Here is a 72,089-nt window from a genome sequence, read left to right on the forward strand (position 1 = left end):
TGTCCACCTGCACTGTATGTAACACACAGATGTGTCCTCCGTGCTCACAAAGGACAGCGGTAGGGAGAATTGTTTTCGGTAAGGGTCAAGGACACTACTACAGTGACTTACAGTACGAGATCCCTGTATGCCATGGCCTCTCCCTGGGTTCTGCCTGACTCTAATCACTCCAAACTACCCTTCCCTGACACTGACCTCATGGCAGGATCAGGATCTTCATGAGAAATAGAGGGAGGAAGGAGGTAGACATTTCTGAACTAAGGTCATCCTGGCTCAGGAGGGTCCAGTGTCTCCTCTTGGGGGAGACCACTTTTAACCAGGAAACTATACCAACCATTTTCTGGAGTGTAACTGACTGGCATAAGGTCTGGGATCCATGAGAAGTTTGCTAATGCCACAGCGACACCACTCCACCAGGAGGTTTCTACAAAACTGTTTCTGAATCAAGTTGAATGCAGGCAACTGAATCCAGTTACAAAGCAACAATGATCATTACGAATACTTATTAGGAAGAAGTTCTCATAATACTGGGAATGGCCTTGGTGCCAAAAATGGCTAGGCAATTTGAGCTGAGGAATTTCTTTCCTTTTAGGACAATGCACCTGCTCATTCTTCAAGGGAAGCAAGGGCTGATCGCTTAGGATTTAATGAAGAAACCTTACATCATCTGTTCTATAGCCCTGCTGCTGTTTGGAAGTTATATAGTCAGTGCAGAGAACCCTGATCCAGTAAGAGTCATCAGTGTCCCCATGTGGGGAGTTGTTTTCTTGTCTCGTCAGAGGCCTGTGTTCTTGTTCTCAAGCTCTAGGAGACAGCAGACACTGTGTCCTCTGGTGCTGGACTGAGGGATGCCTCTGAGACTCCTGCTCTGCAGCTGAATCGGGCTGAGGGTTTCTGCCCCTCTCAGGAAGGAGTTTCTCTCACTGTGTCTCTTGCACAGTAATACATGGTTGTGTCTGAGTCCTTCAGGCTGCTCCACTGCAGGGACATGGTGCTGATGGAGTTGTCTGTGGAGATGGTGCCTTTTCCTTGGAAGGATGGGTTGTACCTGGTTCCAGAGTCACTAGGATCAATCCTTCCTATCCATTCCAAACCCTTTCCAGGTGTCTGTCTTATCCAGCTGATCCAGCTTCCAGTAAAGCTGTACTCAGATGTCTTACAGGAGATTCTCAAAGACTCCGGGGTCACTTCACCTCTGCCCTGGACTGCACCAGCTGCGCCTGGGCACAGACACCTGTGGAAATAGGATGCAGAGATCAGAGATTGCCTCTTCACACACACACCCTCCATTCAGCGCAAACCCTGTGGTGATCCTGACCTCAGAGAAGAGCAATGAGGAGAACTAGGGTGGCAGAGCCCATCTTGGAAGGAAGATGGAAAGGAATCACACTGTGGCCCCCAGCTGGGTGATGAGGGAGCTTCCCCTGTGGAGGTAGCCTGTGGGTCTAAAATGGATGTCTTCCACTTTGCATATTTCTGCCCTGTCCTCCATGTCAGACTCCTCCAGCCTCATAACCCTGGACACCCAAGGCAGGCAGAGGTGCGGGTCTTGGGACTGCTAGGAAGGACAGAACCTGATCCTAATAACATCCTGCAAAAGAGAGAGAGAGAGAGAGAGAGAGAGAGAGAGAGAGAGAGAGAGAGAGAGAGAGAGAGAGAGAGAGAGAGATGATGGGCACTAGCACTAGCATCTCTCCCATGCAGAGCACTGAACGGTGGCGCTCCACTCAGTGCATCTCTCAGTCCACACCCAGGGAGGAGTAGTTTCAAACCCACTGTGAATCTGCAGCCCAAGGAGTCGGGGTTCTCACAGATGGTCTATACTTACTGTCTGTGGGATTATGTCTAGTATAGAAAGTACCTCTGTCTCCTTAGCAAAGACTTTGAAGAATCTGATCTCCCAAATGGCCCCTTCTCAATAGACTCTCAGGTGTGTCCTAGCACCCAGGTCTGCCCTGTGCTTCCTGCTGCCTGAGGAGAGAAAAAAATCTTAGGGAGTGTGAGCTTTACTCAGAGTGTCAGACAATCTGTGCAGATTAAAGCCCAAGATGAGTGTGTCACTCTCTGTGTACTCATGGTCAAACCTGGCCCTTGTCACCATCTCTCTGACAGTGTAGCTCTGTTCAGAAGAGAAGTTAAAAGTCCAACAAAGGGAATATTTCACCTTCATCAGTTTCATCATCTGTCTCTAAACATTTCTCTGATCTGCTCTGATCTAAACTAGAGAAAACCAAGAGTGGGTTAACATTTTCTCTCTCTGAGGAGGAGGCCTTAGGTTTCAGGGAATACAAAGTACCGCTGACATAACAGCCCACAAAGACAATGTCCTATATCTGGCTTTTAAGAGTAGTGACTGGGGACTTTAAACCACATGAGGTGCAGCTAATTGTGTCTCCCTTTCCAGAATGATGATGATTGAAGACACATGGTAACCATTAGTCCAATGTTGTAATAAATCATGGATATGAGTCCCCTGGATGCTAAGACCAGGAGAAATAGATGGTGCCTTGGTGCCTTGCTATCAGTACCCACTTCTTTGGAAAAAATAGCATTAGAATTCTTGGGTAGAGTGGGATAAAAAGTGAAACAAAACACACACACACACACACACAGAAAAGAAAAATACGAAGACTAGGCTTACTGGTTGGGTAGATTTGTGGAAGTCCTGAGACTATGGCTGTCAGCCTCCCTTAAGGTCTGTGACTGAACTCACCCCGTGGAAATACTTCCAGCTAAATAATTGACAGGCCCACAAGGGAGCAATAGTCCTGGGGAGAGACAATGACTTTAGAATAATCAAACTTCTGTGATTAAAAGGGCAACATTTATCCAGGGGAATATTCACAATGTTTGGCAAGAAAAGGGTATTGTAACAAGAATTAGTGTGCATTGAAGTCAATGAAATGTAACCAACAGTGTATGAATTTTTTTAATTAACACCACTATTCTCGGTATACCTTCATGCAATCCACAAGAAAAAGAGAAAAAAGAGAAAATTAAATTAAAACCCTTCCCCCTCAGTTTTCTTCTGATGAGAAGAGAGCTCCTCAGGTTGTGCTTTGTGCACTCGGGACCTCCCAAACAACAAACAAGGACACAGAGTATATGTCCTACTTCCATGCCTCATTCTCCTCCCTCTGTTGTCTGGGGTTGACAGTTATGCTAAAAACATCTAAATCTTGGTTCTCAGAGCCAGCAAGAGAACTAAAAACCATGGCACAGGGGAAAATGGGATAGGGGAGGCTCCAAAATTCTGCTAGAACTCTGTATCTTCCTCATCATGCACTGTCTTGAATCAGGGTCATGGGCCTATTTGGCTTGAGACCCTGTGCAATAGATCCCAACCTTCCCTTCGTGGTGCTTACAACCTCGTCTTACATAGCTTCCGTGACCTACTTGTATCGGCATCAATGCACGCATCAAATAAGTGGTATATTCCTGTTGTGGGGACCCAGTTGCTTGAGACAATCTCTTGAGGAGTGAGTCATTGTTTTATAGCATCCACGTACAACACCTTACTCCTGATGAAACACCTCATGTTGTGGCTTGTGCAATTAGTCTCCAATTTATCTCAGGATAGACAAGAGTGTTGTCTGGACACCATCTGCATGGACTCAGTCCAAATCGCTGAATCTGAATGCACAATCACACCGGCGTCCATTGAAAGGGTTTCTCTTTCTCTCTCCCTCATCCTTCTATACATTTTCCTATCACTGCTCTATATCTATCTATCACCTATCATAAATCTATTAATTGTTCTACCAATCTACTGAATTATCGATTTAGTTATCATCTATTTTCTCTGTCCATATCTTGTATCTGTCTACCTGTATTTATCTATCTATGTTTCTGTTTGTAATTCCATCTATTTCATGCTTAACTTTATTTCTGAAACGAACCCCAGCTTAATGGGAGCAAATATGTTTTGTGCTTCTTGGAGTATGCTATATTTTGGTCATTGATTCTAGTTTGCTTGACCCATTTATTTGTTTACTTATTTGATTCTTGATGTCCTTATGGATCTTCTGTTTTAATATTAAGTCCACAATAGAAAATGTTGAATTGAAATACTCCACTATTTGGTTGCATTATGCTGTTATTTATTTATTGCATTTAAAATATTAGCCAGAACTTGTTTGATGTATTTTGAAGAAATAATGTTATATTCTCACAACCTGTCTGTTAGTTCATCATACAGTGGTGGCTTGTGTTTTGTTGACATGCTGGGAGATATGTCACTGTTTTATCAAATGCCAGCAGGGTCACCCAAAATGAGCACATTTCAGCAAATCATCCAGACTAAGAACAGACAATGCAGAAGGATCTCTCCCCGCTCTTCAGAGGAAGATTATGATAAAACTTTACCCACAACTTTGAAGCATTGTTGAATGCTGAAAGCCTAAGCAAAGGAAGTAGGACATTGTTGAAGCTGCTGCTAGAGGATGGGCCCTCAGGTTGGAAGACACTCAAAATGTGACTGAAGAGAGGCTGATTTCTTGGAGAGGAGTGAGCCATGATGACGTGATTTGGGTAAAGCCTCTGGGAGCGGAGATGTCAGGATCTTCATTTGCTGATGGGCCATGACTTAAGATAAAAGAGAAACTGCTACAAAAGTATTCTAAGGGTCAGAATTTTTAATGGGCATACTATCAATTTAGGGAAATTGAAAGTGGTCAAAAATTAAATGGGATGCATGAATATTGATCGGTATCCTAGGCATTAGTGAGTGTAAATGGACTGACTGGTATTGGCCAATTTGAATCAGAAAATCATAGGATTTACTATGCCGAGGACAGCACAGTCAGGAGAATGGCATGGCATTCATTGTCAGAAAGGATCTTGCTAAACCCATCATGAAATACAATACTGTCTGTGATAGGATTATATCTGCCTTCAAGGGAATCCAATCAATACAACTATTATCAAACATCTCTTGAAGAATGCAATTGCTGCCGAGTTTAGCATGCCAACAAGTAACATATAACACTAATAAATAAAATTGTATTTTTTATTTGCTCCTCCCTCCCCACTTTTGTTGAGATTTCAATTCCATTATTATTCATCCCACATGCAGTAGGATAGATTTTACATATTTCTTATACATTAATATTGTATTCCTATGTCATAAAACAGAGAAATCCCTTGGGGGAAACCTGAGATGGAGAAGCATCCCCAGAACAGAACAGGAAACCAACCCTGTCCCTTTCCATCTGTTTCTGAGTATGTCCTGCGATCTGTGGGTCCTGAGCGCCCCCTGCTGCCCAGCTCTCTCCCAGCAGGGAGTTTGTGTCTGGGATCACACTGACTTCCTTTCACTTTCTCCCAGGGTAACAGAGGGTCTTGTTTTCCATTTTCTAACCTTCCATTTGCAGATGAACTGTGTTCTTGTCATTGTCTCTGGAGATGATGAATCAGTCCTTCATGGAGTCTGCATTGTTCATAGTGCTGTAATGGAAGTATTTACACAGAGAGATGAACAAAGTCTACATACCAAGGTATTTTTTTTATCCTCCTCTGTTGAGGGATGACTTAATGTCACAGGCAAGTAAGGCCAATCTCAGGAAGTAATTTTCTTTGTCATTTCTAGGTGCATTACTGGTAAATAAAGGATTCAGGGAAATATTCAGAGTCACTGCCTCAATAAGCACAGCTGCCATTCCCCCAGAATTCCTGATGCTCTCAGCATGTAGGTTTCACAGGGTGTGTCTCACATAGACTTCAGGCTGCTAATCTGTAGATACACTGTGCAGACTGGGGTATCCATGGAGAAGACATAGCCCTGTGCCAAACCCTGCACATATGTTGACTTCTCAGTGTAGATGTTGATCCAGCCCATCCACGGAAGGCATTTTCTGGGTGCTTGTCAAACCCTATTCATAGACGTAGCTCATGAAGGTGTTTCCAGAAGTCATACAAGACATCTTCAACAATTCCCCAACTTTTTCACCTAGGCCCCAGACTGCACTAACTGCATCTGGGCATGCACACCTGTGAGGAAGTAAACCAGAAGGTGAGAGCTCTGGAGCTGCCACAGTGTTCTCTCCATCCGCATATGTTATCTTACCTAAGGTGATGGTCTATAGGAAAATGAAGCTCCATGGTCACTCCTTCATGAGTGCACTTTGTTGTCAGTGGTTTAGGAGCAACCCATATCCTTGCTTAATGCTTCGTCAAGGGAGATGGCTTCAGCCTTCAACTCTATAGGGCACTTGTATGTGGATATAATTCACATTCATGAATGGATTTCTGATCGACACCAGTGATACATAATAGAAAGCCTAGATAACTCTAGAACAGTAGTTCTCAACTGGTGGGTCGTGACCCCTTTGGGGGGAGTGTCAAGTAACCTTTTCACAGGGGTGGCCTAAGACCATCGGAAAACACATATTTCTGATTATTTTAGGAACTGAGGCAGCACTCCTCTATCTGTCACCAGGTGGGTCTGCCCACATGCAGATACCTCCACATACAAGTACCCGGCATGATGACATCATCTTGCCAACCCAATTACATACACCCCATACAAATGTATATGAGAGGGTTGACGCCATCATGTACTTATGTGGACCAGTTATCCATGTGTAGAGAGCCACTACTGTGTAGAAAGCAGTAGCTTCATTGAAAGCAGCTACTCTGTTAAAATCAGCAGTATAGGAGGTAAAACGACACTTCATGAATTATAATTACTGGGTAAATTTAATATCAACTACTAAAAATATATATATATTTGGACCATGGGAACTTAATCTGGATCCTGATTGGTCTTTTTTATATTCAGATGTGGTTGATATGAGTACTGAACCCCCTGTGATAGTAACAGGTATGTAAAAAAAACAACAATACAGATCATGATAAATCCTAGGAAAATTTAATGAAGTGCATTCACTGAAATATGCTAGGTATCATCCTATGCATTATTAAACCTATTGTTAAATATTATTTCATTATCAAACCATCCCATGGCAATGGATTGTGTAGAGAACATTAAGAAAAAAAATACAGTGAAGATTTTCTTACGGTATGGTTTTACCTCAATAATTACAAGAGGAATTGAGAAACCACAATTTGTTATTTGTTGTGAAGTTCTATCAGACAAATCTCTGAAGCCAAACAAACTAAAATACCATTTTGATCACAAGCATCCAAGCTTTGCCGGCAAGGATACTAACTATTTTAGAAGCAAAGCTGATGGACTCAAGAAATCCAGAGTTGACACTGGTCGCAAGTACTACAAACAAAACGTAGCAGCCATTAAGCTTCATATATGGTGGCACTCAGAATCGCCAGAGTTATGAAACCTCACACCATTGCTGAGGATTTACTGTTGCCAGTGGCAAAAGACATTCGTAGAGTTATGATCAGAGAAGAATTTGTTACGAAATTGAGTGGAATTTCCTTATCTAACGACATTGTCCGCAGAAGAATACATGACATGTCTGCTGATATTCTTGATCAGGTCATCCAGAAAATTAAATCTGCTCCACTTCCAATATTTAGTTAGCATCCAGCTTGATGAATCTAAAGATGTTGCAACCTGGTCCCAGTTACAGGTCTACTTGGGGTATATGAATGACGGCGACTTTAAAGATGTGTTTCTTTTTGCAAACTTCTTGAAACAACAAATACTGCATGTAATGTATTTGGCACACTTGGTTCATTTCTAAAAGAGCGTAAGATCTCTTGGGAAAAGGTTTGTGCTGTTTGCACAAGGAGCTCTAGTTAGGCTAGGATGTCGATCTGGTTTTCAATGTTTGGTACTGAACGAGTTACCAAAAGTCATCGGAACACACTGTATGATTCATTGGCAAATATTATTGATGAAGATGCTGCCACAAGAGTCATAAGAAGTGATGAAAAGCATCATAAGTTCTGTCAAATTTGTAAAGGCGAGCACTTAAAGCAGTCGACTGTTTTCACAACTGTACAACGAGTTGGATATGCTGAATAATGCTCTGCTATTTCACACTGAAGTGAGATGGTTGTCGACAGGAAGAGTTAAAACGTGTTTTTGAGTCTCGTTGTGAACTCAAAACGTTTTTTAATCTGAAAGCAAGACATCAGTTTGGAGCACTTTTCAGCGATATAAGTGAAGTGCAGAAAATAGCTTACTTTGTTGACATCTTTGCCATCTTGAATGAGTTAAATTAATCCCTACAAGGATCAAATGATACATGCCTCAATTTTTCTGAAAAGATCTAATCATTTCAAATGAAACTTCAGCTTTGGCAAAAAAAAGTTTGAAAATAAAACTTACATGTTGTCTACCTTATCTACTTTCTCTGGGGAACATGACATTGAACCAGACAAAATGATTCCGATGATAATTTCTGTGAAAGAACACTTGCACATGATTGCAGCTGCTTGTGTGTTTGCCGACCCCTTGGAGTCCCTCACCTTAACATCCTGTATTTCTTTGGACTCTGATATGACAAGCCTGTGTGTTTGTCCCTGCACCAGCCACCTCAGGTCCCTGGATCCGAGTGGTGTGTCCACTGCAGAATTAAGACCTGGATTCCTTGCAGGCCTGTTACATAGGGTCTCAGCCTCCCTGACCCACCTGAACTTAGCTGGCTGTGGCATTGATGATTCTCAGCTCAGTGTCTGCAGCCTGCTCTGGGCCACTGTTCCCTGCTCAGCATCTTGGTGTTTGGTGGAAACCTGGTCTTCATGGTTGTCCTAAAGCACCTGCTTCATCATACTGTGCCACTGTGCAAGTTCTCCCTTCTGGAGCTCCCTGTCCCTTGAGATTGCTACGTGGGTCATAGAGGTTCTCTGCACCTGGATATTCTTGCAGAGGCTCTGTGTGACCCTGCAAGTCTACAAGCCTTTCTCTGTAAGTTTTGCTCACAGCAGTCCTAACAGATATTGGTATGCCATCATCATACACAGACAGTTAATGTCATTACCTTATCACCCCTAACCTCTGCTTCTGGGTTTCTACCCCATTCATAAAACATTCTCATTCCCGATGTATATGGGATTGTTTTGGATTAGGTTCATGAGGATGGGCCATGCTCAGAATTGTTCCCATGCATATGACCATTGTTGTATCCACTGTGTCAACCCACCTCCGTGAGGGCCTTCCTCTTTTGTGCTGCTCCTCCTCTTTACCAAGCATGGTGTCCTCCCATGGACTGGTCCCTCTTGACAATATGTTGAATGGACGTTGCCATTCTTGCCTCTAAAGTGCACTCTGGCCATGTGTGGTAGCACATTATATCTCAGGGAGGGTTAAAGGTTAATGGATAGTTACAAGCAATTGTAGATTTAATAAATAACTTAAATTACTGAATTAAATGACATTGATGGATAAATCCACACCTAATTCACAATAAAGAATTATTTCACAACAGAATTTTTAAAATGAGGTTTTTCTATTATCTCTTCTTCTGAAACAGACTATCACTAGTCACAATCATGCCATCTTGTTGACTGCTGAATGACCTACATCCTTCACCCTCCCATCTCAGAAAATCTCAAAGTGATTGATTTTAAATTGTACTCTTATGTTCTGGAGATCAGAATATTGTAATTAATAATATTGTTGAACTTGATGTTGTAACCAGGACATTGCTGTTTTTATTTAATTGACCAGGATGATATAATCAATGCTGTACCCATTAGGACTCACTAACTCTAGCGAATAATAACATCAATTTTGATTTTTGCTTTTGTCCATGCTGGCTTAAGTCCTAGAAAAATGACAAATGAGCTTTTGCCTTTTAAGATAGACTGAAATGTCCACTCAGGACTGCAATCTAAGCTTCACTTTTAGATTGCAGCAGTCTGGAGATAACCAAATAAAGACTGTTTTAAATTATCAAGGATAAACAGAATTGATAGACCACTGGCAAACCTAACCAAAGAAAGGAGGGAACAAATTTCAATAGCAAGAATAAGGGATGAAAGAGGGGTCATTCCAACACACACTAATGAAATCAAAAGGATAGTTACACAGTGCTATGAGGGACTGTTCTCCAATGAATTCAACAATTTGGAAGATATGGACAAATTCCTGGAAAAACAATCCCTCCATAGTGGACGTCAAGGATCTCAACAGGCCCATAGCAATAGAAGAAATAGAAAAGGTTATCAAGGGATTACCAACAAAAGAAAATCCCCTGCACCAGGTGGCTTCACTGGAGAATTCTACCAAGCATTTAGGGAAGAACTAAAACCAATCCTACACAAACTCTTCCAGAACATAGAAAAAAGATGGCAAACACCTGAACTCCTTTTATGAAGTTATGAATATTGATGCAAAAGTCCTTAACAAAATTCTACCAAACAGAATACAAAAGTATATAAAACAAATAATTCACCATGACCAAGTGGGATTCATAGCAGGGATGAAGGGATGGATCAACATACGAAAGACCATTAGTATTATTCATCACAGTGACATGAAAAACTATAAGAACCACATGATAATATTGATAGATGCAGAAAAAGCATTCGACAACATCCAACACCAATTCCTGTTTAAGACACTTGAGAAGATAGGAATCGAAGGAAACTTCCTCAAGGCAATACAAGCTACATATGAAAAACCAATAGCCAACGTGGTAATCAATGGAGAAAAGACAACTACAATCCCATTGAAAAGGGGGACCAGACAAGGATGCCCTTTGTCCCCACTCTTATTTAATATCATGTTGGAGGTTTTATCTAACAGCATAAGGCAAAGAAGAGACATCAAAGGTATTCGTCTGGGGAAGGAAGAGGTGAAACTATCATTATGTGCAGATGATAAGATTTTATATATGGAAATTCCCAAAAGTTCCGCAAGGGATGTAATGGAAGCAAAAGAAGAGTTTGGCAAAGTGGCAGGATACAAGATCAACAAACAGAAGTCCATCGGACTGTTATACACATCGGATAAGACCACAGAAGAAGATATCAAAACAGTGGTATCCTTCACAATAGCCAAATACAAATCTAAATATCTAGGGATATATCTGACAAAAAAAAACAACAACAAAAGATCTATACAACGAAAGCTATAGAACTCTACTACAAGAAACCAATATCGACCTCAACAAATGGAAGACTATCCCATGGTCTGGGATTGAAAGACTCAATATAGTTAAGATGTCAGTTCTGCCAAAGGCACTACATAAGTTCAATGCAATCCCAATACAATTACCCTCATCTTTCTTCAAAGAAATGGAAAAACTGATTACCAACTTCATATGTCGAGGGAAGAAACCCAGAATTAGCAGAGAACTCCTCAAGAAGGACACAGTGGGAGGCTTGCTTTACCTGATTTTAGCACATACTATACAGCCACAATTGTCAAAACCGCATGGTATTGGTACAATGACAGCTATTCAGACCAATGGAAAAGAACTGAAAACCCAGAAATAAAAACATCAGCATACAGACAAATGATCTTTGATAAGGGCACCAAAAATATCAAATGGGAAGCAGATGCCCTCTTTGACAAGTGGTGCTGGAAAAAATGGATATTTACCTGTAGAAAAAAAATGAAGCAAGAACATTATCTCACTCCATGCACAAGAATAAACTCAAGGTGGATCACAGACCTTGAAGTTAAACCCCAAACTATTAGGGCCATCAATGAGGGAATTTGGACTAACTTGTGAACTTTGGCACAGGGAATACACAGGATATCAGAAATAGGGAAGGACACACACACAGAGGAGGCACAAATTGACTAATGGGATATCATAAAGATAAAACACTTGTGTACATCAAAAGAATTCACCAAGAGAGTTTTACGAGAGTCCACGGACTGGGAAAACATCTTTAGCATTGACATATCAGGCAAAGGCCTTATTACTAAAACCTACAATACTCTGCTAGATTCCGAAAAGAAAAAAAATAATTTCTCACTTGATTGGTGGGCAAAGGACTTGAACAAAAGTTTCACAGGGGCAGAAATCCGAATGGCCAACAAACATATGAGAAAATGTTCCCGATCTTTAGCTATAAGAGAAATGCAAGTTAAAACAATAATGAGGTACCACTTAACACCCCCAAAGGTAGCCCAACTCAAAAAACAGAAAGCAACAAGTGTTGGATCGGCTGTGGGAAGAGAGAAACTCTCATTCACGGCTGGTGGACTTGTAAGTATGTACGACCACTATGGAAATCGATCTGGCGATATCTAAAACAAATGGAAATTGAGTTACCATACGACCGAGCAATCCCCCTTCTGAGCATATACCCAGAAGAGGCAAGAAAAAAAACAAGGCCAGACATCTGTGCTCCAATGTCCATTGCGGCACAGTTCACAATTGCAAGGAGTTGGAAGCAACCCAAATTTCCATCAACTGATAATTGGATTAAAAAACTGTGGTATATACATACAACGAAGTACTATGCATTGATAAAAAGCAGTGATGAACGTATGAAGCACATAGCAGCATGGGAAGAACTGGAGGAAATCATGCTAAGTGAACTAAGTCAGGAACAAAAGGACAAATACAACATGAGCCCTCTGAGGTATGCATTAAATAAAAAAATGCAAAAGGGGCATAGGGAAAAAGCTACTGTATACAAATATTCTTGGGGTGAGGACAGTGTAGTATGGCAGGGATCAAATCAAATCCAGGGATGCACATGGAAGACAACAGGAGAGGAAGTGGGGAAAGGAAGAAAAAAAAGGATGAAAATAAGGGAGAGTTGGGTGGTGGGGGTATGGGGCGCTGACCCATCCAAGGGGAGGGTATTGTTTATGTCTCCACAGGAAAAGAGGGACCAGACTTCTACCCAGTGCCCCAAGGTGTGGGTGCGTAATTCCGGCATGGAGTGGTGAGCCAGTGGAGAGGTCTGGGGGGCTGGCCCTGGTACCAAATACTGGGTGGATGCCTGCCCCTCCCCCCAGAAGAATTTATTTCAAGGGACAGCATTGAGTGTGCAGCTCTAGGAGAGGGACATATCTGGTCCGAGCACACGGGAGTGGATGAAGGTGTCCAGTGGGAGATAGTGGAGCACATCCTGGCACACGAGCCCCTGAGGACAATGACCCCAATTAGAGCAGCCAGTCCACAGAGAGGACCACATGGCCAGCTCCATTATGAGACATGACGTCCCTCACTGACCGATGACCCTGCGGGAGACAGCACCGGAGACACAGTGTGGGAATTGCGCTCGATCTGATCCCACCATACGAAGGCAAAGCACTGGGGGAGTGCAGTGGAACAGCAAGGGAATGGAGTGGCAAGGTCCCCAGGGAATGCTGAAAGTGGACTATGGGGCCAGGGCATGGTGCCCCCACAGACTGGACTGGAAAACACACCTAAAAGCCAAGAAACGATCCTTGAACTAACTACAAATAAATGATGACTTTATGCATAAATGATTCTAAATATATCGTAAATACTATAGCTGATAAACTGAAAAATGTCTCGGCTACATTTCAGCACATGATATTAACTTTGTACTTCAATCCCTATGCATTCACTGCTAAATCACCATCTCACAAACCATTAACCCTTATACATTAACGTGCTGAGTATCCTTACAACACACTGATAACTAGCTAAAAAGCCACTCATCCTCCAGAACTTCTACTAACACCCTGAGCATCGCCTGATGCCTCAACAAAGTTAACATGTGCTTTAAAAATCCAATGAGGATCCACAGTAAATCTAACCTAATGCATTCATTCCAATTCTTTGAATCAGAGTCACAACCTTGACTATAGTCTATCAACTTAATCCTAACCTTATGACTCTAAATCTCAAATTCAGAAACTACCCCCGAAAACTCTAATCTTTAAACAATATCTCTACATCATTATACCTTAATATATACACCCTTAATCAACTTAAAACATAATCTGTTAGGCAGAAACTTTCTACACATAATTCCTTTTAATCTGTCCAGCAACACTTGAATCTCAAAGCATCAAATTAACTCCTAATTCTATCCCTGGATTCTTGTTCTTGAACCAGGAACATTGATTAATCTCAGGACCTGGCTTCTGATCTTAAGTAGCGACTCTGCCTCTAGCACACTAAAGCCCTAACTAAGCACCAAACCTAACACACTGAAAAAAACTCATGCTGCTAATTACGTATGTGGATCTGTCTCCTCTCCCAGATTTTGCCTAAATGTAAGAGACTGCAACAGGTAGACATGCAAAATTAGGAAGCACCAACACATCCTCTGTTTACAGTTAACTTTTACAAAAGGTTCATGAAATTTGGCAAAATGAAGGGATATATAAATGTTTAAATATGACAAAAAGCATATGACCAAGATCTACCCCAAGACACTTGGTCCTCTGCTCTACTGTGTCCTACACTCAAGGAGTCTTCTCTGCTATTATACATATGCAGGGATGTGTTACCCAATAACCAAGGTGACCAAGAGCTTACCAAGTAATTACTCACTAATTTGTAGGTCACACTGCATCCTGGTTTCTCCCTCAAATATGTAGTGAAAACATGTTTCATGAAACAAATAAATTACTGGTTATTCTACCTTTGATCCCCTCCATTCCATTTTTCTCAGGGACCCTCATGTCACTAGAGATGAAGGTGGTATCAAATTAAAAGTTCCTTTATTGGAACCATGATATCCATATTTCACAACATTGGACTTTTCCTCAGACTTAAAAGCTTTGAAGAAGATGTAATACACCCTTCTATCCCTAAAATATTTGAGTCTGTGACTACTTGAGTTTCCAGAAATCCAACCACTTAACCTCACAAGACATACTTCAAGCAGGAGCTGCAGCTTCACCCTTAAGTGTAAAGATGTTATTCCCAGGGACATACTGTGGGTCCAGTGCCAGGAACTCCCTCTCAGAGCACACTGGGCGCACCACTCATGGAGAAGTATGTCCTCAAAGAGTCACTCGTGATAACAGCAGGCCAACCCCGTGCTGACTTAATCGGTTAAATCCTGACCAGGCACCCTGGGCGTGTGGATATCTAAATATACCCTGGAATGAAAGTGAGGCCCGGATGTGGACATATCAGCAACTAAGAAGCCATTAGTGGAGGTTTCAGAGTCAGCGTATTAGCACAGGCTGAATATCTTTGAGCTCAACCCAAGGGCTTCCAGAGGCAAAAAGCTGTGTTCCTCCCGGAGCCTGTCTTACATACCTACTAGCTGAGGATACCTGGCGTGGAATAGGTCCCCATGCCCAGGTTCCAGGTACTTTTACCTTCCAGGAAGCACAAAACATCCAAGCAAGGATGATCCACTGTCTTTCCACACAGCACAGACTGATCTGAAATCCACATTTGCACCAAATTCAGCACCTTGAATTATCTGCCTCCAGGCTCACCTGGATCCGGAGCAGGGAAATAAAGGAGGGGAGGCAAGAGACTGATTAAAGAGTAATCACCTGTAATTACTTCAGCATCATTATAAAATATATGTAACTTATACTCCAGGTGCTTTCCTTATTGGAATATCTGTCCTTTCGTGAGTCCAGAAAATCAGGGGTTCTCAACCTTCCTAAGGCCACGACCCTTTAATACAGTGCCTTATGTTGTGGTGGTGACCAAACATAAAATTATTTTCATTGCTACTTGATAACTATCATTTTGCTACTGTTATGCATCAGGAGAAACATGTGGAAGGGTCGTTAGACCCCTATAGGAATCGCCACCCACAGGTTGAGAACCACTGGTCCAGATGAAGGCAGAATAAACCCGGGGTGGATTGGGTGAAGTTGCTGTGGGAGGTGTTCTTAGGAAACACTTGGCAGCTCTAGGGACACCTGGCACACACGGACACACATGCACACAGGTGAACACATGAAAATATTAGCAAACAAGAATCTAAAATGTACGCAGAGAGAATTCAAAATCCAAGTGAAGTAAGAGACCATGTATAATGTTTAACATACAATGAGGGCTCACCCAAAACCCAGAGCTTAGCATCGTGATCTGCGTGTTTGTTGCATTATAAAATGTAATACTTGGAGACACTTTTTTTTCCTGTTAATCTCATTTATCAAGCAAGGCTTTTTCATCAGTAAATGAACTTTTGTCAAACTTCATTGTGCATTATTCAAACACAACCACCCCTCAAATCTTATAAATTCTCTCTTTCTCTCTCTGTCTCACCTCTCTCTATTTCTTTCTCCATTCAGTGTAGGCTGCTTAAATTTTTTCACGTTTGTAATTTATGAATAATACTAAGAGGGCATTACACCATCATCACAGGGTATAATTACCAATGAAAGAAAATTAATTATAAAGATTGTTTACCTTAATTATGTCTTCTTAATTATGCGTGTCTTGTTTGGAGATATTAGAATGAATGACATTAACAATGAATGGTAATTTTTTTATCACCATTATTTGCAAAAATCTGCCCGGGCACACAGAGAAGACAGTAAGGCCAACATCAGCTTTAGAAATGATGTCCACTCGCTGGAGAGTACATCGTCAGAGGACCATACTGGGGATACATGGTGTGGAGTGAGCCTGGTCTGACACCCACCTCTCTCCACAGTGGGGTGAACCAATAAGGGAACAGACATGTCAGCAACGGAAGCCAAACCAAGTCATAAAGCCCCTGAGGAGCTGCAAAAATAGACTTCAGGCTAGGAGGGGCAGTTCCCAGAACCCCCCCAGGACCGTTGGGGAGATTGTCATAAAGGTCAGCCGACAGACCTGGGATTATGTATATTTTTAGGTTTGGTTTTTTTTTTTTTTTGGCTAGTTCCGCCCCCCCCTTTTTAATTCAATCTTTTCTTTTGTTTCAGCTCTTGTTGATTTGCCTATCCATTTAGTCAAGGGAAGCAACTGGACCAGTGGTTCTGGAGAGCCTTTGGGAAGGAGGGGGTTGGGGGAGGGAGTGGTGATCAAACAATTCCATAGATAGGGGAACAACTAGGGAATTAAATCAATAATGAGGACGTAGACATCCTGGGGCTGTTGGAGCAATAGCAATTTAGCTGAGAGACATTACTAAGAGGCAGAAAAGGGGTGAGTGTGATGGTAGGACAGGGGGAATTTAAAATGAAATAGAGAAAAGATCTAGGAAGCAAAGCTATGGATAGAGGTATAAACATAAGGGTGTACATATATAAATATAGTAATTCATAAAATAGTGTGATTGGCCTATGTACATATATTTGTATGGCCATACACTGAGGAAGTGGACAGACTTTGGGCTTCTGCTCCAGCCCTCCCTCAACACAAGAACACTTTGTTCTAACAACACGACATTTTACTATATTGTTATTTAAGTTCAAGTTAATTTGGTACAAACATAACAATGGTTGAGAGAGAACAATTAATAACATATTCTATGAGTCCAGTAATATTCTGATACAAGTGTCAGATAATGATACTTCAAGAAAATGGTAGACCAACATTGATAATGGAGCTACATGAAAAAAAAAATTTTAAGTATTAGGAACTGACTCAATTCCCAAATAAGTTGAACTTAAATAATAATACAAGAAAATGGTATTTATTCATAAGTGCCAGAATCTGCACCTTTAAAAGTCTTACCATTATGCTAGAAGGGTCTCATGGAATTTTATTTTTTATTAAATATTTTGTTGGAGGCCCTTACATCTCTTATCACAATTCATATATTCATCCATTGTTTCGAGCAGATTTGTACAGGAATTAACAAAACTACCAATAGCATTGACCACACATGCTAATGATCCTGAGAAGTGAGGATGGTGACATGTTGTCTCATATACTTTGAATATGTTATCAGGAGAGCTCCAACTTGGGAAAATGATGTCATGCCTGGTAAAGTAAAAGGGCAATTGGAAAGAGGAAGAGCCTTTTGAGGGACTGGATCATTGGCTGCAGCAAAGGACTCAAACATAAAATCCACCCTGAGCTGGAGCAGGACTTGGTAGTGTTTCAACTGATTGTACCTAGGTTCTCTGTGAGCTGGAACCTACTTGAGGACAATTTACAACAACAACAACAACACACTATCCACTTTGTCCAAGACTCTCCTGTTTCCATTGTTCCCCATCAGCTAAATCCTGACCTTGATCTTACCTGACTGATTAGCCTAGCAGGAGATGAGTTAAGTTCTGGACATGAAAGTGACCAAAGGCCATTTCCTTGAGGGTCTTTTTTGTGAGTCTGAGTTTGGGTCACCATTTTTCTCCCACTCTCTCCGGGACTTTCTAATGGGATCCTTTTGGAGCACTTGGTAGTGGTGACTGCGTACATCTCGTTCTGCTGATCAATCACTAACTTTAGGTCAACAATCCAATGAGAAATAGCTTGTATAACTGAGGGAACATTTTGGACTCTACTTGCATGCTATTGTGGGTGGCTCTACAATGAATGAACAAACCCCTGTTTGTGAAGAGGGTATAAGTTGGGCTGCTAACTTTAAGACTAGCAGTTTGGAACCACCTATAACACCACAGGAGAACGAATGAGCGTTCTACTCCAGCAAAGATTTTCATTCTTGGAAACTCACCAGGGAAGTTCTCCCCTGTCCTATAGTATCTATGTGAGTCTGCATTGACTCGATGACAATGAGGTTTTTATCGTGGGGGCGTGGGAAATGGAAATTAATAATTTATCCATGGAAACAGGAAACCTCACATGAAAGCAGGTGTAGTAGCTACATAGTTTCATTTCAATTTGGTAAATAAGTCCAGGGGTGGAGGTTAGCCTGTCAATCAGATCACAACCTGATGATGCCTCCTGGTGGGCATGACCTTCTCATGTAGATTCTGGGAATTTCCACTCTTTTTCCCTGGAGCTGTGCTACCCTTTCTTTCTGCTTCACCTTCCTGCTCTTGAGTCACTTGGAGAGCTGGAAGAGCCCCATGGAGACCACGCCAGCACTAAATGCTTCTACCACCATTGGATACACAAGACTTTTCACCCACTGGCCTGTGGTCTTCCTGAATTCATCATCATTGCATGTGCTGTGTGAGTCTGAAGTGGAAATTATGGACTAGTATCAGACATATGGGCTAATAGCGGACTTTTAGAGTTGATCTGGATTGGGATGAAATGTTTTCTTGTTATCTATTAGTCATTGATGTAAATCTATTTCTTACACATATTTGAATGACCCTGAATTTGTTTCTCTAGTCTACCCAGTATAGCACAGCAAGTATTTCCAGAGGAGTCACCCTTTAGTTGCAAAATCTAGGCTAAGTTTCCCCAGATCTAAGGATAAGGTGGCTCTATCAGAACTGGGAACATAAATCAGTTTAATTCAGAAAATATTGCCTGATAAGTGACGTTTGTGGATTCCTGAGAAAGTCAGGTGACAATTTTCTGTACAGTCTGGGGAACTATCTGACCATATTGGGAAACATAACAGAGTTTTACAATTCTCCTATCTCCATTTTCAGCCAGCAACTTTGGCATCTGACTTGAAGTTTCATAAAGGAATTCCCAAGTATAACAGGCATGAAAGAAGCACAATCTTTAGGGATGCAAGTTAATCAGGAAATGGTTCACTTTGATCTTTCCCAAAACCACTTGTTCTGAGAGTCCCGGCAGCCAAGAGTTACCTGCAGGAAGCAAATTTAAATTTCAGATCACTCAACTTGGAAAAGTCTTCCCCACTGTCCGTACACGACCTCTTGGACCAATAGAAACGTGAGTGAGTGATACATTAAATTTGCAGAGTGCATGAACAATGATTAGCATCATAGAAGAACATAACTCTCATGTTTAACTGTCCCCAAAGCTTCCCGGTGAAATCATACAAGAAGATAGTATAAATTCCAACTCTAAGGACAGACAAGTTTAACAACCATTCTCCCATCCACGTTCCTCCATTCCCTTGTCACTGCTCCTGCTTAAGGTTTATATTTAAATTTTGTTAAATTGACATATAACTTACCTAGACGTGCATGCTACTTACTTCTCTTTTCCTAAAAATCAGTCATATACGACGGTGCTTTAGGTCGTAGAATGTACCTTCACCACAAAGGTTAAGCAAGGACCCTTTAGTTTTTGCTTCGGCCCCATTTTCACCGTGGCAGGATTGGATGGTTGGGTGAAAATAAATAAAGACAGAAAGAGACTTTAGAGAAGCTGTGAGTCTGACCTGCACATTTCCCACTGAAGATGAGAGCCATATGGGATCCATAGTCTGCTTTGATGTGCCTGGTTTCCTACCTAACCACCTGCATAACTCTAAACTGGTATTCAATGCCATAATCCAGGAATTCTATGAAAGCCTCTGCTCTCAGTCTGTCCTTTCAGAAGTACATCACCAAGTCTTTCTCTTCAGGCATCCTTGGTAAGTTTGAATAACCAGTCTTTCTGATTCAATTCAAACATCTCACTCAGGGATAGGTACAACTGGCAGTATACAAATAGAGAGATTCTCTGAGGGAAACTGCGAGATGGAGAAGAATGCCAATACCACAGCAGGAAAGCAGCTCTGAATCTCCATCCCCACCTGCTCCTGGACCTGAGGTCTGTGTTCTGTGGGTCCTGAGCGTCCCCTAGGGGCATGTTTCCTCCCTGCAGGGGAGGTTTGTGTCCTGGTTCAATCTGAATTCTCCTCACTATGATGGTAGCAGCACAGAAATACAAAGGCGTGTCCTCGCATTTCAGGCTGTTCTTATGCAGACACAGCTGTTCTTGCAGATTCAAAGACACCTTGGAGAAGTCTTTGTAGTATGCACCATCACCACTGGTACTAATACTTGAGACCCACTGCAGGTCCTTCCCTGGAATCTGGAGGACACAGATCATGCATAGCTACTGAAGGACAATCTAAAGGCTGCACTGGAGAATCTCAGAGATCCCCCAAGGACCCCCATACTCCACTAGCTACACCTCACTCTGGACTTCTGCAAGCACAGACATCCTGGGCAGGAAAACCATTAGACACATTCACCATGTCTCTCACTCACAGCCAAGCACACAAACTGGTTCTTGACAAAATCACCTCTTAAAATAGCAACCAGGACAAACCACTTTCAGCACAAACTCCATGCTGTCTGTGTTGTGCTCAGTCCTGATCACTGAGTGGGGGCTCCTGAGAATCCAGGAGCACTTCCAGAGCTGCAGGGTTGGGGCTGTGTTGACTTTCATCAGCAGAGGGAGGGATTTGCATGCCCTCCTACTACACAGCAATAAATGAAGTTGCATGACTTTTGGGATCTGAGGGTTCTGTTTCTAGAACAGATCTGAGTGTTTTAGGTGTGTTGGGAAGGGCACAATGACAATATCCTTGGTAACATGTATGATGTGATTGTTCTATGCTCAATTGTTATCACATATTAATTCATTTTATTGTCCTACTAACACACAATACATGAGATTATAGTCATATATTTCTGCTTTATAGGAATAATACTACATATAGAAATGTAAAAATGGTTTTTTGTATCTATAAGGGATTCACAGCATTTCCATCTCAATATCTTTTGAGATTTTGGTTGAGGTAAGATCGGGGTTGCCCTGAGGACTAATAATGAGAGTAGCCATATCAGGAGGGCAAGGGGAAGGTGGGGGAGAAAGGAGAACCGATCACAATGACCTACATATAATCCCCTCCCCCAGGGTGATGGACAACTGGAAAGTGGGTGAAGGGAGACATCGGACAGTGTAAGATATGACAAAATAGTAATTTATAAATTATCAAGGATTTGTGGGGGAGGGGGTAGTGGGAAGAGAGGGGGGAAATGAGGAGCTGATACAAGGGCTCAAGTATAAAGAAAATGTTCTGAGAATGATGATGGCAACGAATGTACAAATGTGCTTGACAAAATGAATGCATGTATCGATTGCGAGAAGAGTTGTACAAGCTCACAATAAAGTGATTTTAAAAAGATTAGTGTTGTAGGATGAATGAGCAAAAGTTTCCAAATTTAATTCTCAGGACAGCTCTTGCTACCCTAAAGAATAAGCAGGTAAAAGCCTTAAAGAGTGTAAAAACGGAACAAAGAAAAGTGGCACAAATTCTTTGCCCTTTTTCTCACCTGTGCAGTGTTCCATTTTCTTAAAACTTTTTCATATGAGTCCTGGTCATCACCCTGAAGCCTTTAAACTTTTCTACAGGACAGAGGTCCTGACAGGAAGGAGACCAGTTATTGGGCAACTCTTCCCATTTAAGCATTGTGTCCTGAATGAAGGCAGGGTTGGAGTTCTGGGTCATGTGGTTGTTGTGGATAGGTACTATTGAGTCAGTTCTGACCCACAAGGACCCTGTGCACAGCAGAACAAAACAGTGTCTGGTACTACACCATCTGTGCTCAAGATCCTATGCTTGATTTGTCTGGGGGACAGATAATTAAGGACAAATGTGGACGAAATTTCTTCATAAGTTCTGAGGGGAAAATCTGGCATTTTAAAATATATTATCTAGGAGAAATGGCAGAAAACGTACAAACAATATAATGAAGCATTTCAAAATATGTTTATTTGTTCTTTGTTTGTTTGTTTGCTGTTTAATTGTTAGCATCTCAGGCTTTGCTTCTGATAATTTGTAAAGGAACTTGTGTAAAAGAGAACTTTATATCAAGAAGTTACTATTCATCAAAAAAAACATACCAGCCAGTCCAGATCGTCTATAAGTTCAATATTAGCCTTTTTGTCTGATATTAGTCCATGAATTCTTCTTCAGATTTATACAACACATGCAATGATGCTGAATGCAGGATCACCACAGGTGGGTGCGTGGAAAGTCCTGTGGATCCAATGACAGTGGACACATCTCCAGGGCTTTGGCTGCCATCACCGAGGCTCCATGTGGCTGGCTTGTCCACAGGATGGTGAGAGAGAGAGAGAGAGAGAGAGAGAGAGAGAGAGAGAGAGAGAGAAGAGAGAGAGACCAGCCTCTTCTAATGGCAGAATCAAGAAACAGTTCTGAGAAGCCTCATAAAAAGGCCATACCCACAAGGAGGGATCACCAGGCTGTGACCTGATTGATAGACTAGACTCCACCCCTTTAGGCTTTTATCAGGTTAACATGAGATCTTACATCTACCACAGCATAAAATCTACAAATGTATGAACAGTGCAATATCTGTGGGGTTTGTAATAAACTTTTGGGGAGAAGACATTTTGACAGGAACTGAAACCCTAGATGCTTAAAGGATGGTTCTTGCTCTCATGCCTCCCCCATTGCTATGGCCCCAGAATTCTTGTCCCTGTCCTTTCCACAACCCGTTATCCTCATAGACCAATGGCATCATCGCAGGGACATTTGTGTTTGAGATGGTAGTGAGTCCTCTATTTCTCTCACACATTAATGGACAGCCGTGTCTTCAGTGTCATTGAGCTCAGATGCAGGGAGAACAGCTTTTGGTTCTGGATATTTTTCTGGAGCTGAAGCATCAGCCCCTTAGAGATGGGAGGTTGTTTTCTGCTATTGAAATATATTGCTCACAGCTACTGTAACCTCTTCTGAGGGTTTTGGCCACACTAGCTCCGGCAGCATGAAGTCATCAGAGACAGCAAAGCCTATGGAGAGGATCTGTGATGATTGCTCACTCTTGGCCCCAAATCTCGGACAACTAGGACAGGGAAAATAATCACTGACGACAAGTAATGGAAGCCTCAGTCAGCCAGCCCATTTTTGGAATCTTGACACTGCTAGAGAGAAGTAATGGCTAGGCCGAGGATCTCCACAGGATACTGTGACCTATAGAGAAGGTCTATGGATCCTAGAGAATCCTGTCCATGATGAAATGTTTTTCACTAGATTTGAGACTGTACCTGGAAATTGATGAGGTGCTCTGCATACTAGAAGCCACGGGAATAAAGAAGAGAAGTTCCCAGACTTCTCAGAAACTGACAGTCTGACTCCATCATCTTCATTGTGCTAACACCAACACCACACTCACTGCCATCAGTGGATTCCGACTCACAGAGACTCTATAAGACAGAGTGTACTATTGTGTTAAAAAGCACACTCGACGAAAGGAACTTTGTTACCAATATGACTCCTGCTAGCAACAAACACAGGGCTGCACGGCAGTGAAAGGGGCCGCTTTCCTTAGATCAAGCAACGACTGAGCCACAAGATTCCCCAAGGAAAGCTTCTGAAAAAAATGGTGACCACATTTTAAAGTTTTAGAAAAATATACTAATAATTAAATGTAGAGGATTATGGATGTGAAACATATGTCACAGGGATGATCATGAATATGCATTAAGGTGTGGTTAAGATTCTTAACAAGATACAGCTCTTTGTCCTTCTTGGTTCCAAATGTCTTCTTATTTGGACTGGCGATGTCTTTTTGATGCCTTTTGATTCCGTGACTAAAGTGCTTCAGTTCCATGTGACCTGTGACCAGTGACCTGTGACCTGAAGGTTGGGAATGTCTTTGTGGACATGTTTGCCTGGCCAGTTTGGTTCAGGATTAATACTCATTGGGTGTTTTGGGATTTTTTTTGTGTGAGGAAAGGGCTCAACAGAGACAGTACATCAGGAAGGGAAATACAGAATAATTATGGGCAATAAATGAGGCACTTCGACATCCTGTGGCAACATCGCATATACTAAGGAGAGGTTCCTTGGACAAGCTGTGGAGTTTACATTGTGACACAACGTTAAGCAGGTTGGGGAATAATCTCAAACAGAATGTCCATTGTTCATCTTATACTGTACTCAGAGTCCCCTTAGCTACTATATTTGCAACAAATATAATCTTGCCACAAGATTTTAGTTACTGAACATAATCTTTCCCAGAAATGGGAAGCCTATTGTCATTTATTGTTTGGATGCTTTCTTTCTTTCGTTTTTAGGAATTTGGCAGTGATTGGTAGACAGAGACGGGCAAGAAACGTATATATTATTTCCTCTTTGTTCCTCCTTCCAAAGATCAAACTGGAATTTTAGTTAAAAATTAAAGAGCTATTGAAGGAAGAAAACAATCCAGGAATGGACAATAATAATTGCAAGGATTCACAAAGTCCCACAGTAAAAGTAAATTTTCAGAGTTTAAATGCAGGAGGATCCCGGGGCTTAAAAGAATATTCCCATCCTTGGCCCCTATGTTTGGTTCAAATGGACAAGGCAATAACAGGGACACTATATAAAGATTGAGTCATGTAACAGTTTTTATTTGTTTCTTTTTGACTTTAGATATTGGGAGAGAGAGTGGATGCTCTTCCTGGCAGCTTATTGGGGGAGGAGCTATGCTTACTTTTAAAAGTCAGTTCAAAATAAACAAGTAATCATAAACAACAGAATTGTAATCTGGCTGCATCTTTTGTTCTTCTTTACATTGACTCACAACCATAATGAGCTCTTCAATCCTTGATCATCATCAGCATGTGTTTCAAGTCCTCGTCACTTTCGGCAAGCAAGATTGCATCACCTTCATATAACGGAGGTTAATAAGGCTTTCTCCAGGTCTGATGCCATATTCTTCTTCATATAGTCCAGTTTCTCTGATTATTTGCTCATCATGCAGCTTGACAAGTATGATGAGAGGGCACAACCTGACACACACTTTTCTTGATTTGCAGTATTCCCTTGTTCTGTTCACACAACTACTTCTTGATCCGTGTACAAGTTCCTCAAGTGTACTACGAAGTGTTCTGTAATTCCAATTCTTTCCAAGGTTATACGTAGTTTATTAAGAATATTTAGCTTTAAATAATATTTACAATTTCAAAAGTCCAAATTCAATAAAACTTATTGTTTTTTTCTTTAGTGGATGTTTTATGTTTGTATCTAAAAATCTCACATTCATACAGGCATGCATGCAAACACTATTATAATGTCCATTATTTTATTTTAGAATATTTTTGACTTTGCATTTTGCTTTAACATCTAAACACTTTTATGTTTTTTCTTAATAGGAATAAATTCTGAATCAATTTGTTTGTTTTATACTTTTTATACTATTGATTGGATAGATTATCATTCGTCAAATTAATTTTCAAAGTGCCTTCCCTTAGAGCTGCCCTCAAATTTGAACTTCTAGTTCCTAGATATTCAACAAACCATTTCTGTTCTTAAACAGTCTCTACTTGTGATATCAAGTTGCATTAACTTTCAGAAACAGCATTTATTCAAAAATTCACTTTATGAAAAAGAGTCAGTTCTCTAATTAAATGTCAACATAAAACTAAAATAAATTCATTTTACCTTCATCATAATAGTAACAGTTTAGAAAGTCATTCAATTTTTAGGCCATGAAGGATGAAATATTGTTAATAGACACCACCGTGCACAGTAAATAAACATAAAATGAATCTGATGAGAGCAAGGACCCAGTGGGGCTGCCTGACGACCACCTTACACTCACTCATAGCCCACTGGACTCACAAATTTTCCACCATTTACAGGGAGTAAGTTTACCACTTTTTGATCTCTTATTTTGTGGATGATATTTGTATTTTACTTTTGTGATGTTTTCACCTTCATAAGACACCAACTTGTAGCGGTTTTACTGTCTTCCCTTTGTTAAGGGACATTCCCTTTGTTGGAATTTAAGAGACGGTAGTACAGTCCCTGAGGGGAGGATGTTGGGTTTCAACCAGTGACCTTGTGGTTAGAAGCCCAATACTTAGCTTTCAACATCACCACCCCACTTTGTATCTCTGTATCTTTGTATCATGGAGTCTGTTTCACTGGTTATCATGCTGGTACTTTCATGTGAACTCCAGATTTGTATATATAAATCACTCATATTTTCTACACTTTCAACTAACTAAGTTGAAACCAAGAAATAAAATCGCAGATCACATGGCAGAATTTTGCAAGACCAACAACTTCTGTGCAAATACCTTTTATAGGGCTGGTTCAAACCGTTGGTTTGCAATCAATTATATGACAGTGAGAGCTTCTTTGTTACCCTTAAGGAGATACTAGTACACTCCCTCCGATTGTAAACAGAGTTTCCACTGAACATGTTTGAGAACTGTGGGAACAAAACCAGCTGACGACACTGCAGACAGCACCACCTATGCTCAGCTCTGAACCTGCTCGTGGATCGATCCTGGGCCTGTGCTGTTTGTCCTGAGCGCCCCCTGCTGGTCTTAACATTCCATGCAGTCCAGCCCCAGAGCTTTCCTACAAGATAATTTATGTGAGGGCCACGCTGACTGCCCTGTGTCCACGTGCAATGTATGTAACACACAGATGTGTCCTCCGTACTCACAAAGGACAGCGGTAGGGAGAATTGTTTTCAGTAAGGGTCAAGGACACTACTACAGTGACTTACAGTACGAGATCCCTGTATGCCATGGCCTCTCCCTGGGTTCTGCCTGACTCTAATCACTCCAAACTACCCTTCCCTGACACTGACCTCATGGCAGGATCAGGATCTTCATGAGAAATACAGGGAGGAAGGAGGTAGACATTTCTGAACCAAGGTCATCCTGGCTCAGGAGGGTCCAGTGTCTCCTCTGGGGGGAGACCACTTTTAACCAGGAAACTATACCAACCATTTTCTGGAGTGTAACTGACTGGCATAAGGTCTGGGATCCATGAGAAGTTTGCTAATGCCACAGCGACACCACTCCACCAGGAGGTTTCTACAAAACTGTTTCCTGAATCAAGTTGAATGCAGGCAACTGAATCCAGTTACAAAGCAACAATGATCATTACGAATACTTATTAGGAATAAGTTCTCATAATACTGGGAATGGCCTTGGTGCCAAAAATGGCTAGGCAATTTGAGCTGAGGAATTTCTTTCCTTTTAGGACAATGCACCTGCTCATTCTTCAAGGGAAGCAAGGGCTGAACGCTTAGGATTTAATGAAGAAACATTACATCATCTGTTCTATAGCCCTGCTGTTGTTTGGAAGTTATATAGAGAGTCAGTGCAGAGAACCCTGATCCAGTAAGAGGCATCAGTGTCCCCATGTGGGGAATTGTTTTCTTGTCTTGTCAGAGGCCTGTGTTCTTGTTCTCAAGCTCTAGGAGACAGCAGACACTGTGTCCTCTGGTGCTGGACTGAGGGATGCCTCTGAGACTCCTGCTCTGCAGCTGCATCAGGCTGGGGGTTTCTGCCCCTCTCAGGAAGGAGTTTCTATCACTGTGTCTCTTGCACAGTAATACATGGTTGTGTCTGAGTCCTTCAGGCTGCTCCACTTCAGGGACATGGTTCTGATGGAGTTGTCTGTGGAGATGGTGCCTTTTCCTTGGAAGGATGGGTTGTATCTGGTTCCAGAGTCACTAGGATCAATCCTTCCTATCCATTCCAAGCCCTTTCCAGGTGTCTGTCTTATCCAGCTGATCCAGCTTCCAGTAAAGCTGTACTCAGATGTCTTACAGGAGATTCTCAAAGACTCCGGGGTCACTTCACCTCTGCCCTGGACTGCACCAGTTGCTCCTGGGCACAGACACCTGTGGAAATAGGATGCAGAGATCAGAGATTGCCTCTTCACACACACACCCTCCATTCAGCGCAAACCCTGTGGTGATCCTGACCTCAGAGAAGAGCAACGAGGAGAGCTAGGGTGGCAGAACCCATCTTGGAAGGAGGATGCAAAGTAATCACACTGTGGCCCCCAGCTGGGTGATGAGGGAGCTTCCCCTGTGGAGGTAGCCTGTGGGTCTAAAATCGATGTCTTCCACTTTGCATATTTCTGCCCTGCCCTCCATGTCAGACTCCTCCAGCCTTATAACCCTGGAAACCCAAGGCAGGCGGAGGTGCGGGTCATGGGACTGCTAGGAAGGACAGAACCTGATCCTAGTAACATCCTGCAAAAGAGAGAGAGAGAGAGAGAGAGAGAGAGAGAGAGAGAGAGAGAGAGAGAGAGAGAGAGAATGGGACGGGCACTATTACTAGCACCTCTCCCACGCAGAGTACTGAACAGTGGCTCTCCACTCAGTGCATCTCTCAGTCCACACCCAGGGAGGAATAGTTTCAAACCCAGTGTGAATCTGCAGCCCAAGGAGCCGGGTTCCTCACAGACGGTCTCTACTTAACTGTCTGTGGGATTATGTCTAGGATAGAAAGTACCTCTGTCTCCTTAGCGAAGACTTTGAAGAATCTGATCTCCCAAATGGCCCCTTCTCAATAGACTCTCAGGTGCGTCCTAGCGCCCAGGTCTCCTCTGTGCTTTCTGCTGCCTGAGGAGAGAAAACAAATCTTAGGGAGTGTGAGCTTTACTCAGAGTGTCAGACAATCTGTGCAGATTAAATAAAGCCCAAGATGAGTGTGTTACTCTCTGTGTACTCATGGTCAAACCTGGCCCTTGTCACCATCTCTCTGACAGTGTAGCTCTGTTCAGAAGAGAAGTTAAAAGTCCAACAAAGGGAATATTTCACCTTCATCAGTTTCATCATCTGTCTCTAAACATTTCTCTGATCTGCTCTGATCTAAACTAAAGAAAACCATCAGTGGGTTAACATTTTCTCTCTCTGAGGAGGAGGCCTTAGGTTTCAGGGAATACAAAGTACCGCTGACATAACAGCCCACAAAGACAATGTCCTATATCTGGCTTTTGAGAGTAGTGACTGGGGACTTTAAACCACATGAGGTGCAGCTAATTGTGTCTCCCTTTCCAGAGTGATGATGATTGAAGACACATGGTAACCATTAGTCCAATGTTGTAATAAATCATGGATATGAGTCCCCTGGATGCTAAGACCAGGAGAAATAGATGGTGCCTTGGTGCCTTGCTATCAGTACCCACTTCTTTGGAAAAAATAGCATTAGAATTCTTGGGTAGAGTGGGATAAAAAGTGAAACAAAACACACACACACACACACACAGAAAAGAAAAATACGAAGACTAGGCTTACTGGTTGGGTAGATTTGTGGAAGTCCTGAGACTATGGCTGTCAGCCTCCCTTAAGGTCTGTGACTGAACTCACCCCTTGGAAATACTTCCAGCTAAATAATTGACAGGCCCACAAGGGAGCAATAGTCCTGGGGAGAGACAATGACTTTAGAATAATCAAACTTCTGTGATTAAAAGGGCAACATTTATCCAGGGGAATATTCACAATGTTTGGCAAGAAAAGGTTATTGTAACAAGAGTTAGTGTGCATTGAAGTCAATGAAATGTAACCAACAGTGTATGAATTTTTGAATTAACACTACTATTCTCGGTATACCTTCATGCAATCCACAAGAAAAAGAAAAAAGAGAAAATTAAATTAAAACGCTTCCCCCTCAGGTTTCTTCTGATGAGAAGAGAGCTCCTCAGGTTGTGCTTTGTGTACTCGGGACCTCCCAAACAACAAACAAGGACACAGAGTATATGTCCTACTTCCATGCCTCATTCTCCTCCCTCTGTTGTCTGGGGTTGACAGTTATGCTAAAAACATCTAAATCTTGGTTCTCAGAGCCAGCAAGAGAACTAAAAACCGTGACACAGGGGAAAATGGGATAGGGGAGGCTCCAAAATTCTGCTAGAACTCTGTATCTTTCTCATCATGCACTGTCTTGAATCAGGGTCATGGGCCTATTTGGCTTGAGACCCTGTGCCATAGATCCCAACCTTCCCTTCGTGGTGGTTACAATCTAGTCTCACATAGCTTCCCTGACCTACTTGTATCGGCAGCAATGCACGCATCAAATAAGTGGTATATTCCTGTTGTGGGGACCCAGTTGCTTGAGACAATCTCTTGAGGAGTGAGTCATTGTTTTATAGCATCCATGTACAACATCTTACTCCTGATGAAACACCTCATGTTGTAGCTTGTGCAGTTAGTCTCCAATTTGTCTCAGGATAGACAAGAGTGTTGTTTGGACACCATCTGCATGGACTCAGTCCAAATCCCTGAATCTGAATGCACAATCACACCAGCGTCCATTGAAAGGGTTTCTCTTTCTCTCTCCCTCATCCTTCTATACATTTTCCTATCGCTGCTCTATATCTATCTATCTATCTATCTATCTATCTATCTATCTATCTATCTATCACCTATCATAAATCTATTAATTGTTCTACCAATCTACTGAATTATCGATTTAGTTATCATCTATTTTCTCTGTCCATATCTTGTATCTGTCTACCTGTATTTATCTATCTATGTTTCTGTTTGTAATTCCATCTATTTCATGCTTAACTTTATTTCTGAAATGAACCCCAGCTTAATGGGAGCAAATATGTTTTGTGCTTGTTGGAGTATGCTATATTTTGGTCATTGATTCTAGTTTGCTTGACCCATTTATTTGTTTACTTATTTGATTCTTGATGTCCTTATGGATCTTCTGTTTTAATATTAAGTCCACAATAGAAAATGTTGAATTGAAATACTCCACTATTTGGTTGCATTATGCTGTTATTTATTTATTGCATTTAAAATATTAGCCAGAACTTGTTTGATGTATTTTGAAGAAATAATGTTATATTCTCACAACCTGTCTGTTAGTTCATCATACTGTGGTGGCTTGTGTTTTGTTGACATGCTGGGAGATATGTCACTGTTATATCAAATGCCAGCAGGGTCACCAAAAATGAGCACATTTCAGCAAATCTTCCAGACTAAGAACAGACAATGCAGAAGGATATCTCTCCCCTCTTCAGAGGAAGATTATGATAAAACTTTACCCACAACTTTGAAGCATTGTTGAATGCTGAAAGCCTAAGCAAAGGAAGTAGGACATTGTTGAAGCTGCTGCTAGAGGATGGGCCCTCAGGTTGGAAGACACTCAAAATGTGACTGAAGAGAGGCTGATTTCTTGGAGAGGAGTGAGCCATGATGACGTGATTTGGGTAAAGCCTCTGGGAGTGGAGATGTCAGGATCTTCATTTGCTGATGGGCCATGACTTAAGATAAAGAGAAACTGCTACAAAGGTCTTCTAAGGGTCAGAACTTTTAATGGGCATACTATCAGTTTAGGGAAATTGAAAGTGGTCAAAAATTAAATGGGATGCATGAATATTGATCGGTATCCTAGGCATTAGTGAGTGTAAATGGACTGACTGGTATTGGCCAATTTGAATCAGAAAATCATAGGATTTACTATGCCGAGGACAGCACAGTCAGGAGAATGGCATGGCATTCATTGTCAGAAAGGATCTTGCTAAACCCATCATGAAATACAATACTGTCTGTGATAGGGTTATATCTGCCTTCAAGGGAATCCAATCAATACAACTATTATCAAACATCTCTTGAAGAATGCAATTGCTGCCGAGTTTAGCATGCCAACAAGTAACATATAACACTAATAAATAAAATTGTATTTTTTATTTGCTCCTCCCTCCCCACTTTTGTTGAGATTTCAATTCCATTATTATTCATCCCACATGCAGTAGGGTAGATTTTACATATTTCTTATACATTAATATTGTATTCCTATGTCATAAAACAGAGAAATCCCTTGGGGGAAATCTGAGATGGAGAAGCATCCCCAGAACAGAACAGGAAACCAACCCTGTCCCTTTCCATCTGTTTCTGAGTATGTCCTGCGATCTGTGGGTTCTGAGCGCCCCCTGCTGTCCAGCTCTCTCCCAGCAGGGAGTTTGTGTCTGGGATCACACTGACTTCCTTTCACTTTCTCACAGGGTAACAGAGGGTCTTGTTTTCCATTTTCTAACCTTCCATTTGCAGAAGAACTGTGTTCTTGTCATTGTCTCTGGAGATGATGAATCAGTCCTTCATAGAGTCTGCATTGTTCATAGTGCCGTAATGGAAGTATTTACACAGAGAGATGAACAAAGTCTACATACCAAGGTATTTTTTTATCCTCCTCTGTTGAGGGATGACTTAATGTCACAGGCAAGTAAGGCCAATCTCAGGAAGTAATTTTCTTTGTCATTTCTAGGTGCATTACTGGTAAATAAAGGATTCAGGGAAATATTCAGAGTCACTGCCTCAATAAGCACAGCTGCCATTCCCCCAGAATTCCTGATGCTCTCAGCATGTAGGTTTCACAGGGTGTGTCTCACATAGACTTCAGGCTGCTAATCTGTAGATACACTGTGCAGACTGGGGTATCCATGGAGAAGACATAGCCCTGTGCCAAACCCTGCACATATGTTGACTTCTCAGTGTAGATGTTGATCCAGCCCATCCACGGAAGGCATTTTCTGGGTGCTTGTCAAACCCTATTCATAGACGTAGCTCATGAAGGTGTTTCCAGAAGTCATACAAGACATCTTCACCAATTCCCCAACTTTTTCACCTAGGCCCCAGACTGCACTAACTGCATCTGGGCATGCACACCTGTGAGGAAGTAAACCAGAAGGTGAGAGCTCTGGAGCTGCCACAGTGTCCTCTCCATCCGCATATGTTATCTTACCTAAGGTGATGGTGTATAGGAAAATGAAGCTCCATGGTCACTCCTTCATGAGTGCACTTTGTTGTCAGTGGTTTAAGAGCAACCCATATGGCAATATGCTTGCTTAATGCTTCGTCAAGGGAGATGGCTTCAGCCTTCAACTCTATAGGGCACTTTTATGTGGATATAATTCACATTCATGAATGGATTTCTGATCGACATCAGTGATATATAATAGAAAGCCTAGATAACTCTAGAACAGTAGTTCTCAACTGGTGGGTCACGACCCCTTTGGGGGGGGTGTCAAGTGACCTTTTCACAGGGGTGGCCTAAGACCATCGGAAAACACATATTTCTGATTATTTTAGGAACTGAGGCAGCACTCCTCTATCTGTCACCAGGTGGGTCTGCCCACATGCAGATACCTCCACATACAAGTACCCGGCATGATGACATCATCTTGCCAACCCAATTACATACACCCCATACAGATGTATATGAGAAGGTTGACGCCATCATGTACTTATGTGGACCAGTTACCCATGTGTAGAGAGCCACTACTGTGTAGAAACCAGTAGCTTCATTGAAAGCAGCTACTCTGTTAAAATCAGCAGTATAGGAGGTAAAACGACACTTCATGAATTATAATTACTGGGTAAATTTAATATCAACTACTAAAAATATATATATATTTGGACCATGGGAACTTAATCTGGATCCTGATTGGTCTTTTTATATTCAGATGTGGTGGATATGAGTACTGAACTCCCTATGATAGTAACAGGTATGTAAAAAACAACAACAATACAGATCATGATAAATCCTAGGAAAAATTTAATGAAGTGTATTCACTGAAATATGCTAGGTATCAACCTTTGCATTATTAAAGCTATTGTTATATATTATTTCATTATCAAACCATCCCATGGCAATGGATTGTGTAGAGAACATTAAGAAAAAAAATACAGTGAAGATTTTCTTACGGTATGGTTTTACCTCAATAATTACAAGAGAAATTGAGAAACCACAATGTGTTATTTGTTGTGAAGTTCTATCAGACAAATCTCTGAAGCCAAACAAACTAAAATACCATTTTGATCACAAGCATCCAAGCTTTGCCGGCAAGGATACCAACTATTTTAGAAGCAAAGTTGATGGACTCAAGAAATCCAGACTTGACACTGGTCTCAAGTACTACAAACAAAACGTAGCAGCCATTAAGCTTCATATATGGTGGCACTCAGAATCGCCAGAGTTATGAAACCTCACACCATTGGTGAGGATTTACTGTTGCCAGTGGCAAAAGACATTCGTAGATTTATGATCAGAGAAGAATTTGTTACGAAATTGAGTGGAATTTCCTTATCTAACGACATTGTCCGCAGAAGAATACATGACATGTCTGCTGATATTCTTGATCAGGTCATCCAGGAAATTAAATCTGCTCCACTTCCAATATTTAGTTAGCATCCAGGTGGATGAATGTAAAGATATTGCAACCTGGTCCCAGTTACAGGTCTACTTGAGGTATATGAATGACGGCGACTTTAAAGATGTGTTTCTTTTTGCAAACTTCTTGAAACAACAACTACTGCACGTAATGTATTTGGCACACTTGATTCATTTCTAAAAGAGCATAAGATCTCTTGGGAAAAGGTTTGTGCTGTTTGCACAAGGGGCTCCAGTTATGCTAGGATGTCGATCTGGTTTTCAGTGTTTGGTACTGAACGAGTTACCAAAGGTCATCGGAACACACTGTATGATTCATTGGCAAATATTATTGATGAAGATGCTGCCACAAGAGTCATAAGAAGTGATAAAAAGCATCATAAGTTCTGTCAATTTTGTAAAGGCGAGCACTTAAAGCATTCGACTGTTTTCGCAACTGTACAACGAGTTGGATATGCTGAATAATGCTCTGCTATTTCACACTGAAGTGAGATGGTTGTCAACAGGAAGAGTTAAAACGTGTTTTTGAGTCTCGTTGTGAACTCAAAACATTTTTTAATCTGAAAGCAAGACATCAGTTTGGAGCACTTTTCAGCGATAGAAGTGAAGTGCAGAAAATAGCTTACTTTGTTGCCATCTTTGCCATCTTGAATGAGTTAAATTAATCCTTACAAGGATCAAATGATACATGCCTCAATTTTTCTGAAAAGATCTAATCATTTCAAATGAAACTTCAGCTTTGGCAAAAAAAAAAGTTTGAAAATAAAACTTACATGTTGCCTACCTTATCTACTTTCTCTGGGGAACATGACATTGAACCAGACAAAATGATTCCGATGATAATTTCTGTGAAAGAACACTTGCACATGATTGCAGCTGCTTGTGTGTTTGCTGACCCCTTGGAGTCCCTCACCTTAACATCCTGCATTTCTTTGGGCTCTGATATGACAAGCCTGTGAGCGTGTCCCTGCACCAGCCACCTCAGGTCCCTGGATCCAAGTGGTGTGTCCACTGCAGAATTAAGACCTGGATTCCTTGCAGGTCTGTTACATAGGGTCTCAGCCTCCCTGACCCACCTGAACTTAGCTGGCTGTGGCAATGATGATTCTCAGCTCAGTGTCTGCAGCCTGCTCTGGGCCACTGTTCCCTGCTCAGCACCTTGGTGTTTGGTGGAAACCTGGTCTTCATGGTTGTCCTAAAGCACCTGCTTCATCATACTGTGCCACTGTGCAAGTTCTCCCTTCTGGAGCTCCCTGTCCCTTGAGATTGCTACGTGGGTCATAGAGGTTCTCTGCACCTGGATATTCTTGCAGAGGCTCTGTGTGACCCTGCAAGTCTACAAGCCTTTCTCTGTAAGTTTTGCTCACAGCAGTCCTAACAGATATTGGTATGCCATCATCATACACAGACAGTTAATGTCATTACCTTATCACCCCTAACCTCTGCTTCTGGGTTTCTACCCCATTCATAAAACATTCTCATTCCCGATGTATATGGGATTGTTTTGGATTAGGTTCATGAGGATGGGCCATGCTCAGAATTGTTCCCATGCATATGACCATTGTTGTATCCACTGTGTCAACCCACCTCCGTGAGGGCCTTCCTCTTTTGTGCTGCTCCTCCTCTTTACCAAGCATGGTGTCCTCCCATGGACTGGTCCCTCTTGACAATATGTTGAATGGACGTTGCCATTCTTGCCTCTAAAGTGCACTCTGGCCATGTGTGGTAGCACATTATATCTCAGGGAGGGTTAAAGGTTAATGGATAGTTACAAGCAATTGTAGATTTAATAAATAACTTAAATTACTGAATTAAATGACATTGATGGATAAATCCACACCTAATTCACAATAAAGAATTATTTCACAACAGAATTTTTAAAATGAGGTTTTTCTATTATCTCTTCTTCTGAAACAGACTATCACTAGTCACAATCATGCCATCTTGTTGACTGCTGAATGACCTACATCCTTCACCCTCCCATCTCAGAAAATCTCAAAGTGATTGATTTTAAATTGTACTCTTATGTTCTGGAGATCAGAATATTGTAATTAATAATATTGTTGAACTTGATGTTGTAACCAGGACATTGCTGTTTTTATTTAATTGACCAGGATGATATAATCAATGCTGTACCCATTAGGACTCACTAACTCTAGCGAATAATAACATCAATTTTGATTTTTGCTTTTGTCCATGCTGGCTTAAGTCCTAGAAAAATGACAAATGAGCTTTTGCCTTTTAAGATAGACTGAAATGTCCACTCAGGACTGCAATCTAAGCTTCACTTTTAGATTGCAGCAGTCTGGAGATAACCAAATAAAGACTGTTTTAAATTATCAAGGATAAACAGAATTGATAGACCACTGGCAAACCTAACCAAAGAAAGGAGGGAACAAATTTCAATAGCAAGAATAAGGGATGAAAGAGGGGTCATTCCAACACACACTAATGAAATCAAAAGGATAGTTACACAGTGCTATGAGGGACTGTACTCCAATGAATTCAACAATTTGGAAGATATGGACAAATTCCTGGAAAAACAATCCCTCCATAGTGGACGTCAAGGATCTCAACAGACCCATAGCAATAGAAGAAATAGAAAAGGTTATCAAGGGATTACCAACAAAAAAAAATCCCCTGCACCAGGTGGCTTCACTGGAGAATTCTACCAAGCATTTAGGGAAGAACTAATACCAATCCTACACAAACTCTTCCAGAACATAGAAAAAAGATGGCAAACACCTGAACTCCTTTTATGAAGCTAGTATAAATCTGATACCAAAACCGGGCAAGGACCCCACAAGAATTGAGAACTACAGACCAATATCCTTATGAATATTGATGCAAAAGTCCTTAACACAATTCTACCAAACAGAATACAAAAGTATATAAAACAAATAATTCACCATGACCAAGTGGGATTCATACCAGGGATGAAGGGATGGATCAACATACGAAAGACCATTAGTATTATTCATCACATTGACATGAAAAACTATAAGAACCACATGATAATATGGATAGATGCAGAAAAAGCATTCGACAACATCCAACACCAATTCCTGTTTAAGACACTTGAGAGGATAGGAATCGAAGGAAACTTCCTCAAGGCAATACAAGCTACATATGAAAAACCAATAGCCAACGTGGTAATCAATGGAGAAAAGACTACTACAATCCCATTGAAAAGGGGGACCAGACAAGGATGCCATTTGTCCCCACTCTTATTTAATATCGTGTTGGAGGTTTTATCTAATAGCATAAGGCAAAGAAGAGACATCAAAGGTATTCGTCTGGGGAAGGAAGAGGTGAAACTATCGTTATTTGCAGATGATAAGATTTTATATATTGAAATTCCCAAAAGTTCCGCAAGGGATGTAATGGAAGCAAAAGAAGAGTTTGGCATAGTGGCAGGATACAAGATCAACAAACAGAAGTCCATCGGACTGTTATACACATCGGATAAGACCACAGAAGAAGACATCAAAACACTGATATCCTTCACAATAGCCAAATACAAATCTAAATATCTAGGGATATACCTGACAAACAACAACAAAAACAAAAGATCTATACAACGAAAGCTATAGAACTCTACTACAAGAAACCAATAGCGACCTCAACAAATGGAAGACTATCCCATGGTCTGGGATTGAAAGACTCAATATAGTTAAGATGTCAGTTCTGCCAAAGGCACTACATAAGTTCAATGCAATCCCAATACAATTACCCTCATCTTTCTTCAAAGAAATGGAAAAACTGATTACCAACTTCATATGTCGAGGGAAGAAACCCAGAATTAGCAGAGAACTCCTCAAGAAGGACACAGTGGGAGGCTTGCTTTACCTGATTTTAGCACATACTATACAGCCACAATTGTCAAAACCGCATGGTATTGGTACAATGACAGCTATTCAGACCAATGGAAAAGATCTGAAAGCCCAGAAATAAAAACATCAGCATACAGACAAATGATCTTTGATAAGGGCACCAAAAATATCAAATGGGAAGCAGATGCCCTCTTTGACAAGTGGTGCTGGAAAAAATGGATATTTACCTGTAGAAAAAAAATGAAGCAAGAACATTATCTCACTCCATGCACAAGAATAAACTCAAGGTGGATCACAGACCTTGAAGTTAAACCCCAAACTATTAGGGCCATCAATGAGGGAATTTGGACTAACTTGTGAACTTTGGCACAGGGAATACACAGGCTATCAGAAATAGGGAAGGACACACACACAGAGGAGGCGCAAATTGACTAATGGGATATCATGAAAATAAAACACTTGTGTACATCAAAAGAATTCACCAAGAGAGTTATACGAGAGTCCACGGACTGGGAAAACATCTTTAGCATTGACATATCAGACAAAGGCCTTATTACTAAAACCTACAATACTCTGCTAGATTCCGAAAAGAAAAAAAATAATTTCTCACTTGATTGGTGGGCAAAGGACTTGAACAAAAGTTTCACAGGGGCAGAAATCCGAATGGCCAAGAAACATATGAGAAAATGTTCCTGATCTTTAGCTATAAGAGAAATGCAAGTTAAAACAATAATGAGGTACCACTTAACACCCCCAAAGGTAGTCCAACTCAAAAAACAGAAAGCAACAAGTGTTGGAGCGGCTGTGGGAAGACAGAAACTCTCATTCACTGCTGGTGGACTTGTAAGTATGTACGACCACTATGGAAATCGATCTGGCGATATCTAAAACAAATGGAAATTGAGTTACCATACGACCGAGCAATCCCCCTTCTGGGCATATACCCAGAAGAGGCAAGAAAAAAAAAAACAAGGCCAGACATCTGTGCTCCAATGTCCATTGCGGCACAGTTCACAATTGCAAGGAGTTGGAAGCAACCCAAATTTCCATCAACTGATAATTGGATTAAAAAACTGTGGTATATACATACAACGAAGTACTATGCATTGATAAAAAGCAGTGATGAACGTATGAAGCACATAGCAGCATGGGAAGAACTGGAGGAAATCATACTAAGTGAACTAAGTCAGGAACAAAAGGACAAATACAACATGAGCCCTCTGAGGTATGCATTAAATAAAAAAATGCAAAAGGGGCATAGGGAAAAAGCTACTGTATACAAATATTCTTGGGGTGAGGACAGTGTAGTATGGCAGGGATCAAATCAAATCCAGGGATGCACATGGAAGACAACAGGAGAGGAAGTGGGGAAAGGAAGAAAAAAAAGGATGAAAATAAGGGAGAGTTGGGTGGTGGGGGTATGGGGCGCTGACCCATCCAAGGGGAGGGTATTGTTTATGTCTCCACAGGAAAAGAGGGACCAGACTTCTACCCAGTGCCCCAAGGTGTGGGTGCGTAATTCCGGCATGGAGTGGTGAGCCAGTGGAGAGGTCTGGGGGGCTGGCCCTGGTACCAAATACTGGGTGGATGCCTGCCCCTCCCCCCAGAAGAATTTATTTCAAGGGACAGCATTGAGTGTGCAGCTCCAGGAGAGGGACATATCTGGTCCGAGCACACGGGAGTGGATGAAGGTGCCCAGTGGGAGATAGTGGAGCACATCCTGGCACACGAGCCCCTGAGGACAATGACCACAATTAGAGCAGCCAGTCCACAGAGAGGAACACATGGCCAGCTCCATTATGAGACATGACGTCCCTCACTGACCGATGACCCTGCGGGAGACAGCACCGGAGACACAGTGTGGGAATTGCGCTCAATCTGATCCCACCATACGAAGGCAAAGCACTGGGGGAGTGCAGTGGAACAGCAAGAGAATGGAGTGGCAAGGTCCCCAGGGAATGCTGAAAGTGGACTTTGGGGCCAGGGCATGGTGCCCCCACAGACTGGACAAGAAACGATCCTTGATCTAACTACAAATAAATGATGACTTTATGCATAAATGATTCTAAATATATCGTAAATACTATAGCTGATAAACTGAAAAATGTCTCGGCTACATTTCAGCACATGATATTAACTTTGTACTTCAATCCCTATGCATTCACTGCTAAATCACCATCTCACAAACCATTAACCCTTATACATTAACGTGCTGAGTATCCTTACAACACACTGATAACTAGCTAAAAAGCCACTCATCCTCCAGAACTTCTACTAACACCCTGAGCATCGCCTGATGCCTCAACAAAGTTAACATGTGCTTTAAAAATCCAATGAGGATCCACAGTAAATCTAACCTAATGCATTCATTCCAATTCTTTGAATCAGAGTCACAACCTTGACTATAGTCTATCAACTTAATCTTAACCTTATGACTCTAAATCTCAAATTATGAAACTACCCCCGAAAACTCTAATCTTTAAACAATATCTCTACATCATTATACCTTAACATATACACCCTTAATCAACTTAAAACATAATCTGTTAGGCAGAAACTTTCTACACATAATTCCTTTTAACCTGTCCAGCAACACTTGAATCTCAAAGCATCAAATTAACTCCTAATTCTATCCCTGGATTCTTGTTCTTGAACCAGGAACATTGATTAATCTCAGGACCTGGCTTCTGATCTTAAGTAGCGACTCTGCCTCTAGCACACTAAAGCCCTAACTAAGCACCAAACCTAACACACTGAAAAAAACTCATGCTGCTAATTACGTGTGTGGATCTGTCTCCTCTCCCAGATTTTGCCTAAATGTAAGAGACTGCAACAGGTAGACATGCAAAATTAGGAAACACCAACACATCCTCTGTTTACTGTTAACTTTTACAAATGGTTCATGAAATTTGGCAAAATGAAGGGATATATAAATGTTTAAATATGACAAAAAGCATATGACCAAGATCTACCCCAAGACACTGGTGGTCCTCTGCTCTACTGTGTCCTACACTCAAGGAGCCTTCTCTGCTATTATACATATGCAGGGATGTGTTACCCAATAACCAAGGTGACCAAGAGCTTACCAAGTAATTACTCACTAACTTGTAGGTCACACTGCATCCTGGTTTCTCCCTCAAATATGTAGTGAAAACATGTTTCATGAAACAAATAAATTACTGGTTATTCTACCTTTGATCCCCTCCATTCCATTTTTCTCAGGGACCCTCATGTCACTAGAGATGAAGGTGGTATCAAATTAAAAGTTCCTTTATTGGAACCATGATATCCATATTTCACAACATTGGATTTTTTCCTCAGACTTAAAAGCTTTGAAGAAGATGTAATACACCCTTCTATCCCTAAAATATTTGAGTCTGTGACTACTTGAGTTTCCAGAAATCCAACCACTTAACCTCACAAGACATACTTCAAGCAGGAGCTGCAGCTTCACCCTTAAGTGTAAAGATGTTATTCCCAGGGACATACTGTGGGTCCAGTGCCAGGAACTCCCTCTCAGAGCACACTGGGCTCTCCACTCATGGAGAAGTATGTCCTCAAAAAGTCACTCGTGATAACAGCAGGCCAACCCCGTGCTGACTTAATCGGTTAAATCCTGACCAGGCACCCTGGGCGTGTGGATATCTAAATATACCCTAGAATGAAAGTGAGGCCCGGATGTGGACAAATCAGCAACTAAGAAGCCATTGGTGGAGGTTTCAGAGTCAGCGTGTTAGCACATGCTGAATGTCTTTGAGCTCAACCCAAGGGCTTCCAGAGGCAAAAAGCTGTGTTCCTCCCGGAGCCTGTCTTACATACCTACTAGCTGAGGGTACCTGGCGTGGAATAGGTCCCCATGCCCAGGTTCCAGGTACTTTTACCTTCCAGGAAGCACAAAACATCCAAGCAAGGATGATCCACTGTCTTTCCACACAGCACAGCCTGATCTGAAATCCACATCTGCCCCAATTTCAGCACCTTGAATTATCTGCATCCAGGCTCACCTGGATCCTGAGCAGGAGATGGGAAATAAAGGAGGGAAGGCAAGAGACTGATTAAAGGGTAATCACCTGTAATTACTTCAGCATCATTATAAAATATATGTAACTTATACTCCAGGAGCCTTCCTTATTGGAATATCTGTCCTTTCGTGAGTCCAGAAAATCAGGGGTTCTCAACCTTCCTAAGGCCACGACTCTTTAATACAGTGCCTTATGTTGTGGTGGTGCCCAAACATAAAATTACTTTCATTGCTACTTCATAACTATCATTTTGCTACTGTTATGCATCAGGAGAAACATGTGGAAGGGTCGTTGGACCCCTACAGGGATCGCCACCGACAGGTTGAGAACCACTGGTTCAGATGAAGGCAGAATAAACCCGGGGTGAATTGGGTGAAATTGCTGTGGGAGGTGTTCTTAGGAAACACTTGGCAGCTCTAGGGACACCTGGCACACACGGACACACATGCACACAGGTGAACACATGAAAATATTAGCAAACAAGAATCTAAAATGTAGGCAGAGAGAATTCAAAATCCAAGTGAAGTAAGAGACCATGTATAATATTTAACATACAATGAGGGCTCACCCAAAAGCCAGAGCTTAGCATCGTGATCTGCGTGTTTGTTGCATTATAAAATGTAATACTTGGAGACACTTTTTTTCTGTTAATCTCATTTATCAAACAAGGCTTTTTCATCAGTAAATGAACTTTTGTCAAACTTCATTGTGCATTATTCAAACACAACCACCCCTCAAATCTTATAAATTCTCTCTATCTCTCTCTTTCTCTCTCTCTCTCACCTCTCTCTATTTCTTTCTCCATTCAGTGTAGGCTGCTTAAATTTATTCACGTTTGTAATTTATGAATAATACTAAGAGGGCATTACACCATCGTCACAGGGTATAATTACCAATGAAAGAAAATTAATTATAAAGATTGTTTACCTTAATTATGTCTTCTTAATTATGTGTGTCTTGTTTGGAGATATTAGAATGAATGGCATTAACAATGAATGGTAATTTTTTTATCACCATTATTTGCAAAAATCTGCTCGGGCACACAGAGAAGACAGTAAGGCCAACAACAGTTTTAGAAATGATGTCCACTCGCTGGAGAGTACATCGTCAGAGGACCATACTGGGGATACATTGTGTGGAGTGAGCCTGGTCTGACACCCACCTCCCTCCACTGTGGGGTGAACCAATAAGGGAACAGAACATGTCAGCAACGGAAGCCAAACCAAGTCATAAAGCCCCTGAGGAGTTGCAAAAATAGACTTCAGGCTAGGAGGGGCAGTTCCCAGAACCCCCCCAGGACCGTTGGGGAGATTGTCATAAAGGTCAGCGGACAGACCTGGGATTATGTATATTTTTAGGTTTGGGTTTGTTTTTTATGCTAGTTCCCCGCCCCCCTTTTTTTAATTCAATCTTTTCTTTTGTTTCAGCTCTTGTTGATTTGCCTATCCATTTAGTCAAGGGAAGCAACTGGACCAATGGTTCTGGAGAGCCTTTGGGAAGGAGGGGGTGGGGGGAGGGAGTGGTGATCAAACAATTCCATAGATAGGGGAACAACTAGGGAATTAAATCAATAATGAGGACGTAGACATCCTGGGGCTGTTGGAGCAATAGCAATTTAGCTGAGAGACATTACTAAGAGGCAGAAAAGGGGTGAGTGTGATGGTAGGACAGGAGGAATTTAAAATGAAATAGAGAAAAGATCTAGGAAGCAAAGCTATGGATAGAGGTATAAACATAAGGGTGTACATATATAAATATAGTAATTCATAAAATAGTGTGATTGGCCTATATACATATATTTGTATGGCCATACATTGAGGAAGTGGATGGACTTTGGGCTTCTGCTCCAGCCCTCCCTCAACACAAGAACACTTTGTTCTAACAACACGGCATTTTACTATATTGTTATTTAAGTTCAAGTTAATTTGGTACAAACATAACAATGGTTGAGAGAGAACAATTAATAACATATTATATGAGACCAGTAATATTCTGATACAAGTGTCAGATAATGATACTTCAAGAAAACGGTAGATCAACATTGATAATGGAGCTACATGAAAAAAAAAATTTTTAAATATTAGGAACTGACTCAATTCCCAAATAAGTTGAACTTAAATAATAATATAAGAAAATGGTATTTATTCATAAGTGCCAGAATCTGCACCTTTAAAAGTCTTACAATTAGGCTAGAAGGGTCTCATGGAATTTTATTTTTTATTAAATATTTTATTGGAGGCCCTTACATCTCTTATCACAATTCATATATTCATCCATTGTTTCGAGCAGATTTGTACAGGAATTAACAAAACTAACAATAGCATTGACCACACATGCTAATGATCCTGAGAAGTGAGGATGGTGACATGTTGTCTCATATACTTTGAATATGTTATCAGGAGAGCTCCAACTTGGGAAAATGATGTCATGCCTGGTAAAGTAAAAGGGCAATTGGAAAGAGGAAGAGCCTTTTGAGGGACTGGATCATTGGCTGCAACAATGGACTCAAACATAAAACCCACCCTGAGATGGAGCAGGACTTGCCAGTGTTTCAACTGATTGTACCTAGGTTCTCTGTGAGCTGGAACCTACTTGAGGACAATTTACAACAACAACAACAACAACAACAACAACACACTATCCACTTTGTCCAAGACTCTCCTGTTTCCATTCTTCCCCATCAGCTAAATCCTGTCCTTGATCTTACTTACATGACTGGTTAGCCTAGCAGGGGGTGAGTTCAGTTCTGGACATGAACGTGACCAAAGGCCAGTTCCTTGAGGGTCTCTTTTGTGAGTCTGAGTTTGGGTCCACATTTTTCTCCCACTCTCTCCAGGACTTTCTAATGGGATTCCTTTTGGAGCACTTGGTAGTGCTGACTGCGCACATCTCGTTCTGCTGATCAATCACTAACTTTAGGTGAACAATCCAATGAGAAATAGCTTGTATAACTGAGGGAACGTTTTGGACTCTAGTTGCATGCTATAGTGGGTGGCTCTACAATGAATGAACAAACCCTTGTTTGTGAAGAGGGTATAAGTTGGGCTGCTAACTTTAAGACTAGCAGTTTGGAACCACCTATAACACCACAGGAGAACGAATGAGCGTTCTACTCCAGCAAAGATTTTCACTCTTGGAAACTCACCAGGGAAGTTCTCCCCTGTCCTATAGTATCTATGTGAGTCTGCATTGACTCGATGACAATGAGGTTTTTATCGTGGGCCGGAAGTGGTGGTGTCTTATTCTGAACTGCAACTCACAGCAAGGCTCCCACTGTCCGTGCTCTGCTCAAGGCGCCCTAGAAGCGACCCCAGCCTGAGGACCCTGTTGCCGGTGCTCCCAGGTGGGAGGCTCTGGGCTCCAGAACATGTATGTAGGTGGAGCCTATTTTAGTCCAGCTGACTAGGGTGCAAGTGCCCTTTCTCTCCCCCAGGAACCCTGCCAGCGCTTCTCTTGGTTAGAGGTGGGCGGGTTTCCCCAAGGCCGGTCATATTTCCCCATTTTCGGATTGGTTGGTGTTCATGGTGGGATTCCCTGTTGGAGAAAGGGGATCCTGGCTGGGGTTTGGGGCTTCAAGGTTCCCTGAGTCTCTCATTGTGGGTCTCCTAACGCCCGTCCCTTGTTTCCTTTCACACAGCGGCACCTCCTCCCTGAGACTCCTTGCACCTCCTCAGCTCAAAGGTGAGCCCGGGGTCTTGTTCTGCTGACCTCCCTCTGGACCCGACCACAGTCTGTTCTAGGCGCAAGATCTCTTGCTGGTCCGTGACAGAAACGTGTTCCCTGGATCTAAAAATATTGATGGTGGCCCTTTTTCTTACTCCTTGTTTCGATTTTTATCTATATATTACTATGGTTTTTAAAATCATTCCCATTTCATATCCTTTCTATTCTTTATTGTTTCTGTTGGATTCAGTTTGTGAAGCACAGAAGGAGTGAATGCCTAGAGATGAAATAATATGCCAGGGTTTGTAGGGATGGCTGGGTGGGGTCGCGGTGGGTGGCTGGTGGAGATGGGGAGGGTGAGGGGATTTGGGGAGTAAGAATGAAGGATCGAGGGGACTGTACACTAGAACTGAATGTGACTATCAAGTCTTTTGGGAGGTGACTTAATCTTGGGAAAATAGGCAAGGTTTAAATCGATTGTGGTAATGATTGTGCAATTCTTGAGATGGCTGAACTATGGAATTGTGGGAGTATGTGGGATACGTGGATTAAGTGCCCCCAAAAGTGTTTTTTTTAAAAGAAAGAAGCTCTCTATCACAAAAGCAATCTAACTAAACTATGCACAGAAGAATCAAAACCCAAACTGAAACAAAGGAACCAAAAACAAGGTAATGCTAAAGGGAAGTGACCCTGAAATGGGCCCATGGCTTTGAACGTTGTGAGGCTGAAGGACAATTTACTTGGGGCTGGTGTAGTGGACGTTGGCCTTGGTGCCCTCGGCCATGGCCGCTTGGCCAACTGTCCAGGCAGCGGCAGGCGCATGGTCGCCAGGAAGTCCCAAGCTTTGATAGTTGAGCAGTTTGGAATGTGTCAGTTGAGATGCCTGGTAGGCGATGAGCCCACAGTTGTCATTGATCAACGAGTGCACGATGCCCATGGCCCTGAATGCGATGCTGGAGTCCGAGTGGACCTACTGGAGCACCTTGTGCACATACACAGAGTAGGCCTCCTTGCTGCTTCATAGGCATTTCTTGTTGTGCTTCATCTGAGCCTTAGCTGCAGCCTCCATGGGGTCCCTCTCCGGGGCAGGCGGGGACTTAGCAGGGTCAGGTGGGTTGTTTGACTGGGCCGGTACACCTGGCAAAGGTAATGTTGGTGTCCTAAGGCGAGCTGAGGGAGGACAGAAACCCCCTCCTGGAGCAGAAGGGTTTAAGCTCGCTGGATCTTGATTTTCAGTAGAAATACACACTGTGAAAGCAGGACCTCTAGATCCCTCTGACCTTTTGGGTTTTCAGCAGGAAGTGTTGGAAAAGTTATCACAGCGATAACTGGCTGTGGTGGCCAAGTGTTCATAGTGATGTCACTTTTTAATTCTTCAATGTCGGAGTGATTTGATCTGATCTTCCCTGTAAGATGGGAGTGGAAGGGCGAGGGGCTGGAGTAGAGGAGAGAGGAGGGAGGACAGAGGAGAGGAAGGAGGAGGGAGAGAGAGATTGGAGCGGCCTCCACACTTTCTGATGGACCTTAGTCTGGAACCCCGGCCTGCCCCCTGCTGGACAAGGTGGGTAGATCAGCCACTGAGTGGGGACTTCTTTTTCTCCACACTACTTAGGTAGTCAACTAGGAGGTCCTACTAAGAAAACGGATTGGAGATGCTCACATTGTGAACTTTTGTCTCAGCGTGCCAGTTGGAACCCTGGCCTGCTGTCAGCGCTCTCCCAGCCTGCAGGTCCCCAGGCTCTCCCTCCTGTTCTCACAAACTTTTGAATAGTTGAGTTGGATTCCATTTTACTTACTTAGATCTTTTCATTTTTTCAAAATGTTTCACAAAAATATATTTTCAATTCCATTATTTTACTTACTTGATTTTGGTGTGTACATATGTGCATGTGTGTATACCATACACATGTTTTTGTAGTATCCTTTTGGATAACCACTAAGGAGGTTGACCAGTAGTTTTGTTCGGGCAAAATGTGTGCATTCTGCCAAGTGCATATATAAATCTACTAGTACTGCTTCTGCCTGTTTTAACCCTGTAGGCAGGCTGGCCAGCTCTTGCTGCTCTCTGGCAAGCAGCATCACCTCCTCCTCTTGTGTTTTAGGAGGGTATTGGTGTGTTGGAAAGATGCTCAGCATTTTAATATGTAAGGGTTTGGGAGTTGGAGATTAGCAGTTAATCATTAGGGATTTAAGTACCAAGTTATTTTTATGTGTTGAAATGTAGCCTACAACTTTTTATATATTTACTAGCTATGTATTTATGATCTATTTGGCATCTTTTTTATGTGAAGTCATCAATTTATGATAAATAAAGAATTTTTTTCTTCTCTTTGGAAGTCATTTTTCTTCCTTCTTTCGATGCCCCCTTCCCCCCCCCTTTCTTTTATTAATTCTGTTTTTTCTGATTTCTAGGTAGTACAATTTTTAATATGAGTGGTGAAAATGGACATGTATCTTTATCCTGATTCTCTTTCTCCTACATGTGACATTCGCAATTTTTCCCCAAGAATGTACATTAGCATATTGGGTTTGACCTATTTCATGTCAGATTTGTAGTTGTTTTGTTTTTAACATGAAAAGCCTTTGACTTTGTTTAGTATGTATTCTGTGTCTATTTAGATAATTGACTTTTTTCCCCTTCAATAGGCATATATGAGTGTTTATTTTCTTGTGTTAAATCAGTTCTGGGATGAATTAGAATGAATCATGATACATACTTATTTTAATACATTGTCTGGCTCAGTTTCCTTTTTTAAAGATAACTTTTTCATTCAGATCCGTTATCAACACTGGTCTACAGTTTTCTTAAAGTATCATTATCTGACATTGGTATCAGGTTTTTTCTGGTGTCATAGAAGGTGTTACTAAGTGCTCTCTCAATACTATTGTTATGTTGGAACCCAATAAGTTGAACTTAACAAAATAGTAAAAAAGTGTTTATTCATCTTAATGTGAATTCTCTAGCTGCCAGAATTTTTAGTTTTCATCTATTGTACAGTTAGGCTGGAAATTTCTCATGAAATTTTATTTTGATTCAATTGATTATAGACCTTCTAAGCACCCTGAAATTCAGTGAGTAACTATTGTCAGTCCCTTGCTCTGCTGGATCTTCTGATCTTCCAGCCGAATCCTCAGTGTACAGGACTACATTATTTACAGTTTCCTAGAAAGACAAATAGCTACTCACAACTTATTGACTGTGTTGCCCTTAGACTAGAGCCCATGTTCATGAAAATACTCTGCCATTTGGCATGCTGTGAGGCCCTTAGAGAACTGCCTTCAGCTCACTAAAAGAATGGACTAATGAGGGGTAGGAATGCCTCAGTGATTTTGTTGTCACCTTGTTTGTTTCAATTTTATTAACTGAAGAAGCCTCTTCCTTTTAAAAAAATTTTTTTGTCTTTTTTTCTTCCCTTTTTTAATGAGAGAAATAATATCTTTTGTAAACATTAGCACACTAATGTCTTTGTGTTTGTGCTGGGTGTATATTTGTGGTTTCTGAGACTGTTATCCTGTCAGCTGTCATTGAGTCAATTCCATTTTACAGGGACCCATTGCACAACAGAACAAAACACTGCACTCTCCTGTGCCATCCTCTCAATTGAGGATGAACGCATGCTTTTTTAAAATTTATTTATTTTAACTCATTTTCTTATGGCCTTGTACAGCTTGTATTACAATCCATGCATACATCTACTGTTAAGCACATTTGTACATATGTTGCTATCATAATTTTCAAAACATTTTCTTTCTACTAGACCTCTTGGTATCAGCTCCTTGTTTTTTTTCCCTCCATCATGAAGCCTGGATTACTTATATTTTCTTGCTTTTTCATGTCTTTTTTTTTGAGTCAAGTTCTTTAAAAAAATTTTTTCAATCATTTTTTTGGGGGGCTCATACATCTCTTATCACAATCTATATATACATCCATGTATCAAGCACTTTGGTGCATTTGTTGCCATCATCATTCTCAAAACATTTGCTTTCTACTTGCGCCTTTGATATCAGCTCCTCATTTAAAAAATTCATTTTATTAGGGGCTCATACAACTCCTATCACAATCCATCCGTACATCAATTGTGTAAAGCAAATGTGTACATTCGTTTTCCTCATCATTCTCAAAACATTTGCTCTCCACCGAAGCCCCTGGCATCAGGTCCTCATTTTTCCCCTCCCTCCCCACTCCCCCATCCCTCATGAAACCTTGGTAATTTATAAATTATTATTTTGTCATATCTTGCTCTGTCCTACGTGTCCCCTCCCCCCACTTTTCTGTTGTATGTCCCCCAGGGAGGAGGTTACATGTAGATCCTTGAAATAGGTTCCCCTTTTCCAGCCCACTCTCCCTATTCCCTCTCAGTATCGCCCCTCACACCACTGGTCTTGAGGGGATCATCTGCCCTGGCTTCCCTGTGTTTCCAGTTCCCATCTGTACCAGTGTATATCCTCTGGTCTAGTCAGACTTGCAAGTTAGGATTTGGATCATGACAGTGGGGGTGGGGGGGTGGAAGCATTTAGGAACTAGAGGAAAGATGTATTTTTCATCATTGATACATCACATCCTGACTGTCTCGTATCCTCCCCAAGACCCTTCGGTAAGGGTATGTCCAGTGGCCTACAAATGGGCTTTGGGTATCCACTCCACTCTCTCCCACTCATTCACTATGGTAAGATTTTTTTGTTCTGATGATGTCTGATACCTGATCCCTTGTCACCTTGTGTTGCACAGGCCTGTGTGCTTCTTCCATGTGAGCTTTGTTGCTTCTGAGCTACATGACCACTTGTTTACCTTCAAGCCTTTAAGACCCCAGACACTATATCTTTTGATAGCCGGGTACCATCAGCTTTCTTGCCCGCACTTACTTATGCACCCATTTGTCTTCAGTGGTTGTATCAGGGAGGTGAGCACAAAATGATATGAGTATTTGCACTTTGATGTCTGATAACTCATCCCTTTGTCACTTTGATGGCTGATAATTGATCCCTTCGTGATCATGCAGCCTGGTGTGCTTCTGAGCCTAGTAGCCGCTTAAATACCTCAAGCCTTTAAGAACTCCAGACACTATATCTTTTTATAGCCTGTAACCTACTGAATCAGACTCATAGTGACTTTAGGGTTTTAATCATTAAATTGGCAAATTTTATTATGAAATTTGTATTAGACAACATTACATTAATGTTATGTTTCTTTTTTATGTCAAATATTATTTTAAAATAATTTTTGAAATCCTCAAAATAAAAATCTTAAAAAAAAAAACAGTTCAGCAACTTAGATCCTTTAATATTTTCTCTTCTTTTTACCATTCAATCCATTTTATTAGGATCTAATTCAGACATCGTACCATTCTATGGTTCACTCTTATCAAGCCGTGTTGTACAATTATTGCAATCAGTTTCAAAACATTTTCTTCCTTCTTGAAATTCTTTATATCAGCTCCCTTTTAACCCCCATTATCCCTGCTGAAGCCCCCAAAACTCCTACTTATTGTCTCTGAAGATTCACCCATCCTGGGTTTCATAAATTGAAAAACATAGGGAAAGACATAACAGGGAGTCAGAAAGGCTACCAACAATGACAAAATACAGCAGAGATTAAACCCTTATATGAAAAAAAACCCCACAGAAAATATTAAAAACTAAATCAAGCACAAATGTATCAAAAGGAGATCAAGTGACAAGGTTTTAACCATCAAGTCAGATTTATCATTTTAATTTACTACAGTCATCTCTCCTACACTCTGTCTGATCACCAGGTTACTCCATTGCTCAACTATGATGAGAGGACAATCACAGGAGGCTTAGTCCCTGTGTAGATCCTGAGAATGTATGTTGAGCTACCACTGACATCCACAGCCAGAATCTCACAACTTAATTCTGATACTATTTCCTCATTTGGATTTGGATTATGTTATTTACAATCCTGGTAAATCTTTTTAGAGCTTCATCTTTCTCCTTTGGAATGGCAGGTGGTTTAGAACTGTTGGTCCTGCATTTCATATACCAATGTAAAATCCACTATGCCACAGGGAGAGTGGACTTGTATATCATCTTATTTGTTGATAGTATTTACTAGTTATTTATTGTACTTTGTTTTCCTGATTGATAGCTACACAGTTAAACTTAATAAGGAGTGAAATATGAACTTAATTTTAAATATTAAGTAATTTTAACACTTTCTGGTTATAAAATGGTGTAATTTATTATTATTTTAGTTAATTATATTTGGCTAACCAGAATTAATTTCCATTTTTTTGTATCTCACTCGATCAGAGATGTTGTTGGGTGCTTTTGAGTCAATTTTACTCATGATGGCTCTGTATACAAAAGAACACATACACAAACCACAAAGTCTTGAACCATCCTTACTTGCTCCTAGATCTGAGCACATGTTTGCGGACATTGTGACTGTGTATCTAATTGAGTGTTTTCTTGTATTTTGATGACACTCTACCAAACAGGATATTCTTCTCTAGGACCTGGTTCCACTGAGAATATGTTCAGGGTATGTGGGAAGCCTCACTAGTCTCAGTTTTAAAGAGCATTCTGAGATATTAGTTTGCAATGTCCTCTTTTTATGACACATTTGCTGTAGACAAAAGAACAGAAAGAAAAATGGGCCGGGTGCTTTTTCTTGCTAACACTACCAAACCGGATGTATCTCTCCAGAACTGCTGGGCCCCCTGATCATATGTTCAAAATATGTGAAAAAAGTTGCCATTCTCTGTTCCATGGGACATTCAAAGTTGGCCTTCCAATGAGTGTGTCCTTCATTGTGACCCCAATGAATGACCTTACTAATGACTGCCCACCTGACAGGTCATTCCAGTTTACCTGTTCCCAGTGTCAGTGGTCTCTCTATTCCCAGAACCCTTGTTTCTGCATCAAGGGAGAGACTGGGTAACAAGCATCACTTGGGGACATTTCACAAGGTTAGCATCAGAAGACTGCACAGTTATTTTTTCAGGCACAGAGAATATTGGTCAATCACTACCCATAGTGCAAAGGGAGCAGTACAGAGAGACACCTCCTGAGAGCCACGACCCTGGGCTGGAATACATCAGTGAGCTTGGTACATTTAAAATCATCATTGAACTCATAAATATGCATATGCTTGTATTTCATTGTCAACAGATTTTAAGTAACAAGGTGAAAATGACCATGATAATCTGCTTCTCATGAAAAAAAATGGGTCATATAGGATGACAGTGACCGATCAGTGTCATTTTTACTATTTGCACTGCAAACAGCTAATGCTAGTTCGCTTTGTCAAGCTTGCAGCGGGGAGAATATATAGAGCAGCAGTTCCCAACCTGTGGGTCGTGACTTCTTTGGGGGTCGTATGACCCTTTCACGGGGGTCGCCCAAGTCATAACATGAGCAAAATTACAGATATGAAGTAGCAACAAAAATAATTTTATTGGAAGGGGTCTCCACAACATGAGGAACTGTATTAAAGGGTCATGGCATTAGGAAGGTTGAGAACCACTGATTTAGGCAGGGGAAAAAAAGGAAAATGTCCCTGGGGATGCTGAGAGCTGGTAGAGAACACATGACTCTGACAGGAAATCCTCCCTGTCATCTAACTGTGCCTGTCTAGGGCTGGGTGTCTGTGCTCTGCGGATCCTGTGCGCTCTCTGCTGCCCAGTGACTTCCCTGCAGGGGAGGTTTGTGTCTGGGCTCACACTGACTTCTCTCACTGTGCTCTTTGCACAGTAATACATGGCCGTGTCCTCAGCAGTCACGGAGCTCAGTTGCAGGGTGAACTGGTCTTCGATGTATCTCTGGTGATGGAGAGTCGGCTTTGGAAGGACAGGTTATAACATGTATTACCATCATAATCTATGTATCCCATCCACTGCAGCCTCTTCCCTGAGGCCCGGCAGATCCAGTCCCAGTAGGAACCACTGCTTGTGATAGAGAAAACAGAGACAATGCAGGTGAGGGACAGCTTCTGGGAGGGCTTCACCAATCCTGGCCCTGACTCCTGAAACTTTGCCTGGGACAGGACACCTATAAATAAAGATATTGATCTCTGTCAGTCATTTGCAGTCAAAACTATCACTGTAGACCCAGGTCAGATATCTGAATCACCCACCTTTGAGGACTGTCACCTGTGTGTGCAGGAGAACACACAGCAATAGTATCTTTAGACCACAGCTCCGCTTTCCCAAGGGACCTACAATCCTGTCTGAAGATAACATAGTTTTCCAAACACAAGGGTGAATTTTACCCTAGTGCTTGAAGAATGATTTGCATGCAGGAGTCCTGTCCTTATGAACTGAAAATGATAGAGACCAGGCTCTCCTCTTCCTTCTGAACCCATGGTAAGGTAACTCTTTGTTTGATGTCATATGCATATTAGTCTATAATGAGGGAGCACTTGACCTAAGAGGTGTGTGGGAAAGGTAAAAGGAAAGCCAAGGATTTCTGAGCTCAGTGTTCTCGCCCTCCAGCCCCTCATTGCCCCTGCCCTGTCTTGGCCTCCTCTATGTCATGTGCCCCAGAGAGTGAACAGAATAGAGTTTGTTGAAAGCATCAGGTGGACACCAGATGATCTAAACTACTCCACACTCCTCTCCAAAGCACATTTCCTTCTTCACACAACATTACTACCAGTAACTGAGACCCACTGTAGGTCCTTCCCTGGAGCTGGCCGATGAAATCCATGGTGAATGCAGAGAGTGGACAAGAGGTTCTGAGAGATGTTCTCACCTGCCTCTAGTCTCCCCCAGGCCCTACCAGCTGCACTTTGCCCTGGACATCTGCAAGCATCACATACATGCATTGTTTATACCTGCTCAGGGAATGGGTAGACCTGGGTCTCCCATGGCTGTGCCTTCTATCCTAGAATGGAAGGGTTGGGCTAGGCTCGATGTTGTTTTTCCTACAGAAGAGTAATGTGCTCTCTTGTGTATCCATCTATTCTAAAGATATCTGAGGGGTTAGATGTGAGAGTCTTGGGAGAAGGAGGTGGGACTTATAATATCTGAAAAATATACTTGAGTTCTTTTTATACAAGTTTACTCTGCTGGTGAAACCCCATCGAGACCAAGAGGAACAGAGTAAACCATAAGGATTTTTACTAGAATATAACCCCTCTCACCACAACATATAAATGTCTAAGTGTACAAGCGAATGACACCAAACCAGGAAGCGATAGTCACGGTGGTGAACCACTGCAGCTGAGGGGGAAACACATGAGGGTTTAAAATATAAAGAGAGAGAGAGAAGTCATGACCCAGAAGAGGGTCAGACATTTCTCCCGGGTCCATGATTTCCTCTGAGGGAGAACAGGGATGCTTGTAAGGCCATACCCAAGAAATAGGTTCAAACTGCCTCCTTAAGAAGGATGCAAAGTCAGAAGATTAGATTAATCACTCATCCCTTTAGCAAAGCCCCATTCCATGATAAGCAATGATAAAGTATAATCCCTGGGTTTCACCTGAGAGCGCTCAAATGTCAGGTGACGGGTTTTGTGGTTTGTGCTTCGGGGGATGTGGATGTGGAGGTGGTGGAGGAGTGGAGTCCAAAGCCAAGACAAGCAAAGGGAAAACTTCAACACTGAGAGTCAAAGAATTGAACCTCTAATACCGTTCTCTCCATTGATCTTGACTTTATCATTTGGAATCATTGGATCATACTCTGAAGCCCACGTCTTCAGCATAGCAGTCATCTGTGCCTCCCATACCAGGGAGTTTCAGGTTTAAGTTTAACGGAATAGTTCAGTTCCTTTAATAATGGTATTGTAGGAGAGTCTATTAAGTTGGGGTAACATGAAGAAGCTGTTGAGTGGCAGGAGTTATTTGGTCTTTTGCATTTCCTGTTAAGTGACAAAATGTTCCATCAGAGGTGGAGCCTCCACTAAAGAGGTCTTATTTCTTTTAAGCTATACCAGAGCAAGTGACAAACAGTACATTAGCACTAACAAGTCATGTCACAACATTGCCTGGGGTTTCATATTAAATGATTACATAGTCTGAGAACAGCTGTCAGTGTATGCCTTTGCATTTTGACTTATAGTGATGTTCAATAATATTTGCCCTTTTGAGACTGACTGCTTCACTCAGCACAATGTTTCTAGGTCTGTGTCATGATGAGTTTTTTGGTTTCTCCAGTGTTTTTAGACATGTGAGGTGTACACATAAGTGAATATCCTAGAAGAAATTGATAGGAATAATATTTGAGAGTATGTGATCATGGTATGCAGAACATAGTCCTGTTCATATATTTCATATGCCATAAGTTATTTTTATTTAAATGATTTCAGACAGTATATATGCTAATTTGCTTCGCTTAGTTCACTTAACTAATTTTATTTATGTGGGGATAGACCCATAAGTTAATATCCAACCAACATGAATTTATTTAATGCTCAACACCGTAGAGCATGAACACCTGTATTCCACGATTTATTTATCTGTTTTTGGACATTCAGGGTGCTTTTCTTTTTATAATGAAACTACTATTCAGATTGAAAAAAAAGAGAGAGAAAAGGGCATTCACATTCTTATTATTTAATTCACAATAACAAACATGGCTATTCTATAAAATTTTCTTCAAAATAATGGTGAACTTAGTAGTATTTAAACAACAACAACAAAGATCCTATTCTGAGAAAGAGAGAGTTGCCATTAGAAAGGAAACAGCCCGAAGTCTTCCCTTCGCTGGAGTAGACGTCTTGGATGACAATTAAACTTTAGAAAGGTTAGGCGGAAACATTTCATCAGTAGTTTGAAGTTTCTTGGGTTAAAGAGAATAGGATTTCCCAGGAGTACAGACTTAAGATAATACTTGTTTTATAGCAGAACATTCCCTTAAGATGTCAATAATAAAAATAGATTTCCTTCTCGTCGCTTGAGTGGCTAGGGTAGGACGAGAGTAAGCACTGCTCAAATGCAACCTGACCTCCCTCTTCTGCCTCTAAGCAACACAAAATGACTGAAAGGCTCGGGATACATTCCTAAACCTCTACACATGCAGAACAAGTCTGAAACCTGTCCAGAACCAATGCTCTTTGCTTTGTTTAGGCATAAACTCTTCAATTTGAGGAGATATAACATAAAAAGCTTAAGCTGAAGGTACTGGTGGAAATCTTCTGCAGCAACCTGGAGGAAAAGGTGCTCGGTTCCTTGGGAAAGACCAGGCATAGCTGCTAGCCCAGAACTTTTTCGGGTCCCAGTACAGGATGCCTGCTTCTCACAGAGGCTCAAGACCAGAGAAATGCCCCATTGCCCAAACCCTGCCACCACATGACCATCATCTAGTAAAAATAATACCAAGTGCATCAGAGAAGTTATAGTCAAGATTTTCTCAAGGGAAGAGAGACCCAAACATAAAATAAACAATGATATTTTATAGAGGAATCTGATATCTTTGGGATTTTTAGTAAAGATTAATTTTATCTGTGATGGACATTGCATGTAATTAATTACAAATGGACTCCTGACTATATAGTCACAAATATTGGAAATAAGTCTAACAGAAGTTGGGTCATTGTCAGTTTGTAAGTGAAAGCATCATACATAACACAATATACTGATATGTACGGTCATTTTTAACATGCCCATATATCCACAAAAAGTAATGGATAATACAAAAGAATAGGAAAAGGGTCATAATTGAAACAATGTCAACATGAGATTCACCCTTGACACAGAGATGGGTACTATAAAGGTAAATATGAAACTCTAAATATGATGATTATGTTAAGAAATCTAAAGCAAATGTTATCCAAATGTGTTATAAATAGTATGGTGAACAAAGTCAAAATGAAGACGCCCTAATAAAAAGAAAATCATAAAGTGAGAGTTTATTTTTGGAGACAATTATAATACAAAAATAAAGGACACTACACAAGAATGCAAAATATGTTTAAGGAAAACAAAGAATACACAGGAGAGAACATAATGGAGGATTGTGCAGATCAGACTCCTTCTTTCTACTGGATTTCAGGAATCACACTGTCTTCTCCCTGACTCCTTTCACAGTGATACATAGTCAAATAGCCTGTGCAGCAATGGAGCTCAGCGTTCAATGAACTTGACTATGAAAGGGGTCACTGGGGATGTGCACTCAAGACATCAGTGTAAGAGTGTAGTCTGTGCTCTCACCACTCCATAGCATACAAACCCACAGCTGATTTAAGAGAATCTAGAGACAGAAGAGGTGAGGCACAACGTCTGTGGGATTTACAAGCCTGATTCAAGCCCTGCAGCTGCACCGGAGGAAGTGAGCCAGGTGTGCATATAAAGCACCCCCAAACTTTCATGTTTCAATACCTGAGCTTCTCACCTCTGAGAGCTGACCCCAAGAAGAGGAAGAAACCAAAATATTCTTGGGAACAAGGTCCATGATACTCAGGTGTATTACCCAGAGTGAGTACATCCTAAATTAAACAATGTATCGTGAGACTCTATCTGATCGACTATGTGGAGATTTGCATGTGAGTTGTCCCTTTAATAAAGTTTAAAAGGGGTTCATCTGGGATGAGAATGTTGACTGATTCCGCAGAGAACTCAGCCTGTCCCTGTTTCTCATTCACCAGGACCAGCATTTCCAGGCTTTACCGAAAGTGATGAGGACTATGGTTGAGAAGTAGATGTGGCTTAGGATTGAGAATGACTAGGAATACAGGCAGTGTTTCTCTACTCTCAGGGACTTATATATTTGTAAGGCACAACAAATCCAAGGACATATAAATGGTCAGATACACATTTTCTTTTTTTTGTGTGTTATAATAACATTATTAGACATTAAAAAGTTTGGAGATAGCTAAATCTAGCAATCTCACTGAATTCAGCCTAAAGTGGCCCCAATTCAATGTGTGCTGTAAATAGGAATGGCTTTTGTGAGTTACTAAAATGGAAGAGCTTTTCTTCAACAACTACACTGCTATGTCCTCTCAGAGTCATTCTAGTGCGGAAAGAGTGTATGTCATGTTGAGCAATTTACCTTTGACACCAGTAGACATTTATTTATTTATTTTAACTTCTATTAGGAGCTCTTACAGATATTATTATAATCCATACTTCTACTAAACCAGGCATAACTGTACAATTGAAGTCATCATTTTCAATGCATTTTCTTTCCTCTTGAACTCTTTTATATCAGCTCTCCTTTATCCCTTTCCTATCCCACCCTACAATTCCCATGGATACTTAATATATTATATATTATTATTATTGCCATATCTTACACCATCCAATGTATCCGTTCTCCTACAATTCTTTCATTTGTTCCCTTGTGTGGGGTTATACAGTCATCATTGTATCAGTTCCCCCCTGCCCCTCCTATTCTTCCTGTTGCCTCAAAATTATCAATAAAGTGATTGACACCTAATCTTACATTTTATACCAAATCTTATAATAAAGTATTTTTGAAATTGATCACCTAAGAGTGTGTATCACTAGATAATGGGAATGTTGCTGATATCCTTCAATAAGTTAGGAGCAAAGCCACCAGAAGGAGATTAACAGGACAGATGTGGAACTCTGGGTGAAAGCAGAAACAGTGGCTCATATTCTTTGGGACTGTGAAGGTGAAGATACAACATGTGACATGAAGAACTGAATGATGCCATTCGGTCACAGAGATCTCCCTGAATCCTGAATTTGCACAGAGAAGTTAGTGTCTGTCTTGGCCATAATGGGCTGAAGGTTCTGGAGGATAGACAGGCACTAAATATTAGCACCAAGGTAGTAAAAAACAATTGATGTGTTTATGGGTTTGCATATGGGATTACAGAAAAGACCAAAAAAACAGGCCACCATGGTTAGGAAAAACAACCATATTAAACAACAAAAATAAGCAATTGTATAAAAATAGGCTGACCTAAAGATTTTGACCAAATGATTGTCCTCATATATTGTGTTGGAAGAATATACTGTCAAACATTCAGCCAGTCATCCAATATTTAGTATTTACCTTTACCTTCACCCTGTGTCTGATTAGAGAGTGTTTACTGAGTGTCATCAGAACTCTGATGCATGGCCACCTGACCGAGACATTTCTTGTCCTTAAGACACAGGCTGTTTGTTACTTTAGGACAGATTATATTCTCCTGTTATAATATAACAGTTGAATTAACCAATATAAAAAGTAGGCACAGAATTACTATATTTAAGTTAGAGCGATTCCCTAGTGTAACGGTGAGATGTAGAAGAATTTGCAGATCACAACAGGAAACCAGCCTTGAAGCTCCAGATGCACCTGCTCCTGGGGCTGAGTCCTGTGCTCTGTGGGCCCTGAGAGCCTCCTGGAGTCTCCTCCCTGCAGGGGAGGTTTGTGTCTGGGCTGTCACTGACTTCCTCTCACTGTGTGTCTTGCACAGTAATACATGGCAGTATCCTCGGCTTTCAGCCGGTCCATTTGAAGATAGAGTATGTTCTTGAAATTGTCTCTGGCGAAGGTGAATTGTCCCTTTACGGAGTCTGTGTAGTATGTAGTACCACCAGAATTACTAATCTGTGCAACCCATTGCAGTCCCTTTCCTGGAGGCTGGCGGACCCAGCTCATCCAGTACTGACTGAAGATGAATCCTGAGGCAGCACAGGAGAGTCTCAGAGACCCCCCAGGCTTTCTCAGATCTCCTCCAGACTCCACCAGCTTCACCTCACACTGGACACCTGCAAACACAGAGACATTGTGATAAGATGACACAGACATAAACAAAGGCACTCACAATTACACACACAGTAAGGTCTACAGCAATTACCATGTAAAATGGCCAAAATGAAAACCAAGGTTGGTACAAAGTTCATTATGTGTCTTGTGAACTATCTCCTGGGCACAAATGGAAACAGCAGAGACCCCAGAGACTGGAACCGTCCTCCGAGACCTCCTACATCAGGGGTTGTGGCAGGTTTATCAGCAAGCAGAGACCTGCATTTGCATGTCCCCTGATATTTAGAAGCTGAGAAGTAGAGAATATGGGTAAGAGTTCTCCCTCAGACTCAGAGAAGTACAAGCACTGTCAAAGGAAACAGAGCTCTTAAACAGATTTTTTATGAAGCATTGTTTTATTTTTTATATATTATCAATATTTTTAGAAAGTAGTTTTCACCTTATAAACTTGACATTACATGCACAACAACCTTTGTGATATTGCAGCTCACAATGTATCCTCTCTTGTCCCTCTTAATGCGTGAATACACATGATGACAATGGAAGACTGTATTATCTATTTCTTTTTTGGGAATATTGTTTTTCTTACCTTCCAAGGAATTTGATATTTCACTGATATTTTAAAATTGTGGACACGCAGTTGTTCATAAAACATGTCCAGCATTTGGCCTCCACACAAGCACTCCCTCAATGCAAGAATACTTAGTTCTATTAAACTGGCATTCCATTATGCTTACCTTCCCAACACAATCACTGAAGACAAAGCTGGTGCATAAGCAAATGTCGTGAAGAAAGCTAATGATGCCGGCTATCAAAAGATATAGCATCTGGGGTCTTAAAGACTTGAAAGTAAACAAGAAGCCATCTAGCTCAGAAGCAACAATATCCACATAGAAAAAGCATAGCAGCCTGCGTGATCACGAGGTGCCGAAGGGCTCAGTTAGCAGGCACCAAAGAACAAAAAATCATATCACTGTGTGCTCACCTCCCTGATACAATCGCTGAAGACATAGCAGGTGAATAAGCAAATGTGGCAAAGAAAGCTGATGGTGTCCGGCTATCAAAAGATATAGCATCTTCGGTCTTAAAGGCTTGAAGGTAAATAAGAGTCCATCTAGCTCAGAACAAACAACAAAACCCCATGGAGGAAGCACACCAGCCTGTGCAATCACAAGGTGTTGAAAGTATCAGGTAGCAGGCATCATCAGAACAAAAAATCATATCACTGTGAAAGAGGAGTGCGGAGTGGAGACCCCCAAGCCCATCTGTAGGCAATTGGACATCCCCTCAAGGAAGGGCCATGGGGAGATGACTAGCCAGTCAGGGTGCAGTGGGGCAACGATGAAACACAACTTTCCTTTAGTTCCTAAGTGCTTCCTCCCCCGACCCCCATTATCATTATCCCTATTATCCCTTACAAATCTGGCTAGACCAGAGCATGTACACTGGTACAGATAGGAATTGGAAACACAGGGCATCCCAGACAGATGATCCCTTCAAGACAAGTGGTGATACCAGGAGGGCAGAGGAAGGGTGGAGTGGACAGAGGGAACCGATTATGAGGATCTACATATAACCTCCCATGGGGACAGACAGCTAAAAATTGGGTAAAGAGACTCGTTGGACAGTGTAAGATATGACAAAATAATAATTTATAAATTATCAAGGGTTTATGAGTGAGTGGGGAGTGGGGAGGGAAGGGGAAAATGAGTACCTGATGCCAGGGGCTTAAGTGAAGAGCAAATGTTTTGAGAATGATGAGGGCAATGAATATCCAAATATGCTTTACACAATTGATTCATGTATGGATTGTGATAAGAGTTGTTGAGCTCCTAAAAAAATTATTTTTTTAAAAAAAACATGTCCAGAAAGCATGCACAATGGTGTCTCCTCTCTGGTTTCTGATCATGAGATTCCGGTTCTCCTTCTTTTGTTATGGTAAGAAAATGTAGATATTTATCACTTTACCTCATCTTCATTAATAGTTTTCATTTAAATGACTTACTTATTGTATTCCTCCTATTCATTTATTTGAGTGTGCCTTTATTCATGATATTTCCCCTACTGAACTATTATATGGCAGACTCATGTTTTTCTACTTTCATTAGGTGGAACCTGAGATAATTGATTTCAGAAATAGTTGACTCTGATATAAAAAAATTTTAAAAACCCTAAATCTTGCTGTCACCTGGGAACAGGATACCTAGAATGACATACACAACTGTTGGTATGTTGCTGATAATGCATCTGAGGTCAGAGCAAAAGAGGTCATTAGTGTTTGTAGTTTCCATGGCCATAGTCTGTAATACTGGACCTGACAGTTCTGTCAACACCGCCAGCACACACACTTCAGTTTCAACAAAATAGTGGTTTAGTTATTGTTTCTATCCTTGCTTACGTTCTATTTTTGCTCACAAGTCAACAAATGGAGGATCAGAGGAGACACTCAAGGGGTTTCCTGAGTGGTGCTCATCCATATAAGGGCCGTGATTTAGATGTTGGAAAATATGTTGTGGTGAAACCACCCTAGTTTCAGTTTGCTTAAAGTTCGTACCAAGTGAAGACCTGGCTGATCTCCCTGGGAATCAGGATTGGGAGAGAGTGTGTAGTGTGGTCAAACAGAGATGAGGACGCTGTTCCATTGTGTGGGGCACACAGGTGTGTACCCACGGCAATAAGTAACTGTGGCTTATGTTTGAGCTGTACATTACATGTGTCAATTTACAGTGTGATCCTTAAAAATATATATGAAATAAAGCTTGAATGCAGAGCTACTAAACAGATTATTGTAGCCTTAGATTTCCACACTGAAATGTAAAATCAATTGTAAAACACCAAGGCCCTTTCTTTATCAAAGTCCCCAGGGAACACATAGGATAAAATACTGATGTTATTTGATGAGTCAGTTATAACTTCTAGAGATCCTAACTACAACAACAGAATGAAACACCACTCAGTCCTGAGGCAGTCTCACAATTGTTGTTATATTTGGGCCTAAGGTTGTAGCCCCTGTGCCTATCTGTCTTTTCCAGAATCTACCTATTTGAGTGAATACAATACCTGTAGCAAAACATATACATATTAATGCATACATTTGATCAAATACATAATCACATACATATTATCAAATACATAATCACACACACTAGCAGGAAAATCACATGATGACATTTGTATTTAACCGTCTTATTAACATACATATGCATACTCTGAACAAATTAGCACATCTACTAGAACTAACAAACTTCCATACAATACTCACTCATATTAATAAATACACATGCATTTACATAGGAAAGAAAAATACAAAGACAAACACTAAAATATACTATAATTATAATAATAAAATGCAGAGAAGACTACAAGTTCTATCACATAGTATAACATATTAAAGCAAAGAGCAGTTCAGGTGAATTAGCACACACAAAAATACAGACAAAAGTGCATACAAGAACACACATTCTGAGCTACAAGAATGTGGAGGTGTGTGGCAGACAGAGGAAATAGGTACCTTATTTAACTTATACTTCTTAGGTTCCTCTGCATTTCTCCCCTGAGGGCCCCTGTTATCTGTGGGCTTTGAGTGATGCCAAAGCCCCGCCCTCTCCCTGCATGGGTGTTTGTGTCTGGGTTCCCACAGCCTGTCCCTCTGTGTGTATGACTCAGAAATACACGATCATAACTACAGCAGCCACAGTGCCAATTGAGAGAAAATCAGTCCCTGGGCATGTCTCTAGAGAAGGATATCCTGATCACAATAATATGTGGAGGCATAGTCACCCACAGAACTTGAAGGGAACCTGTCGGTGCCCTGAACATGTACAACCGAGGGACAAGGAGACACAGGGCAAAGAGGAAGGTAAGATCTGTGGATGCACATTGAGACTAAGACTAAAAGGTATCTTGTTTCTCTTTCCTCATTCTTGTATCAATGTTCACAACTACTAAATCAAACAAACAAACAAACAACATTTGAAGAAAAAACTAATTATCAAATTAGTTTGTGGTGGACAAGGGCAGACAGGAGCTGTCAATTAATAAAATGAATGAACTCAGAGAAGAAAACCACTGGATGAGTGGAGACAGGTGATTTGATCTAGGATTGGTCTACTGGTGATAAGTTTTTATAGTATTTTGTCTGAAAAAAATATATAAATAAAGTGAGATCTTTGTACAGCAGGGACTGTTATCCTGGGGTAGTGGGGAATACAAGAAGGGTATTGAGAGCACGGGTAAAGTGTTTTAGGAAGCACATGATGTGAAGCGAATTCATCTTAAACGTAGGAATTACCAGTTAATATGGGACATTTGGGGGGAATTAAAGGGAAAAACAGAACAGAAGCCAAGTTCAAAATCATCCTATCATCACAGGAAGATTGGGTGTGTGTTTCAAAAAGAAGTGAGATGCACAGATTCTTTTTTTTTAAATTTTATTGGGGGCTCGTACAATTCTTTTTTTTTTTTTAACAATTTATTGGGGCTCATACAAATCTTATCACAGTTCATACATATACATACATCAATTGTATAAAGCACATCTGTACAGTCTTTGCCCTAATAATTATTTTCTCCTCTTTTCTTTTTTTACATTTTATTAGGGACTCATACAACTCTTATCACAATCCATACATATACATACATCAATTGTATAAAGCACATCCATACATTCCCTGCCCCAATCATTCTCAAGGCATTTGCTCTCCACTTAAACCCCTTGCATCAGGTCCTCTTTTTTTTTTCCCTCCCTCCCCTATCCCCCCTCCCTCATGTGCCCTTGGTAATTTATACATTGTTTTTTTGTCATATCTCGCCCTATCCGGTGTCTCCCTTCCCTCCTTCTCTGCTGTCCCTCTCCCAGGGAAGAGGTCACATGTGGATCCTTGTAATCAGTTCCCCCTTTCCAACCCACTCACCCTCCACTCTCCCAACATCGCCCCTCACACCCTTGATCCTGAAGGTATCATCCACCCTGGATTCCCTGTACCTCCAGCCCTCATATGTACCAGTGTACAGCCTCTGTCCTAACCAGCCCTGCAAGGTAGAATTCGGATCATGGTAGTTGGGGGGAGGAAGCATCCAGGATCTGGGGGAAAGCTGTGTTCTTCATCGGTACTACCTCACACCCTAATTAACCCATCTCCTCTCCTAAACCCCTCTATGAGGGGATCTCCATTGGCCGACACTTGGGCCTTGGGTCTCCACTCTGCACTTCCCCCTTCATTTAATATGGTATACATATACATATATACACATACATACACACACATATCTTTTTTTTGCATGATGCCTTATACCTGGTCCCTTGGCACCTCGTGATTGCACTGGCTTGTGTGCTTCTTCCATGTGGGCTTTTTTGCTTCTGAGCTAGATGGCCGCTTGTTCACCTTCAAGCCTTTAAGACCCCAGACACTATCTCTTTTGATAGCCGGGCACCATCAGCTTTCTTCACCACATTTGCTTATGCACCCATTTGTCTTCAGCGATCCTATCATGGAGGTGTGCAGTCAATGATAGAAAATCATAATATTTTCACTGCCTCTCACTCACACCCCTTCATACACACTTGCCCTCCATCAAAGCACCTTTTGAAATTCCCAAAAAGAAAATTGAGCTCAATACAGAATCCATGGTGACTTGATGTGTTCAGTCTTGAATGGGGGCACCTGGGAATTCCAGAGGTGGAGCAACTGTCCAAGAGCTTCAGAGTTGGGACTTGGATGGTTTTCCTCAGCAGGGGAGGGGTCTATTTGCATACCTTCTTCCTATATAGTCATAAGTAATGTTGAATGACTTCTAAGAGAGTCACTTCAAGAGTAGATAAGAATGTTCTAGGTATCTTGGAGATCCCTGTGTGTAGGTTTCATTACACAGTGGGCTGCTAAATGCAAGGTCATTCATTCTAAGTCTTCAGTGGTTCTGCAGGAGAAAGAAAATACTCTCCACTCCCATGAAGGTTTACAGACTCAGAAGCCTCTAAGAGCAGTCCTACTCTGTCCTATAAGGTTGCTATGAGAAAGAATTGACTTAATGGAAATGTCCACCTACAGTTAGAGACACTTCCTAGAAACGTGCCCCCTCCTCCCCACCCCTTTAAGTGTGTGGGACTTGGCCTCAGCAGAACCATTTTGTATTTAAAAGTCATACAAGAAGGGGGGTGGGGTAGTTCCCGTAAATGACTCAAATGCTTGGGAAATCAAAACTTAGTATCATTTGTTTAAACACAAAGGGTCTAGAGGATGTAATGACCAGACACTTACAGATAAGGTCCCTGGAATCTTCAGTACATTGTCATCAGAAACTTACAGATAAAATTCCCAGAAAGTTCAGCTAAAGGCTAACTGCAAGGTCTGCTTCTGTTCTTGCTTGCTTGCACAACTGCAAAGCCCACTTGTCTACTCCACCCTATAAAAACCCGAGTCTGTGAGCAATCGGCACCACTCTCTCCTCGGAGAGTTGGTCCCTGCTCAGGGAGCTGGTCCGTGCGCAGGTTCTTTTTCTCCTTTCTGTCCCCTTTAATAAACTCTTTTGCTTCTTACCAGAGACTGAGTTGTTCTTGTCCAGTTCATGGAAAACAAGTGTAGTGCTCATTCTTTTATGGATGCAGTGAAATGTGCCCTGTAGAAATATGTATTTCATCAGACACAAGCATCCCTTTTCTAATTCTGTTTTAAATTATCTTTTGGAAAACGAAATTCATATGCTAAAAGGAAAACCCTCCCCAGCCTCTTCTAGAACTGCCCTTAATTGTTGCCTTGAGCTGGATATGACAGTGGCTCCCAAGTCTCTGTCATTCCTTGAAGGTATGTCTTGCCTCGATTCAAGCTGCTTCCCTTCACGTGGCCTTTGAAAATAAGAATGTAAGGTACCAAGTTAACCTTAGAGGTTCTATATATGCTGAGGGTCTCTGCATCCTCCAGAGAAGCCCATGCTGTTGGTAAATTTGCATAGCACATGAGGACATTTCCAGGGCATCTTCCAAAAATTAGAAGGGAATCTCCCATGTTATGAGTTGATTGTCCTCTTCAAATCTAGGAATTATGTTTTTATAAACTAATGCTTTCTCTTTATTAAATAATTTTATTGGGGGTCTTACCACAATCATACATTGATCCATTGTGTCAAGCACATTTGTACATATGCTGCCATCATCATTTTCAAAGTGTTTTCTTTCTACTTGAGCCCTTGATATCAGTTCTTCATTTTCCTCCTCCCTCTCCCACCATTCCTCCCTCATGAACGCTTGATAAATTATAAATTATTATTTTAATATCTTATATTGTTTGCTGTCTCCCTTCATCCACTTTTCTGTTGTTTGTCCCCCTGGGAGGGGATTATATGTCGATCCATGTGATCGATTTCTCATTTCAACTCCCACTGGTACATTACCCATTAGACTCCTGGTATCTCTATTCTCATTATTGGTCCTGAGGGGTTTATCCATCCTGGATTCCCTGTGTTGTGAGATCGTATCTGTGTCAGTGTACATGTTCTGGTCTAGTCAGATTTCTAAGGTAGAATTGAGGTCATGCTAGTGGGGGGTAGGAAGCATTAAAGAACTAGAGAAAAGTTGTATGTTTCTTTTTTAAAATCATTTTATTGGGGCTCATACAACTCTTATCACAATCTACACATCAATTGAATCAGATATATTTGTACATATGTTGCCCTCATTCTCTTCTAGATATTTACTTTCTTTTTATTCCTTTTTTAAAAATCATTTTATTAGGGGCTCATACAACTCTTATCACAATCCATACATACATCAATTGTGTAAAGCACATTTGGACCTTCATTGCCTTCATCATTCTCAAAACATTTGCTGTCCACTTAAGCCCCTGTCATCAGTTCATCATTTTTACCTTCCCTCCCCACTCCCCACTCCCTCATAAACCCTTGATAATTTATAAATTATTATTTTGTCACATCTTGCCCTGTCTGATGTCTCCCTTCACCCACTTTTCTGTTGTCTGTCCCCCAGGGAGGAGGTCACATGTAGATCCTTGTAATAAGTTCCCTCTTTCCAACCCACCCTCCTTCTACCCTCTCAGTATCGCCACTCACACAGCTGGTCCTGGATTCCCTATGTTTCTAGTTCCTATCTTTATTAGTGTATATCCCCTGGTTGCGCCAGATTTGCAAGGTAGAATTGGGATCATGATAGTGCGGGGAAAGAAGCATTTAGGAACTAGAGGAAAGTTGTATTTTTCATCGTTGCTACATCACACCCTGACTAGCTCGTCTCCTCCCTGAAACCCTTATGTAACGGGATATCCAGTGGCCTGCAAATGGACTTTGGGTCTCCACTCTGCATTCCCCACCTCATTCACTATGGTAAGATTTTTTGTTGTGATGATGCCTGATACCTGATCCCTTCGACACCTCCTGATAGCACAGGCTGAAAGTTGTATGTTTCATTGATGCAATTATGCACCCTGACTGGCTCATGTCTTTCTTGTGACCCTTCCATAAAGGGATGTCTATAAGGGGATGTCTTGTGACACTTCTATAAGGGGACTGTCTACAGATGGGCTTTGGGTCTCCACTGCATGCTCTTCTTCATTCACATTCATATGATTTGTTTGTTCTGGGTTTTGTTGCCTGATACCTGATCCCATGGACACCTTATGATCAAATAGACTGGTGTGCTTCTTCCAAGTGGGCTTTGTTGCTTCTCAACAAGGTTGCTGCTTGTTTATCTTCAAGCTTTTAAAACCCTAGACACCATATCTTTTGATAGCCAAGCACCATCAGATTTCTTCACCACATTTGCTTATGCAGCCAATTTGTCTTACACCATCCTGTGTGGAAGGTGAGCATGACTGACTGCTGGGTTATTAGAACAAAATGTTCTTGCATTTCAGGAGGACTTGAGTTGAGGCCCAGTGTCCATCTACAACCTTAATACCTTACATATAAATATAAGAGCATAGATCAATTTCCCTACCATTACATATAAATATATTTACATAGGTACATGCATATATTTAGACCTCTATAAATGTCATTGGACTCCTAGTTATTTCCTCTATTTCCGTTTACTTTCCTCTTATCCCACTACCATGTTTGGCCTTCATTTGGGTTTCAGTAATTCCTCGCTCTTACTTTGCCCTTGATTAATCCCCACTAGGCTTCCTATGCCTTCTCTCCATTGATTTTAGTTCATTTGTTATTCACTTGTCCCTGGGTTGGTTGACCCACCCTCTCTTCTTTTCTTCTACATTCTCTTCTTCGTGTCCCTCTGGAACCATCGGTCCTGTTTTTGCTTCTCTGAATTGTTTATTCTGTCTCCTATCTAGATAGACATGCAGAGACATTAATAAGCACAAAAACAAAGCAAAGCCAAACAAAACAATAAAGGAAGACAAACCCAACCAAAAAAAACCCCAGAAATAATATCAACAAAAAGAAAGCCAATGACAAAAAAGGAAAGTCTATAAATAGTCCCAGGTCTGAGTTTTGACATTTCAGAGTCTTTTCCAGGTGAGCCTGAAGTGGTGCCGTGCCTCACTCTGTCCCCAAAGTTTAATTTTGGTATTCTCTGGGGACTTCATTGCTTTATTCCTCTTGCTTTTGCATGCCCTTAGTGTTTTGCTCCAATGTGATGGGGTCAGATCAGACACAATACCCACACCGAGTCTCCAGTGTTGTCCCCCATAGCGATATGGTTCAGTGAGGGACATCGTGTCTTGTGGTGGGACCGATTCTATAGTCCTCTCTGTGCATTGTCTGCTCTGAGCAGGAATATCATCGTCAGGGATTGGTGAGTCAGGATTTGTTCCACTTAACACTCCTACCCTCTTTGTTTCTCCTGTGTGCTCTACTCAGACATACTCCTCTCCCCAAGCTTAGGTTCTGTGCTGTCCTCTGAAGTGCCTTTTTTGGGGGTGTGGGGGAGTCCACATAGTTGGGATTACGGCCAGTCCCATTATATAATTTCTAATGACTATGAGACACTTTGGTGCTTTATTAAGGATCTCAAAATGTCAGTTTATCCAAGTTTCAAAATAATATACAACTGTCAATTATTTCAGAAATCAGGTTTTGTTTTGTTTTCTCTTCACAAGAGGTATTTGGTTTGGGATGCACACACATACAGTTTCAACGTACTGTCATTTGGGAAAAAGAATAAGGATGGAGAGAAACTGAATATGTTGAGAGAAGCACATGGAGGTCAGAATTTAATGGCCTAGAGAGACTACCGGTCCTTGTGGGATTGATTTCAACTTATCCCAAGTGCACGTTCTTTCTGTCCTGTCTTCTCAGGAAGATCCGGGCTTTTAATTTTTAGGATCTTCCCTTCAGGGAAAGAAGAGACCTGAGAACTGTAGTTGCTGAAGTGTCCCTGAATAGGTTCTCCACTTTGCTGAATTGAGAAACTCCAGACACAGAGGAAATAAACACTGCACCTGCTCCTGTGGCAAAGACTGTGTCACATGTACTCTGAGCTCCCTCTGCTGCCCAATTAGTGTCTTGACGCTTCAAATGTTTGACCCTTTAGCCTTCATCGTGACTCCTTGTACATATCCTACATTTTATATGTCAGTGACCTCAGGTTTCAGATTGTTCAGTTAAAAACACACGCACACAGCTCATTGAGCTATCATGGTTGCAGTGCATCAATATATGAAGACTGGGCTGTTGCTAAGACTCTCATCACTAGGCTTCTTTGCCACCTAACACAGGTTTTATTTCCCAGAGCCTGATAATTCTAGAAACTTGATATCTGCAGACCTGTAAGTTAGACATAGCACTCTGAAACATAGTACATAGCTTTCCCAACCCATGACTGGTCTGTAGCAGCTCTACCTGCACTACCACACCTAGGAATAGGGGAGAAATCCAATTGAAAACCATTCTAAGATGAAAAGCACTGTTTTTGACATTGAAGGAGCTCACAGGGTAGGGCATTCATGTCACCAAGAAGAATCCAGAAGGTGTCACCTCCAAAGGCATCTCTGATAAACATGGTAAGGATGAAGCCTCAAGATCCCTGACCTTCTGTTACCATATTGTACTGCAGGTGATCCATGTGTGCTGTGCTTGTGGAAACAGAAGGAGGATGTCTCTGAGCAGGAGGAGCTGAGAAAGGGCTACTAGAGGGAATTTTCCTGACCTGTGTTTTGAGAGGTCAGTCTCTACCCTTCATCATTTGCACTGACTGCAGACAAACAAGTCCTTCCTGAAAACCATGGGTAAATTTGTAGAAATTCTGGCAGTTGGCCTGAGGTGTGAGCCACAATGAAGGGAATTCCTAGGGATGCCATTTTCCTTGGCATGTTCCACTTTCTCTCTGGGCAGCCCAGTTCTACCCTTAGGACAAGGGTAGCCCATGAGATATGCAGGCTGTTAGGTTAAAGGGGGAGGTAAAATGATGAGCATTTCTGACTATCCACTTCTCTTAAAAACAAAACACTTTTATTGGCACTTTCCCATTTATCATACAATTCAGTACTTCA

The sequence above is a fragment of the Tenrec ecaudatus genome, chromosome 3 (assembly GCF_050624435.1).
Source record: "Tenrec ecaudatus isolate mTenEca1 chromosome 3, mTenEca1.hap1, whole genome shotgun sequence".
Classification (NCBI taxonomy): Eukaryota; Metazoa; Chordata; class Mammalia; order Afrosoricida; family Tenrecidae; genus Tenrec; species Tenrec ecaudatus.